This window comes from Panthera uncia, chromosome B4 (assembly GCF_023721935.1).
Source record: "Panthera uncia isolate 11264 chromosome B4, Puncia_PCG_1.0, whole genome shotgun sequence".
In the NCBI taxonomy this organism is placed as follows: Eukaryota; Metazoa; Chordata; class Mammalia; order Carnivora; family Felidae; genus Panthera; species Panthera uncia.
Genome location: NC_064809.1, coordinates 79,648,939 through 79,710,019, shown reverse-complemented (window position 1 = coordinate 79,710,019; position 61,081 = coordinate 79,648,939). Strand labels below are relative to the sequence as shown.

The 61,081-nt window shown below is 38.2% G+C and overlaps 3 protein-coding genes and 2 pseudogenes across 3 annotated transcripts; 1 reads left to right on the top strand and 4 right to left on the bottom strand.

Moving 5' to 3' along the window:
* Positions 1-3,009: 3,009 nt before the first annotated feature.
* On the top strand, positions 3,010-4,018 carry LOC125919186 (olfactory receptor 6C2-like). The gene has a single exon (XM_049625696.1). It carries the CDS (start codon positions 3,010-3,012, stop codon positions 3,946-3,948), a length of 939 nt encoding a protein of 312 aa, XP_049481653.1. The 3' UTR covers positions 3,949-4,018.
* A 10,442-nt stretch (positions 4,019-14,460) lies between these two features.
* On the bottom strand, positions 14,461-15,387 carry LOC125919192 (olfactory receptor 6C4). The gene has a single exon (XM_049625702.1). The coding sequence runs from the start codon at positions 15,385-15,387 to the stop codon at positions 14,461-14,463; it is 927 nt and encodes a 308-aa protein (XP_049481659.1).
* Positions 15,388-32,033: 16,646 nt separating this feature from the next.
* Positions 32,034-32,944, bottom strand: LOC125919194 (olfactory receptor 6C2-like; annotated as a pseudogene).
* Positions 32,945-44,895: 11,951 nt separating this feature from the next.
* Positions 44,896-45,867, bottom strand: LOC125920428 (olfactory receptor 6C2-like). Its single transcript, XM_049627623.1, has one exon. It carries the CDS (start codon positions 45,832-45,834, stop codon positions 44,896-44,898), a length of 939 nt encoding a protein of 312 aa, XP_049483580.1. The 5' UTR covers positions 45,835-45,867.
* Positions 45,868-56,581: 10,714 nt separating this feature from the next.
* On the bottom strand, positions 56,582-57,513 carry LOC125920427 (olfactory receptor 6C2-like; annotated as a pseudogene).
* Positions 57,514-61,081: the final 3,568 nt, after the last annotated feature.

Below are 61,081 nucleotides of genomic sequence, written 5' to 3'. Positions count from 1 at the left end.
TATATATATATATATATATATATATATATATATATATAATCAATTATATTGATAATATATATATTATCAATTATATTGATCGAATCTTCATTTTACTTACTCATTTCTTTGTTCTATTAATTACTGAGATACAGATATTAAAATCTTTTACTCTGTGTTGCATCTGGCTATTTCACCTTGTGGATATATGTGCCTTATAGATAGATATATAAGAAATATTTGGCCTTTGTCCCTCTTCCTGGCACAGAGCTCCTAAAACTCTTGGAATTTCCTGATTGATAGGGATGTCTTTTACTTTGAATTTATGCTAGTAAGGTGACTTAGGATGAGGACCCTAGTTAGCCTTAGAATGTGGCTGGTCATCAGAAAGACCACATGACTAGAGGACTGGAAACTTTAGCTCCATTTACTGTTCTTTGGGGAGGGCAGAGGGGGATGGAGATTAAGTACTATTAAAAAGTTGAACAAGGTTATTTGGGGAGGTTCTGTGTTGGTGAACACATTGAGGTGCCAGGAGGGTGGTGTATTAGGAGAGGGCATGGAAACTCTGTGCCTTCCTGATCCCCCACCCCCCATGAACCTCTTCCATTTGGCTGTTCCTGAGAGGTATCCTGTATAGGAAACTGGCAGTAGTACATACACCACTTGCATATTACTATGGGCAATATTTGGAAGGACGAACATTAGAATAGTAATGTTTCTTTCTGGATGTTGCAGTTTCTATGAATTTTTTCACTTTTCATATCTGTCTGAATTTTTCTGTAATATTTGTTATGTATGTAATTTAGACAAGAAGGCTTACTTCTTGTTCTTCTTACTCATTACATTTGTATGAATCATGTGTAAACAAATGACTAAGAACAGATAGCTTATTTGTCAGTGCAATCTTATTATTTTATGCTTGGACTGTGTTTATTGCTATTATTGCCTCTTTTTCTCTCTAAAGACATTATCCCCATTGTGCTTGGCTTAGGATTTTTTTTGTCAAAGTAAATTATACTTTAAATTCATTAGAGACTTTGAATCAGGGCCTCCAAGGACTTTTTAAAGTAGTTTTCAGCATGTGTGTTTGGATGGAGGAAATAAACAGGGCCATAAGTGTAAAAACATGTTTGTCCAGAGAAAATCAGAACACCTACTTTTGCAGAGCTAGAGAGGCTTCTGAACTCCTCCTTGCTCTTTAAAGTTTATTATTTTCCTTCCAGTTTCCTAGCATAGAAATGTTTCCCAATTTTAAATTAGAATAGTATTTTTTACAAATTCAGAAACCATGTGTATACATATATGGTTAATATAGGTTCTTGGGGGGCCAGGGATTAGGAATATACTTAGCTGATACTATTAGTATGTTTTTGCTCAACTCTGAGGCTCACTAAGGTCATTTGAGGTATAGCTTCCTGGTGATACAATGAGGAATGTCAAAGGTGAGTACTGGCACGTTTTCAAGCCAACTGTCACCAGATCAAAAATGTGGGAAGGATTCATCCAATTCATCTTTAAGTTGGTGAAATCCCATGTACAGTGATTTGACTGGCAGAAACAAGTTTATAATCACTCTCTCTACACCTCTCCATTTCTCTGTCTGTCTCTTCTCATCCATCTATCTGGTATCTATCTATATTTATATCCCATATGTCTCAATTACCACTGGTAAACATTCTATTTTTTTTATATCCACCATTTTTCAGTACTGGTATCACCTGTTTGCAAACCATTTGTCTCATAAACCCAGGGTAATGCCCCTTTTTCTATCATGATATCTGTAACCTGGCAAGGTAGTATAGTAATCTGTAGTTCATGGGAGTTGATTTTATGTATTTATGTATTTATTTATTATTTTTGGAGAGAGAGAGTGAGAGTGCATGAGTATGAGTGGCGGAGAGGGGTAGAGGGAGAGAGAGAATCCCAAGAAGACTCCGCACTCAGTGTGGAGCCTGATATTTGAAAGTGGAGCCTCATATATGGGCTCAATCCCATGACCATGAGATCACGACTTGAGCTGAAATCAAGAGTTGGTTGCTTAATGGACTGAACCAAAGAGGCACCCCTATATTACTTAATTAAAATTCATAGTAATCTTATGATGTAGTATTCCTGTTAACTCTACTTCATATTAGGAATTTGGAGAACAGAGAGATTAAATGACTTGCCTAAGGTCACTCAGCTAGTAGAAAACAGATATGATTTGATCCCAAACTGTTTCAAGGTCCATACACTTAATGCCTGTGCATTACTGAAACATGTATCACACTTCTGTTGGTTATGAAGGAGGGAAAGCAAAGTATGTTTTGATAAATCCTTCAGCTATTTGTAACTTTACCCATGGTTTTCAAATTATATTAAAATAATCATTCATTAAAGCCTTCTCTGCTGAGGACAGGGATGGAAAATAAAGGGATAACAGACAAACTTAGAAAGTCAGGAGAAAGGACTATTGAAGGACTGGTTTCTGGGAGAAATCTAGTTGACCTTTAAATAATGCCTAGTTCACTAGGAGAGGAATCTGGAGAATCTAAGTAGGGCATAACCAACATCCTCCATATATTTTGCATTTTATCAGGCACCAAAACATAAAGCAAAACAGTTTTAGGATTTAGCTTTTGAGTACAAAAGTCTTAGAATAAAGGGACTGTATGACCCATCAAAGTGTAGCTCAAAGCAGTCAACTCCTGATCTAATAGGGGAAATCTCAACCAAAGTATGAGCTTAAAAAATAAATTGGAAACAAGTGCTGTGAACTGGGAGACCTGGAATATTTGAAAACAATTTCAGTAGCAGCAATTTTCAAGAGAAACTTCCCATAGCTTAGCTTCCCAGTGGTATATTTCAGTGTAGCTGAGAGAATTACCTCATCAAAACCTGATTATCAAGTTACAGAAGGAAATGAATGTGACTTGGTTTGCTTGGTATTGGTAGTCACTGTCTGATCCTGTCATATTGTGACATTGCTCCTCAGATCCGATTTCTGTGACTTTTATGTGAAGATTGGGCAGTAGTATGAAGTCAATGATGAGAAACCATTCGGCAATAACAATGTTCATCATAATGGGTTTGACAAATGACCCACAACTAGAGATTCTGGTTTTTATCTTTCTGTTTATCACATATATGATAAGTGTAATTGGGAATCTGACCATAATTTCTCTCATCTTGGTGGATTCTCATTTAAAAACAGCTATGTATCTTTTTCTTCAAAATTTCTCCTTCTTAGAAATCTCATTCACAACTGCCTGTGTCCCCACATACCTGTACATGATATCAAGTGGGGACAAAACCATCACCATCAAGGCCTGCTTCAGCCAAATCTTTTTTATTGTTCTCTTTGGAGCTACAGAATTTTTTCTCTTGGCTGTGATGTCCTACGACCGCTATGTGGCCATCTGCAAACCCCTGCATTACGTGACCATCATGAACAACAGAGTCTGTTGGAATCTTATCCTGTCTTGTTGGGTGTCTGGCTTATTGATTATCTTTCCACCTCTTGGTTTGAGCCTCCATCTGGAATTCTGTGACTCTGATATTGACCATTTTGTCTGTGATGCTTCTCCGTTACTGAAAAATTCATGTTCAGATACGTGGTTCATAGAGCAGCTGGTCATAGTCTGTGCTGTGTTGACCTTCATAATGACCCTTGTGTGTATAGTTCTGTCCTACATATACATCATTAGGACAATTCTAAGATTACCTTCTGCCCAGCAAAAGAAAAAAGCCTTTTCCACCTGTTCTTCCCACATGATTGTGGTTTCTGTCACCTATGGCAGCTGCATTTTTATGTATATCAAACCTTCAGCTAAGGATGAAGTGGCCATTAATAAGGCAGTTTCTCTGCTCACTACATCTGTGGCCCCTTTGTTGAACCCCTTCATTTATACTCTGAGAAATACACAAGTAAGGCGGTCTTTCCATGACATCCTTAAAAGACTTGCATTTCTTTCAAAGAAATATTAGATTCACATATTGGTAATTTAAATTGAAACAAAAACAATTTATCATATACTGACATATCATATATTACAAACAATCTATTGATTTAGTATATAGATGGTTATTAAGTTATGGGAGTTGTGCAATTCTCATAATATTGAGGAACAATAAAGAAAATTGGGAAGATAATCTAAGGAAAAATTGTGATAGGTGCAGCATTATGTAGATGGATATTTTTCTTCTTTTCTGAAATGTGTATGTCTTCCTAATTTACATTTCAATCAACTCTTTTTAAATGTTATTTATTTATTTATTTATTTATTTATTTATTTATAAATAAAGCATGAGCAGAGAGAGAGGGAGGGAAAATCCCAAGCAGGTTGGAGCAATCGGTGCAGAGCCCAATGTGGGGCTTGATTCCGTGAACCATGAGATCATGACCTGAGCTGAAATCAAGAGTTGGATGCTGGGGCACCTGGGTGGCTCAGTCAGTTAAGCATCCGACTTCAGCTCAGGTCATGATCTCACAGTTCGTGAGTTTGAGCCCTGCATTGGGCTCTGTGCTGACAGCTGAGAGCCTGGAGTCTGCCTCAGATTTTATGTCTCCCTCTCTCTCTGTCCCTCCCCCACTCACACTCTGTCTCTGTCTCTCTGTCTCAAAAATAAATAAACATAAAAAAAAAAAGAGTCAGATGCTTAACCAACTGAGCCACCCAGGTGCCTCTTAACTCTTTTTAATCTTGTCATGTATACCTTACCATTACTCTTGTGTGTTGAATCTATTTCATTCTTGTCACTGCTTTCCCTTCCTTGCAACACTGCCTCTTTCAAAATATTTTCTTTTCAAGAGCATAAGAACATTGATTTTTAGGAAACACAAGTTCCCTTCACATTCAACTCCACTTTGTTAATGCTGCCTCACAATAAACATGTGGATTTGAACAAAATTGTAATCCTTGTTCAATTGTAATCCTTGTCTCTTGTAATCTGAAGTTATTAAAACATGTGCAAAAATCATTAACATAAAAATGTAACCAAATAGTCTTTTATGATAATTGATAGGCTTTGTCTTCTGAGTAATTGTTCCAAAAGCAATTACTGAAGGCAGGTAAAACACATGAATCCTTGACTTGAGGGCATCAGATTGTGGCTGAAACAATGAGGACCAGAGGGGCTGAGATTATGAAAAGGGTAGAATGGTGGAAGGATGAACAAATTGTAAATAGCTGCTTTGGCTCTTGAGGGCATTTTTAGATTCATGACTCTGGTGGATTAAAGATACTTGCAAGTTCTTCGTTACTTTCCAGATCAGAAGTTGTAGTTTCTTTCCTCTCCCCTTTCATCTTGACTATCTTTATGACTTGATTTTGACCATGAAAATGTAGTAGAAATGAAGGTGTAGTACTTCAGAAATTAGGTCTTTGGAGATCTGTAGCTCTCATCTTTTTTGGAACAAACGCTTTGGGGAAATCTGTTGTTATGTGAGGAGTTTGAATACCCTGAGATTGTCATGCAGTGAGGAGCGAAATACTTGCAGAGAGGCTACGTGGAGAGAAATACCTGATAAGGTCCCATCTCTTTCAGCCATTGTAGCTTTGGTGACATCTGATGAAGAACCCACCTTGGACGTCAGCTCTGATGAGTCTTCACATGATTCCAAATCAATTCACCAACGATTACGGCTAAATGAAAGACCCATGTGAGAACCACCCAGCTGTTTCTGTCCACTTCTAGAACTGCAAGTGATAAAAAAAAAATGTTTTATCCACTAAAACTTAGAGTGATATGTTACACAGCAATAGATTGGAAGAGTAAATATTGTTAAAATGTCAGTACCCAAAGCAATCTGCATATTCAATGTAATCCCTATCAAAATAACATCCGCATTCTTCACAGAGTTAGAACAAACAATTCCAAAATTTGTATGGAACTAGAAAGACCCGAATAGCCAAAGTAATGTTGAAAATAAAAATCAAAGCTGGAGACATCACAATTCCTGACTTCAAGCTATATTACAAAGCTGTAATCATCAAGACAGTATGGTATTGGTACAAAAAGAGACACATAGATCAATGCAACAGAATAGAGAATGCAGACATGGACTTACAAATGCTTGTTCAACTAACCTTTGACAAATCAGGAAAGAATATCCAATAAAAGAAAAGACAGTCTCTTCAGCAAATGGTGTTGGGAAAACTGGACAGTGATATGCAAAAGAATGAACATGGACCACTTTCTTACCCCATACACCACTTTCTTACACCATACACAAAAATAAAATTAAAATGGATGAAAAACCTAAAGGTAAGTCAGGAAGCATCAAAACTTTAGAGGAGAAAACAGGCAACAACCTCTATGACCTCAGCCTCAGCAACTTCTTACTAGACATATATCTGGAGGCAAAGAAAACAAAAGCCAAAATGAACTACTGGGACCTCATCAAGATAAAAAGCTTCTGCACAGTGAAGGAAACAATCAGCAAAACTAAAAGGTAACTGGTGGAATGGGAGAAAATATTTGCAAGTGACATATTCTATAAAGGGTTAGTATCCAAAATGTATAAAGAGCTTATCAAACTCACCATCCAAAAAAGAAATAATCCAGTGACGAAATAAGCAAAAGACACGAAGAGACACTTTCCCAAAGAAGACATCCAGATGGCTAACAGACACATGAAAAGATGCTCATGGTCACTCATCATCAGGGAAATACAAGTCAAAACCACAATGAGATACCACCTCACACCTGTCAGAATGGCTAAAATGAGCACCTCAGATGTTGGTGAGGATGTGGAGAAAGGGGAACCATTTTGCTCTGCTGGTAGAAATGCAAACTGGTACAGCCACTCTGGAAGACAGTATGGCGTTTTCTCAAAAAGTTAAAAATAGAACTGCCCTACAATCTAACAATTGCAATACTAGATATTTATCCAGAGGATACAGGTGTGCTATTTTGAAGGGACCCAGGCACCCCAATGTTTATAGGAGTGCTATCGAGAACAGCTAAAGTATGGCAAGAGGCCAAATGTCCATTGAGTGATGAATGGATAAAGAAGATGTGATATATATATATATATATATATATATATATATATATATATAATACACAATAGAATATTATTTGGCATTCAAAAAAGTATGAAGTCTTGCCATTTGCAACAACGTGGATGGAACTAGAGTGTATTTTGCTAAGTGAAATAAGTCAGTCAGAGAGAGATAAATATATGATTTCACTCATATATGGAATTTAAGAAACAAAACATGAACATAGGGGAAGTGAAGCAAAAATAATATAAAAACAGAGAGGGAGACAAACCAAAGGGACTTTTATTTATTATTTTATTTATTTATTTATTTATTTATTTAGAATAAAATGTAGGTGGTTCTTTATTCAAACTAATATTCCTAGTATTAATACTTCAATTTCCCCATATCACCAGTTGTTGATTCTGAATTTTAACAATATTATTGACTTTTGTATTTAATTTGTTAATGTTTATTTATTCTTGAGAGGGGGAGAGATAGGGGGAGAGAGAGAGGGAGAAAGCATGGGCAGGACAGGGCAGGGGCAGAGCAAGAGAGGGACACAGAATCCAAAACAGGCTCTAGGCTCTGAGTTGTCAGCACAGAGCCCAATGCGGGGCTTGAACCCACGAACCGTGAGACCGTGACCTGAGCCAAAGTTGGACGCTTAACCAACTGAGCCACCCAGGTGCCCCTATTGACTTTTTATTTTTATTTATTTATTTTTTAATATATGAAATTTATTGTCAAATTGGTTTCCATACAACACCCAGTGCTCATCCGAAAAGGTGCCCTCCTCAATACCCATCACCCACCCTCCCCTCCCTCCCAACCCCCATCAACCCTCAGTTTGTTCTCAGTTTTTAACAGTCTCTTATGCTTTGGCTCTCTCCCACTCTAACCTCTTTTTTTTTTTTTCTTCCCCTCCCCCATGGGTTTCTGTTAAGTTTCTCAGGATCCACCTAAGAGTGAAACCATATGGTATCTGTCTTTCTCTGTATGGCTTATTTCACTTAGCATCACACTCTCCAGTTCCATCCACGTTGCTACAAAAGGCCATATTTCATTCTTTCTCATTGCCACGTAGTACTCCATTGTGTACATAAACCACAATTTCTTTATCCATTCATCAGTTGATGGACATTTAGGCTCTTTCCATAATTTGGCTATTGTTGAGAGTGCTGCTATAAACATTGGGGTACAAGTGCCCCTATGCATCAGTACTCCTGTATCCCTTAGGTAAATTCCTAGCAGTGCTATTGCTGGGTCATAGGGTAGGTCTGTTTTTAATTTTCTGAGGAACCTCCACACTGCTTTCCAGAGTGGCTGCACCAATTTGCATTCCCACCAACAGTGCAAGAGGGTTCCTGTTTCTCCACATCCTCGCCAGCATCTATAGTCTCCTGATTTGTTCATTTTGGCCACTCTGACTGGCGTGAGGTGATATCTGAGTGTGGTTTTGATTTGTATTTCCCTGATAAGGAGCGACGTTGAACATCTTTTCATGTGCCTGTTGGCCATCCGGATGTCTTCTTTAGAGAAGTGTCTATTCATGTTTTCTGCCCATTTCTTCACTGGGTTATTTGTTTTTCGGGTGTGGAGTTTGGTGAGTTCTTTATAGATTTTGGATACTAGCCCTTTGTCCGATATGTCATTGGCAAATATCTTTTCCCATTCCGTTGGTTGCCTTTTAGTTTTGTTGGTTGTTTCCTTTGCTGTGCAGAAGCTTTTTATCTTCATAAGGTCCCAGTAATTCACTTTTGCTTTTAATTCCCTTGCCTTTGGGGATGTGTCGAGTAAGAGATTGCTACGGCTGAGGTCAGAGAGGTCTTTTCCTGCTTTCTCCTCTAAGGTTTTGATGGTTTCCTGTCTCACATTCAGGTCCAAAGGGACTTTTAAATACAGAGAACAAACAGACGGTTGCTGGAGGGGTGTTGGTAGTATTTGGGTTGAATGGGTGATGGACATTAAGGATAGCATTTGTGATGAGCACTGGGTGTTATATGTAAGTGAAAAATCACTAAATTCTACTCCTGAAACCAACACTACACTATATGTTAATCTTGATTTTAAGTTAAAAAAAAAGAAATAAAAATGCCTGGTTTATTTTATTTATTTTTTTATTAAAATTATTTTTATTTGTTATTTTATTTATTTTAGCTACCAGTATTCTCAGGATAACATTAGAGCAGAGTTAGAGCAAGGAAATAATAGAAACACATGAGAGCTGACCCACCACACTTCAGCATTGGTTCCTCTATCCTCTATTCCTTCATCCCCAGCGATTATGGACTACAGATACAAATCTAAATACGTAGTATTCTCCCAATGCTTCCCCTTGCAAACAGTTAAAATAAAATTCAAAAGAAAAAAAAAGAGTATTTTTTAAGATGGCAAGTTAGGTAAGAACACTTCTATAATACTTGGGCCATCTGGCCTAAGGATCTTCTTTGTCATTTCTCTAAATTTATCCAGAAGGTCACAAATCAGGGTCTAAACTTCTATTCCTATACATCACTAGATAGTAGAGCTAAAGCCTATACATATGTAATGAGTTCAGAAGCCAAAATCTCTGAGCTGTCAGCACAGAGCCCGATGTGGGGCTGGAACTCACAAACCATGAGATAGTGACCTGAGCCAGAGTTGGATGCTTAACCAACTGAGCCACCCAAGTAGCCCTATTTAATTTAATTTAGTTTTAATTTTATTTATTTTTTTGAGAGAGAGAGATAGCGAGCAAGTGGGGGAGGGGCAGAGAGAGAGGGAGACAGAAACCCAAGCAGGCTCCATGCTGTCAGCACAGAGCCTTGTGCAGGGCTTGAACCCATGAGCTGTGAGATCATGACCTGAGCTGAAGAGTCTGACGCTCAGGTGAATGAGCCACCCAGGTGCCCCCCAAAAGTCTGGTTTCTTAAGGTGTATATTTTCCTTATAGATCCCATTTCAGCATACTTAGAAATATCCAGCCTTCTCTATTATAGGAAATGTATTATTATTTCCTATTATTCCACCCCCTTCTCTACCTGTAACTCTTATTATATAGGTTTATTTTGGCATCTGCACTTATCTTTTGTTGTCTAATTACCTAACTACCTGTTTTTCTATCTAATATAGTAACTTTATTGTTTTCAGTTATCTATCTAGTCTCTTTATCTTTTTTTTTTTTTTTTTTTTTTTTTGCTTTATGGGAGAACACATCAGATCTGATTTAGCTCACTATTTTTGTTTTTGTTTTATCTCTCCAGGTATTTATCCTCATTGTTTTATTATTTATTTCACTCATTATGTTTTTCAACAGTCTTTTCACCCAGTTTTTAAAATAATGCTTTGTCCTTGATTTTGACAGTATCATTCATATCTTTTTGATAAATGATACTTACTTTAAATTATTAATGTTTCTGTTCCAGTAATTCTTTGCATCATATGTTGTGTGGTGTGTAATTTTGCACCTCGCTGCCAGTGGATATATTCCTAACATGGGTGGTGATTTTGGCTTCTGAACTCATTACATATGTATAGGCTTTAGCTCTACTATCTAGTGATGTATAGGAATAGAAGTTTAGACCCTGATTTGTGACCTTCTGGATAAATTTAGAGAAATGACAAAGAAGATCCTTAGGCCAGATGGCCCAAGTATTATAGAAGTGTTCTTACCTAACTTGCCATCTTAAAAAATACTCTTTTTTTTTCTTTTGAATTTTATTTTAACTGTTTGCAAGGGGAAGCATTGGGAGAATACTACGTATTTAGATTTGTATCTGTAGTCCATAATCGCTGGGGATGAAGGAATAGAGGATAGAGGAACCAATGCTGAAGTGTGGTGGGTCAGCTCTCATGTGTTTCTATTATTTCCTTGCTCTAACTCTGCTCTAATGTTATCCTGAGAATACTGGTAGCTAAAACTGTTTCTTTTGATTCTTGTGTCCAGTGGTGACAGGAGGGATAATGCCCACTAACTTATACATTTAGAAAGTGAACATTCCAAAGTTTTAGCTGCAGAATCGATAAACGCATTCCTCTGTTTATCTATAACTTGGATTACATTCCAAGTATGTGCTAGCATAAAGCCAGCTTAATGAACAGTTTCAGAAGTTGTCTTTTTTTTTTGACAAGCTCATTTAGAAGGTAATATGTTTCTTTCCAAATTAATTTCTAAATGCTGATATTATGAAGGCTGGGTGAAGTCCTTTTTAAAAAATTTTTTTTAAATCTTTATTGTTTATTTTTGAGAGAGAGAGAGAGAGAGAGAGAGAGAGAGAGAGAATGAGCAGGAGAGGGGGCAGAGAGAGAGGGAGGCACAGAATCCGAAGCAGGCTCCAGGCTCTGAGCTGGTAGCACAGAGCCCGATGTGGGGCTCGAACCCACAAACTGTGAGATCATGATCTGAGCTGAAGTCAGATACTTAACCGACTGAGCCACCCAGGCGTCCCTGGGTGAAGTCCTTAAAGTGTTCTTCAACTTTGACTCACACCAAGTATCCTCCTTCCTTATCTTGTGTGCTTCTAGGGCACATGGAGTTGAGGTAGCTAGGTCCTAATAATCTGTTGCCAAATGTTCTGATTGGCTTTATCTGAAGTGTGGATAAGACCCTCATTGATCTGGCTATCCTAGGATGCAACTGGACATAAGGGAAATGTAAGCAAGCTGACCTTGGTGCAGAGGGATTACACCTAGAATGGCCAACGTTTATATAGTCCCAGTCATATTAAACCAATCAATTTAGCATCTCTTTTACTAATTAAGCCCCACTTTCTTGAGAAGGTATTGTTCACCATTATCATACTGTTAAAATGGGTATCACTTATTAAACATTTAAGTATTAGCTTTTAAAATGTTTTATGCCTATTATATCATTTAATGTTCAAAACTATCATATACAATAGACATAACTATTTATCCACATTTTAGAATTTGAGAAAAGTAAGCCTTAGAGAGGTCATAAACCATCCCAAGGCAATTTGTGTTGTAAAACACAAATCTGGGATTCAAACTAAAGCATATATTTTTGACCACTATATGGCATTATCTTCCACTTCACCATAGATTTGGGTAAAAGTGTGGATCTGTGGGAACATAATGATTGAAAGGTGGCTATTTGATAACATTTCTATATCATTTGATAATAGCTCAGTAAATTTGTGTTGGTTCATAACACTTTTGGGAGCTTCTTGGGTGAAATCTGAAGCTGGCCTCTGTACTCAGAAGGCAGGGAGAGTGTGGGGGGCCAGGCCCTGGTGCCAGGCTGAGACCAGGTGGAGCAATGTTCCCCGTTGACTCAAGCCAACCCGGTGGTTCCCCCTCCCATTCATGTGGGAGGCCGGGCCTGCGCCAGGCTGAGACCTGGTCGAGCAACGTTCCCTGTTGACTCAAGCCAACCCGGTGGTTCCCCCTCCCATTCCCCCACTTTCAAGGGCATACGAAAGCCTTGTCAAGGCTGAGAAAGTTAATTCCTGAAGCCTGTGGTCTGCAGGTGTTGGCAATAATGCTACCTCCCTTTTTCTACCCCGAGTCAGATAGAAACAAACATGGGAATTGTGTTTTGCTAGCAATCTTATCAACAAGGTCTTGTTGTGACCCGTCTAGAAAATTCACAAGAAACACAGAACTAAATGTTTTGGTTGGCAGCGATTATGTGAAACCTGATTATTCTTAGAATGACCTGATCCATAAGAGTCTTATATTATAAAAGATTGTGTACAGCAACAATAAAGCCGTCACTTGGGCCATCAGCCCAGGGGACCCTCCTGTTCCCAAACTTTCTCTTCTCTCTTTTTTCTTGCATTCCCCTACCCTCAGGACCCTGACCTCGGTGTTTGTCGCGCCGGTTGCGACAGGAGAGACTGAAGAAAGAAGCAGGCCATTCCAGGTTGGTAGGTGGCAGTTTTAATGAGCAAAGGGAATTTACGTATGAGGCTTGCCTTGGGTGGCAGCAAGGCAGTTGGATCCTCACAGCTGCCCACTGCTTCTTAAAAGTTTATAAATAGGCTTTAACTGGGTTCAGTCACTTATAACGTGCAGGTGTTCTCCACACCATGTTAACTATCTCAAGGTTGTGTTCTTGGAGCAGCCTCTGGGAGTGGGAAAGGCAAGTGGAGCCCACATTCCAAGGATAGGGGAGGGAGGGAGGAGCCTCCAAGTATGGGTCCAGCTCGCGGGTCAATCTGTGGTCATGTCTTTTTGATGATGTTCCCCAACAATTTGTAATAAATTAAAAGGCATCACCAATCTCTATCTTAGTCACCAAAGAAATCCAGATATTCAAAATAGCAATGGCTTTACATAAAAGATGCTTTATTCAAAATATGATGCGCTCTTCAATATTTTTATGGTTCTGGAAATTTTCTCTCATAATAAGTCCAATGCAGCTTGTTTCTTAAATTCCCAAGAAGCATCATTCCACCAAATAATATTACCACATATAAAGCATGTGAACACATCAGATGATGTTTCACTGGTGCTTCAAACAGTAACCAGCATTCTACAATGCATTAGGATATTACTAAAATATTTACAAGTACTCAGATTTCCAAAAATGTTCTTAGTTCCTTTGAAGTTTAGGCCCATCACCAATTGATATTCAAGTTGTTGTCACCTTAAATCCATGTATAGAGTCCTTGGTAGGGTAGTCTCTATTCCCATTTGGTTGCTAACACTCATAATTTGGAACATTCTAGATATAAAACCATACTAATACTTTATATTCATTTGCAGTTTATGAAAAAGGCATCCCTGGATTATGTTATAAACAAAAGCAAAAACTTGGGGGAAAGTTAAAAGAATGGAGTCATATCACAGAAGGTGTCCTTTCTGATATCTAATAAAAGTAAACAAAATGTGAAAATATAATAGCAAAAAAAAAAAAAATCACCAAAACTACCAAAGAGAGAGAATGGGAAATCTCAGTCATTAACTTAAAAAGATGTCAGTGAAGAAAAGCAATAGATCCTGTGTAGAAGTGGAAGACTTTTAACCTTGGCTCTAGAATACTCTTGGAACCATAACTTCTAGAAAATGGATGGGTAAGTTGATAAAAATCTTGAGGGTTTTCACTTCATTTGGAGAAAAGTGGACCAAATGTATATCCTTTTTGTTTTCCTTTATGGAAGGATAAAAGTTGTAATGGCTACAGCGAAAGGTGAATGAAAAGGGGAGGAGAATAAAAATTATTGACACTTTGATGGAAGCATAGTTTCTAGGGCCTCATGATGAAGAAAAATGGCAATCCTAGATTTTGGCCTCTCTTCCTCTAAATTCTTATTTTTCCACTCTTCTAAATAAGCAATATGTTTTGCCTCTTGAATTTCAAGTGATTTCTGGAAAATAGTTAATTCTCTCTAACTGTTCTTTTTGTGGATTCTCATTTATCTTTCTCTAATAGCCCTTACCACGTAATTTTATTTTATTTTTTGTAAGCTTATTATGTAAGTATACAGTTTATATACCTTTCTATCATACTAGGCTGCAGATACCTTGAAATTAGGATATATGCCTTTGATTGAAATGTATTCTGTTTTTAAAGCTTCACAATCTTTTTGACGGTGTCCTTGAATGCTTGCTTCACTTGCTGATTTCTTAGAGTGTAAATGAAGGGGTTTAATAAGGGAGTAATTGAGGTAATGAGCACAGCTATTCCTTTGTTGAAAGCGCCTTCTTCTTTTGCTGATGGATTAATGTACATAAACATGCAGCTGCCATAAGAGAGGGAGATGACAATCATGTGGGAAGAACAAGTGGAAAAAGCCTTTGTCCTCTGCTGGGCAGAAGGGATCCTCAAAATGGTCCTGATAATGTATGTATAAGAACATGTCACCAGCACCAGAGTAACCACCAGAGTCACAACTGCCAAGAAGATGACCATCAATTCTAGGAGGCTTGTGTCTGAGCAGGCAAGCTCCAGAAGGGGCCCATAGTCACAGTAATAGTGATTCAGAACATTGGAGGCACAGAAATCCACCTGGCTCATCAAGGTGATTGGGGGTAAGATAGCTAGCAATCCCCCCAGCCAGGAGCAGAACACAAGTTGTATGCAGACTCTGTTGCTCATGATGGTCAGGTAATGCAGGGGTTTGCAGATGGCAACATAGCGATCGTAGGACATAGAAGCCAAGAGGTAAAACTCTGTTGCCCCAAGGAATATAGCAAAAAAATATTGAATCAAGCATCCAGCAAAACTGATGACTTTATTTCCTGTTGTCACGCTGGTCAGAAATCTGGGAATAAAAATGGATGTGAAGGAAATTTCTAAGAAGGAGAAATTCCGGAGGAAGAAATACATGGGGGTCTGGAGGTGAGGGTGTACCCGAGTGAGAATGATGATAGTCAGATTTCCTAGGACACTTAACATGTAGGTGAGGAGAAGAAAGATGAATATCACAATTTGGACCTCAGGTTGATTTGTGAAGCCCAACAGAATGAACTCAGTAAACGTCCTATTTTTCATTGTTGACCCTTTGGAGATCTGAAGGAAAAAGGTGACTGATGAAAAATGAGCTTTCTCAGGGTAGGAGAGACAAAGCTGATAGTAATGAATCATGTCATATATTACTCTCTATTCAGTTGTCCCAAACCAGTATCACATTGCAGTGGCCTTGGCTCCATGGAAGCCCAATATCTTCTATGTGAATGACCTTAATCCTAAAGTCTTTTTAATTCCCCAGTTGATATGTTTTTGGACACTTAACAGAATCTGTTACAGAATAATTACTCATTTTTCCCCCAGGAGAATATATTTTGAACCTATCCTTTAATCCCCAAGTGTTTACAAAATCTCCATATTTAAGTCACTTTCCTCTGACTCCATTAGTTTTTCATACTTCTGTACTCTTGGTGGAAGTTTTTCTATCAGATTCTGTTTTTTTGTGATTCCTTTTCTCCTCCTTGTGCTCTTTCCCCTTCTCTGTACCGTTTGACACTTCTCTGGCTATCTTCCATAGATCCTCATCTCCATAATTGTCCAAATCTCTGACTTCCTTGATTCAGCAACCAATAGGAAATTCCCCACATGGATATGGTTGAAGGTTTTGATGTATAAGTGATTTATTCTGCACCCCTATTTCTTTTGAAGCATAAATTTGTAATAGACCTTTAAGACTTATGATCTTTGGTTCAGTATATCTCATATTGTGAGCATATTTTGGTACATGAACAAGGCTATGGTGTCAATAAATCATATTTATTAGCATTTCTTATATGTTTCTCTGCCATGTATATTTGGAATATATCTCTGAGAATAGAGATCTTGAGATACCCACAGGAAGCATCTCAGTGTGGATTTTGCTCAAAGTCTTAAAGATTTCTTAGTGGCAAACTAAGGATGACAGTTTCTCTCTTCTTGGTATAGAGACAAGGAAGAGGGACATTTTTGTTTCTGACAATGAGTCCTTTGTAGATAAATTGGTAACCCCCAAGGAAGGAAACTTTGGCAGTGGTATCCTGCATACATTTTTAGATTTTTCTGAGTCAGAAGCAAAGACAATGTAAAAGGCCCTTCTAATTCACATGCATATGGGTAAGAAAAAAATCATATCCTCACGATCATTCTTATCAATCTCCCCATACTTCCTTATGCTGTTGGAGGCACTAGGCACTATTAAACATTGACCTGGATTCCCCTACAGCCCTCCCTTCCCTGTTTGTACTAACCTCTGGTCTGTGGCAAGTACTGCATTTTCATCCAGATTTTCGTGACTGATTGACCTCATGATCCACATTTATAGAATAATAACATCAGTGACTTTAAAAACATACAGTGCTCATACCCTTGACAATCTGAATGACTGTAGTGGGACGTTTATTTTGTTGATCCTAAGAGGTAAGTCAAGGGTGAAATGTGCCCTGTGAGTCTTGAGTAGTATAAATTTTGACATGCTGTCTATTGGCTTCCTGTCAACATTCTCCCCTTCACTCTCTCTTTTTGTTGCAGGAGTCACTGGCCATAGGTGGCTATTTCTTTATTTTAAGAAATTGAATAATAATTGACCTACAATATTCATTATTTTCAGGTGTGCAACATAGTGATTTGATAATTTTTTAATGTATTATGAAATGATCACCAAAATAGCCTAGTTACTGTCTGCCACCATGAAAGTTCTTAAAAACATTATTATCATCTATGCTGTACATTACATCCCTGTGATTTATTATTGGAAGTTAGTCCCACTTAATACCCTTTACCTTTGTTACCTTCCTCCCCCTATTCTCTCCCCACTCTGGTAATCTACAGTTTCTTTTGTAGATTATAAGTCTGTTTCTGTTTGTTGTTGTTGTTGGTTTTGTTTCTTAGATTCCACATGTAAGCATTCCACTTTTCTCTTAATGAAAGTACCCAAGTCTTTGGGGCTTAACTTAGGAAGCATATTACCTTCCATTCTATTAATGCAAACCAGAATCAAATGATACTTCCTGAGAAATACAGTCCTTCACATGTATAATAAAAGAAAAACAAATAAATGAATAACCCCCTACTACAGCAATGATAGAATTAGAAAAGTGGACTTTGATAGATGGAAAATTCCTTAATATTTCTTTTCTAAGAGAGATGATTTTGAAGTTCTTAGAAGGCAGGATATGGGCTTCTTTGCAGTTTCTGTGTTAGGCAGAATGCTGCAGGTTTTATCTGCTCTTTTCAGAACAGGCACATGGGGATCAATTCCCTGAAGAAGTTAAACATGCCCTATGGACTTCAGTTCAAAAGCTGCAAATGAACCGCAATTGTTGACAGTTTTAAGAACAAGTTGTAAACATATGGCTGAGGAGAGAAGGTCCAGAGAGACCACGATAAAGGTTCCATGAGAGAATCTGCCACAGACATGAGGTTTGTGAAGCTGAGAGCCATGGAGTGAGACCCCTGAGGATTGGTGTGCCTGGCCTACTCATCACTTCTATTATTTCTCCCTTTAATAACCCAATTTGGCCAGTGGTCAAATGTGATATAAATGAATTCACTTCGCAGTGAATTACCATAACCTTAATGCCATCATAGTTTTCATTAAGATCTGCATTACTAATTTTACTAAAATTAATAGGAATCAGCAACTGGAAAATATTTTGTTGTTATAGATTTGGCTCATATGTTGTATTCTATGAATAGCTCTTTACTTTTAAAGGAATGATACATTTTCACTCACCTCCCCATGAGACATTTGCCAATGTTCATTCCTTTACACATCTTAACTACGTCCAACTTATTCCAAGAACACAGGTATGGTGTTAGGTTGATAACATAATGTCTTTCTGCAAGGAAATTCAAGCTCCAGTCAGGGTTGGGCCATTGCATCCTATAAAATTCAAGTCCTGCTTACTTAAGTAAAATTTCTGGACATTACTTGTCAGCTCAGGGATGATCCATACCTGATGCAGTAAGGAACCGACTTCTCACTGACATCGGCACTTACTACTTTAAGGTAGACTCAACAGGGGTGCCTGGGTGGCTCAGTCTGTTAAGCGGCCGACTTCGGCTCAGGTCATGATCTCGTGGTCCGTGAGTTCCAGCCCCGCGTCGGGCTCTGTGCTGACCGCTCAGAGCCTGGAGCCTGTTTCAGATTCTGTGTCTCCCTCTCACTGACCCTCCCCTGTTCATGCTCTGTCTCTCTCTGTCTCAAAAATAAATAAAACGTTAAAAAAAATAAAAAAAAAAATAAAGTAGACTCAACATTTACTGTGTTTATTTGGGTTTCAGAAACAACATCTTTTACATTTACATTTTTTATTTAGATTCATTATACTGTTACTCACAAATTGGCTTACTTTGTTTTTTTGAAAAAAATATTTTTTTAATTTATTTATTTTTGAGAGAGAGACAGAGTGCAAGTGTGTGTGTGTGGGGGGGGGGCAGAGAAGCGGGGGGGGACACAGAATTTGAAACAGGCTTCAGGCTCCAAGCTGTCAGCACAGAGCCTGGCGTGAGGCTTGAACTCATGAACTGTATGACCATGACCTGAGCTGAAGTTGGCCACTTAACCAACTGAGCCATCCAGATGCCTCTAAATTGGCTTACTTTGAATGGGCTATCCAATGACAAAAGGCTCTAGAATCTGTCTAAATTGCAATAAATCAGGGGCATCTGGGTGGTTCAGTCGGTTAAGTGTCTGTCTTCAGCTCAGATCATGATCTCATGGTTCATGGGTTCGAGCCCCACATCAGGCTCTATGGTAACAGCTCAGTGCCTGGAGCCTGCTTCAGATTCTGTGTCTCCCTCTCTCTCTGTCCCTCTCCTGCTTGTGCTCTATCTCAAAAATCAATAAACATTAAAAAAATTAAATTGCAATACATTAGGCACTCTCATTTGTGTCCCCCGCAAAAGCTCCTTCATTGTAGAGGCTTCAACAACCTCCTCACATTCCTTCTGGGGTTTTTGGATCAGCTATGGTGGTCATAAGTTGTTCATGGACTTTTGGCAAGAGACTATTTTCCTTGGCCGAATCCTACACACCATTGGGATGGCAACTGTTGGCTGCATTGTGTGCTCTTCTTGAGATAAATGCTTTCACATGTCCTGAGCTTGTGACTCTCTGGACCCAGTTGCCCATTGTGCCTGTGGTCATTGAGTCAGCACTCCACAAACTTGGCATAGATGCTTCATTATTAAAAGGAAAATGCTACTTATGGAGCCAACTTGGGCCCTCTGGCATATCCCACCTGTAAGAGGAAGTGGTTTCCACATTATCAGTCCTTTGCTAGATGCAACAGTGCCTAAAGAGGTCACCCTTTTCTCCTATCCGTTGGCTACCTAACAACCCCATTGGGATTAATTTAGTGAGTAGGAAAGGGAGTTTGTATTCTTTATAGATGTTAGCACCACCATCATGCATGGTAGAACCTACTGAAGAGCTACTGCATTCCATTCCCTAACTGGGACATCCCTAATCAAGCAAGGATGGAACCTGTGGGTCAGCACAGTTATGTTAGCATTAGACAATGTTCTGGCCAACACTTGGCCCCTTCCTCACATTTTTATAGACTTTAGTGCCATTGCCAATGATATGGTCATCTGGTTTGACTAATGGCAGCAATAATAATTCCTTATCTGAGGTGTTCCCCCCCTATCTTTCAAGTAAAGAACTTTAGGGATTTTTTGCCTCATAGATCATCAAAATGCAAATCAAGGCCACACATATTCTCCACATACTAAAATTTAGTTTTCAGGGACTCATTATAATACACAGGTAGATAAATTGGTTTTGATTTCTGAGACACATATTGGCACAGCCTCAGATCTGATGCCACTAACTCTGGACTGGTAGGCTTATGAAATATCAGGCCATGGAGAAGCTAATGCCTTGAAGTCCTGAGAAGAATGAAAGGGACTTCCCCTCTCCTCTGCCATGGGTAACGTAGTGACTAATGTACCTTATATGGGAAAATGTGCCACTGTCTATATAATTGATGAGGCTTAATTCCCTGGGGACTATCCGTTAACCAATGGCAAATAGATTTTATGGGGTCGCTGACCCTCTGCAGAAGATACTTACTATTCTCTGACCGTGGTGGTACATTTATAAGGGAATATTACTCGTCTATCCTTATAGACATGTTACCATTGAAGCCACAACACAAGGTACCAACAAGACACTTCTTATTCTCTTCAGACTTCCAGGCATTATTGATAGTAACCAAGGCACACACTTCAGTTCTCAGAATTCACTGTGTTGGGCTCTTGAAAAAGCATTCAGTAAAACTACCCACCCCCTTCACTCTACCCCCGTGCCAGCCTCAGGCTAAAGGCTTTAAGTGCAAGGAAGCTTACTTAAAGAAACCTTGCTAAAATTACATGATTAATACATGGTTTTCCAAATGACTGTCACTGCCATCAGCAACTGTATTTATGCTCAACTTCTGGCAGTTAAGACCCCTTACTTTGTTCTGATCATTGGGCTTACTGGCACCTTATAAATAGAAACCTTCCTGTACAAGACGTTTCTGTCAAAATAGTCACTCCTGTTAGGTCTTTGGTTTCACTGTTATATACCCCAGTCATATCCCATTCTCAGGCCTTCCTCCTAACATCACCTGTATTCTGTGTACCTTTTATGCCAATGTTTTATTTTGGGCAACAGAACTTCCCTCAGTCTCAACACCAACATGCTCTTTTCCTGCTAATTGTGCTTACTTTGCTCACAATCCTGGGAGTCACAGGCATTGCCTTAGGCACACATAACACCACCACACAAACTTATGTTATTAATGCCCACCAGGAAGTATCAAAGATGCTTTATAAACACATGCAACAGCATTGTACCACATTGTATGAATTTATTGTAAAACTTATTTATCCATTTTTGGAGCACCTAGGTGACTCAGTCGGTTAAACATCTGACTCTTGATTTGGGCTCAGGTCATGATCTCACGTTTCATGAGATCAAGGCCTGCAGCAGGCTCTGTGCTGACAGCGCCAACCCTGCTTGGGTTTCTATCTCTGTTCCTCCCTCACTTGTGCTGTTCGTGTCTCAAAAATAAATGAATAAACATAAAAAAACCCACCTTATTTATCCATTTTACTGCTGATAGAAATTTAGGTTGTTTCTGTTTCAGGGAAATTTTGAACAAGTTGCAATGAGCATTTTTGTACATGCATGCTACAGCGTTTTTAGAGAGGTTTGTTCAGGAAACATATCCAGGTTATTTGGTAGTGCATTTAAAATATTCAAATGTATTACTAATTTCTGGTTATACTTTTGATATTGATTTCTGGCTTAATTACACTGTGGGCAGAGAACAAATCCATATTTCCAATCTTTTGAAATTTATTGAGATTTGTGTTTTGATCCTTTCATTATAAAAATGTACTGTTTGTTCTTTTGTTGTTGTTTGTTCTTGAAAAGAAAGTGGATTCTGGATTTGTTGGGTACAATATACTTTCCATATTTTTATTAAGTCAAGATTTTAATCTTGTGCCTTAAATCTGTATATTCTTTGTCATGTCCTACTATTGATTTTATGGCTTAAAAAATTCCCCCATAATTATAGATTTAACCATTTTTTCATTACATGTCTACCAATTTTTATTCTGTTAGTTTTGAGGGCTAGTTGTTAGGGGCACAAAAAATTATCAAAGTCTATAGTTAGTTATTATCTTTACCCTCCTCCCAGTCAGCAAAAGGAATGTAGGGCTTTATCTCCATTTCATATATCTTAATTAGTGTGACATTTTTGTTTTATATTTTTATGTTCTATATATTGTTAAAACCCCATAGTATATGACTGTTACTGATTTTGCAGATGTTCACTTAGATTTACCTATATATTTACCAGTTTAATTGTTATCCATTCTTTCTTTCATGTTATTTCTTCCATTTTCACCCTAATATAGAGAGATACCTCAGAGAAATCTGGTGTACCCTTTACTAGTTTCCCAAGATAGTAACATCTTGCAAAACTATAGTATAGACAGGATATTGCCATTATAATCCATTGAACTTTTATAATTTATTATAGTCTGGTTCTTCTCGTGGCTAATTTTTTAGTTTTTTACATGTGAAAATCTCTTTAATCTTTTGTTTTTAAAATAAATCTTCTTTTTAAATTTAGCATGCAGAAGAAAAGTACACAAAAAAGAAGTGCCACGATGGAGTAAATATCACATCTAAATAACTAGCACCCAGAAATTCAATTGTGATGTGTCTTGGTGTGCATTGCTTTAGCTTTCTTCTGTTTTAAATCTGCTTGACTACTTGAATCTGCAGGTTTATGTGTTTTTCCAAATTTGGGAAGTGTTCAATAATTATTTCTTAGAATCGTTTCTAAGCTCTCTTATTTCCTTCTGGGATTCCAATTTAGCAATGTTAGCTCTTTTCCAATTGTCCCATGGATGCCTGAAGCTTTTTTTATTTTTAAAAATTGTATTTACTCTCTGTTGTTCCAATTGGGTAAATGCTACTGATCTGTCTTCAAGTTCACTGATCTGTCTTCAGTCATCTATATTAATGAGGTCATCCAGTGAATGTTCAAAATTTGTTATTGTATTTCTAAGTTCTGTATTTCCATTTAGTTCATTTTATAACTTTAATTTCTTTGTGAGATATCTATGTTTTCATTTTTTAAAAGAGAATCCACAGCTGCATTGAAGCATTTTTATGATGGCTGCCTTAAAATTCATGTTAGATAATCCCCAAATTTGATTCATCCCAGTGTTGGCATCTGTTGATTATCTTTCTTCATTCAAGTTGTGGTATTTTTGGTTCTTTGTGTTATGAGCAATTTTGGATTGTACTTTTGATATTTTTGATACTTAATTACAATATTCAGAATCCTATGTAATATATATTTTTCAGCAGCCAGTCTCTGTTGAGGTGAAGCACAAGACCAGGTGAGTGTGTATGTTTGGTCTCTGGCTCAGCCCTGCCAACACCATCCTGAAAAAAGTGGAACTTTCTACCCATGTTGCCTCATGCAGATGGGTGGGGTGGAAGTTCAGCTTCCTTCTCAGCCTTGGTGACACCTTCACACTGAGAGTAGGGCATTGATTCATACTGTCTTTTTGTCAGTGGGAGTATACACTTAAACCAGGCCCTGCTACCATCAGGGAGAGGCAAGCACAGATCTGACTCACACTACTGTTGCTGCAGGGTCGGGCTTCCCAGTTTCATGCTCATCTTTGCTGGCCAGGGGAAGTCTGGCCAGAGGGGCCAACTAGTCCATCTCATACCACTTCATCCCACATCATTGATGGTAGGTAGAGGTGGAGGGTCAGCTCCCCACTGGGCCTTGCTCACACAGAGAAAGGGGCAGTGGAGTATCCTCTACCTCTACCTCACACAACATCATTCTGTCTTGTTAATGCCAGATGGGAGTGGAGGCTCAGCTCCACACTGGCCCCGCTTACACTGTAGGGGACAGGAGTGTTGAATAGACCAGGTTTGCACTGAGTCATTCGGTCTTATTGCCCTTAGGTGGGTGTGGAGTTTCAGTTCCCAATTAGACCTCAATGACTGCAAGGATGGAAGAAAGTAGAGTGTAGCCTCAAATAACACCACCTCCAGGTGGGAGTGGAGGCTGGCTCACCACCTACCTGATGATACTACTCTGCAGAAGGATTGGAAGCATTGCCTATTTCCATGGGATGAGAATGAAAGATTAGCTTCCCACTCAGCCCACTGACAGCATCCTGCCTGGGAAATCAGAGTGAGCTGCTTTCATTGTGTAGGGGATGGACCACCTGCTCCTCTCTTGGCTCTGATGACAGTAGGTGATGGAGGAATTAGAGAGCCACCTGCGACAGTCAGCTATCTTCTCAGGCCTGGCATCATTGCTAGGTAGAGGAAATCACTGCAATACCACTTATGCAGGGTGGGAACGTGGAGTTGAAGATCAGCTCCCTGTCTGGTTCCTCTGAAGCTGCAGAGGTTGAAGTGTGTTTTTGTTTGGCTGGAGTAGGGCAGCTATTCCCCAAGGGTTCTCCATTGTTAGGCCACCTTTTTCCTGGTCCTTTGGTTAGGAGAAACAGCCTTTTTGAGGAATTTTTATATTTTTATGCTTGTTGGTGGTTCTGGATTGAAAGCTTCTGAATTTCCCTGTGTGGGATATACAAGAGGTGATAGAATACCCAGAGGTCTCACTGTCGTGGTGTTTCTCAATTCTTGAGGTCCCTAGGTAGTCTTCCTTCTTCTTTCACGTTTCACAGTCTTCTTATGCTTGCTTGTTGTGTTCTCTGAAGGTTTTTTTAGTTGTAAGATCTGTGAAGAATGCTTCTACTCCATCTTTGCTGGAACTAGAAGTAATCTTTAGTTTTTTTCTTAATGTGTATTTATTTTTGAGAGAGAGAGAGAGAGCCAGCAGGGGAGGGGCAGAGAGAGAGGGAGACACCGAATCGAAGCAGGCTCCAAGCTCTGAGCTGTCAGCACAGAGCTCGATGCGGGGCTCAAACTCATGAGCAGAAAGATCATGACCTGAGCCAAAGTCAGTCATTTAACCAACTGAGCCACCCAGGCACCCCAATCTTTAGGTTTTAAGGATACTTCATGCACTATAGATTCTAAGGTGACAATTTATTTATTTCTTTATTTTTGTGTATGTATGTATGCATGTATGTATTTATTTATTTACCTATGTTGAGGTATAATTGACATACAAAAATGCTATATGTATGTAATCATCTTGATGAGTCTGAAGTATACACTCGTGAAAATGTCATGATAAACAATGCCATGAACTTTACTATCATCTCTAAAAGTACCCTTTTTCCCTGTTTTTTTTCCTTCCTGTGTGCTGAGAATATTTAACATAAGATCTACTGTCTTAACAAATTTTTCAGTATTATTAACTAGAGGTATTGTACTCTATAGTAGATCTCTAGGACTTATTTATCTTCCATACCTGAAACCATGTACCCTTTGATGAATACTCCCCCAATTCTCCCTCTCCTAGCCCCTGCCAACTAGCATTCTACTCTCTGTGTCTATGAATTCAGTGTCTTCAGATTCCACATAAAAGTGAGATCAAACAGTATTTGTCTTTCTCTGTGTGACTTATCATATATTTATATAAATACACTTATCAATACCAAAATCAATCATCATTTATTACAGCATTACTTCATTGTAACTGCATAAGCACATTATTTTCAGGAGGAATTAGCATTTTCCAGCTTAAAGAACTATTCTCTTTCATATCCAATTTAGAAAGGTAAATATTAACATCCACAAAAACTCTTGTTGGAAGCTTGTCAAGGCACAATGCTAGAAAATTCCTAAATTTTATAATCATACCAAACATATCTGTCCTAGAAAAATTTGCTGAACACATTTCTTGGCTCTACGGTGCATAAATATGGTCTCTGATACTCAGCTCAAGTTGAAGATCTTTCCATAAGTTGCTGTACCAAATGTTGAAGTGGTTTAATTTCCATCTGAACTTTTTTTTTCTGCCAGAAATACATCGTTTATTAATGCTTATAATCTGGGCCTTCAGGCTTTTTTCTTTCATTTTTATTCCTTGGCTTTTAAAATAAACTTTATCTGTCCAGTAAATTTAATTATGACATATAGAAGAAAAATGCTGAAAATGTAGTTAATTATTGCAAAGTGGACTTGTCTGTGTAATCACCACCTAGATAAAGAAACAGAACTTACTAACATCCTGAAAGTTTCCCCTTTACCTAAACAAAACACTCTCCCTCTTTTCCCCAAAGTTAACCCATATCCTGACTTCTAACACCATTGATTAATCTTGCCCGTTTTAAGCATTTTACAAATGGATATCTTATGATATGCATTCTTTCATGTTTGGTTTCTTTCACTCAGCATTGTATTTGTGAGATTTATACATGTTTTTGCATGTGGCAGTAAGGTGTTTATTTTCATTGCTATAGAGTACTCCATTGTATGGATATACTTCATCCATATGTGTATTAACCATTTGGATATCCTCTTTTGTGAAGAGCTGTTCAAATGTGTTGCCTGTTGTGTTAAAGTCATCTGTCTTCTTACTGATTTGTAAGCATTTAAAATATATTGTCTATGCGACCTTTGTAAGTTGTGTATTTTGCCTATATTTTCTCACTCTCTGCATTGCTTTTTTACTCTCTAGTGTTTCTTGACAAATGAACTTCATCAGGTTATAAACTGATGTAATGGTAAAGTAGTCCAACTTACTAGACTTTTCTTTTATAATTAGTGCTCTTTGTTTTCAACTTAAAAAATATTCTTTATCCCAAGATCATGGAGATATTCTTCTAGTTCTCACCTAGAAGCTTTCCTATTTTTTTTCACATTTTTTACATTCAAGGTTATTTATTAAGGAGACTGCATGGTAGAGTTGTAATTAGTTAATTACCATACTCTGTTTTCCAGAGATATAGTCATCCATATCAAAGCAGCAGGTGAGTATGTACTTGACAAGAAGCATATCTTAGAAGGAAATAAATCTGTGTATACAACTTCAGAAATTATTTCTTTTCTAAAAACAGCTTTATTGAAGTATAATTGGTATATAAATGCACATATTTAATGTATACAATTTGATGTGTTTGGACTTAGGCATATCCCTATGAAACTAATACCACAACCAAGGTAAAAAACATATACATCATTTCCAAAAGTTTCCTTACATCCCTTTGGTTTTTTGAAAAATGTGTTAAGTGCTCACTTAACAGGAGATCTACCCACTTAACAAATTTTTAAGTGCATAATACAGTATTGTTAAGTATAGGCATTACATTGTATAGTAGATCTCTAGAGCTTATTCATTTTCATAAATTAAAATTCATACCCATTGAAGAACAACTCCCATTTCTCCACCCCCTAAACTCTGATATGCACCTTCAGTTCTCTACTTCTATGAGTTTGATTATTTGAGATACCTCACATAAGTGAGATTACACAGTATTTGTCCTTCTGTGACTGGCTTATTTCACTTAGGTAATATCCTCCAAGTTCATCCACGTTGTTCCATTTGGCAGGATTTCCTTATTTTTAAAGGCTAACTAGTATATTATTGTATGTATATAACACATTTTCTTTAACCATTCATCATTAATGAACATTCAGGTTTTTTCGTATCTTGCCTATGGTGAATAAGGCTGTAATGAACATGGAAGTGCAGAGATCTTGTTTCTAATGCTTTGGATAAATAGCCAGAAGTGGGATTTCTAAGTTATATGGTAATTCTATTTTTAATGTTTTGAGGAACCTCAAAAAATACTATTCTTTATAGTGGCTGCACCAATTTACCTTCCCACCAACAGTGTACAGGAGTTCCAATTTCTCCACATTCTTACCAACACTTTTGTTCTTTTTCATAATAGTCATCCTACCAACTGTGAGCTGATATCTCATTGTGATTTTGATTTGCATTTCCTTGATTATTGGTGATGTTGTAATACCTTTTCTTGATTATTTCTGTTATTTTCCTTGATTATTGGCAATGTTGTAACACCTTATCTTATACCTGTTGGCTATTGGTATGTCTTCTTTGGAGGTATGTATGTTTAGTCCCTTTGCCCACTTTTGAAAAGATTTATTATTATTATTATTATTATTATTAATTAAACTCTATGTCCAGTATGGGGCTTGAACTCATGACCCTGAGATCAGGAGTCACACGTTCCATCTGTGAATGTGTTTTTTGGAAGAGATTAACAATTAAATTGGTAGACTTTGAGTAAAGCAAATTACCTTTCATAATGTGGGTGAATTTCATCCAGCCAGTTGAAGGCCTTCATAGAACAAAGACTGACCTCCCTGAGCAAGAAGGAATTCTACTAGCAGACTGCCTTTGGACTTGAATTGCAACTCTACCCTTAGTCTCTGGCTTGCTGGCCAACCTTCAGATTTTGGACTTACCATACCTCCACAATTGCATGAGCCAATTACTTAAAATAAATGTCTATTTATACACATCGTATTGTTTCTGTTTCTCTGGAGAACCTAATACACATGATATGGAAAACAGTCCCTGGTATGACATCCAATAATTTCCACCTCCTGGTGTCCATGCCTTTGTGTAATTCCCTCCCTTTGAGTACAGATAAAATCATTTACTTGATTCTAACCAATAGAATGTTAAAAATATAGTGGGACTGTAACTTCTTTGATTTGGTTGTGTTATATGACAATGGTAATGTGATGCCACTCCCATGATTATGTTACATCATATAAGACTCCATCTTAGCAGGCTGAAGCAAAATTCTTTTCCTGCTGGCCTTTAAGAAGCAAGTTGTTGTGACGTGAACTGCTTATGGAGTGGGTCACATGGCAGGGAACTGCAGGTAGTCTCCAGGGGCTGAGAGCCTCAGTCAGTAGCAGCAAGGAACTGAATTCTGCTGATAACCATAGGTACATGGAAGAGAACTGTAATCTCCAGGAAAGAGGGCAGCCTGGCTGATGCCTTGATTATAGCCTTATGAGACTTTGAACAGAAGACCTAGCTAAGCTGTGTTCAGACTTCTGACCCATAGAAACTGTGAGATAATAAATGTGTCCTGTTTTAGGTCACCTGGGTGGCTCAATCAGTTGAGCATCTGACTCTTGATTTTGGCTCAGGTCATGATTTCACCATTTCATGGGTTTGAGCTGTGCATTGGCCTCTGTGATGACAGCCTAGAGCCTGTTTGGGATTATTCCTCTCTCTCTACCCCTCTCCCACTCATGCTTGATCTCTCACTCTCAAAATGAATAAATAAGTAAACTTAAAAAAAGTGTGCTGTTTTAACTTATAAAAATTGTGGTAATTTGTTATGCAACAAGAGAAAAATTAATATGGATGGCTATTGCTAAGTGCTATTGGCATTTTAGAAGAAGATAATAAAAAGCTGAGCATGATTAATAAGTGTTCAAAAAGCCTGAAGGCCTGTCTGGTAGCTTGCATAGAGGCTCCCATCTCTTATAGTGAGAGTGCAAGGAATATTAAAGATCAAGCCTTCAGTAGCTGGAAAATATGCCATGTAGAGCATATGTTGGGTTCAGTGTGAGAATCATAACAAAGGTTTGTGGGGTTCTGAGAGACAAGGCTAAACCATCTTCACTGGAGAGTTACACATTTTTTGAAAAAAACTCCTGGTGTGCTAATTGACCTTTCTAGGTGCAGAGCATATGACCATGGGATAGCAAGTGGTCGTGCTTCTGGAATTACCAATCAAGAACTGAGTTTGGACAGACCAACCATGTTATAATATTGAGCAGGCCTGACAGCAGTACATCATAAGATGCAAGTGGTACATCTGGGATTGAGCAAAAGTTTCTTGTACACAAAGGGAGCAGGGAGGACTATGTGGTTCCCATGTGATACACTTAACTGTCATTAATCAGAAAAGGCCACATAATCATATGGCAGGAATATGGAAGGATTCCTCTCTTTCCTTTAACTTATTTCATTCCACATGTGTTTTCACCATTTGAAGTACCTAATAAGTGTTATGAACTTTAAATATATACTTTCTTACTTCCATAACAATCTTGAATTATGTGTTCTTTCCTCCACCTTACTACTGACATGGATAAGATCTAGTTTAATTATGTCTTAGAGAGAATCACTAATCACTAATACCACAGAGCTAAGACTTGTGTGTCTGTACTGGGTGGAGAAGAGTCTTGGATAGGATGTGGAAAGATGAATTGTGTGTGGCAAGATAACTTTTGAGATAATGAATTAAGGGTTTTATAACTTTTATTTCTGAAAGCCTGAACCTACTGAGAATATAGTACAAAGATTAAAAAAAGACTAAATAGATTTTGTGGGTACTCCACATAGAAGGCAGCCTATGCATTCCTCCCTGGCGGCTACAACTCAATGGGATTCACTACATGGTACTAGATCCTAGGCCTAAGATTCCTAGGCCCTTTCTTTCCCAAAGATTTCCAGTTACAAGCATGGCATGGAAACAGAAGAGCTAGTGAACATGAAAGGACATGCAGGTGGGGCCAGTGGATATTTTCTTGGTTATTGCCTAGAAGAGCTTCTCCATGGCCTTGGTAAGACCAAGGACCTTTGTATTACCTGGGTTGGGGTTAGGGGGACAATGGCTGAGGCTATCTTCAGCTCAATGGAAGAGGTGCATGGAGTAAAATTTAACTCCATTCAAAATACTGTTGGTAAGTAAAAGTAGACACAATCTTTGACTTTATGGAGTTTAGTGTTTAGTGAAAGAGAGGGCCTAGTGTCTAGAGCAGTAGAGATCAATTAATAAAATAATAACAACAAATATGTCATATGGTTAGGAGGTTATTCATTCTCAAAGTTTGGTGAAAAAGATAAGAAAAATCATTATCTTCAGCTATACCCTTTGTTTTTTATCTATCCTTAGCAAACTAAATATGTCCTTTAATTACTCTTTTAGCTTGCTAATCTCATTTAACAATCAAGCTTTGCTTAGCCCACTGCTCAGAATTCCCACAAGTCTTTCTTTCTCATTTTATTTTAAAAAGCATTTTCTGTATCCAGTGATTTCCAGTGGACAGAGTGTGAGTAGGATTGAGGGAATGAAGATTCATTTCCCCTCATGTAATTTTTAGTATAAGAAAAGACTCATTAATTCTTTACCTCTGGCATCAAGACTGCTGATCCATATACCAGTTCCTTAGTCTTCTAAATCAGCTTGGAACATCCCTCTACTCCTAAGTATCCCTGGAATTTCTTGCCTGTTTTCTAGCTACCTTACTCCCTACTTTGTCCCTTCCTGACATTGAAAGGGATGAGGAAAGTTAGAAGATGTGTCTGAATTGGTGGTAGTAAAAGCCTAGTTGCAACTTGGACTTTCTGATTCCTGGTACAGCGTATGTCTTCCTAGAGCATCAGATGAACAGTAGAAAATTATGATGAAAGAAAGGGGTAGTGGGGAAGAGGCACCAACTTGAAACGCCAAAACTGGGCACTTAAAAATTATTCTTTATTCATTGGTTAATTTTGTAAGCTTTTGTGTTTGAGATTGGATTGTTTTTGAATGTAAAAAAAAATCATTACAGTGAATAACTTGGATAACAGAATAGAATGCAAGTTTAAGCTGTCACTTACATTTTATCTGTCCCATTAATCTTTTTAAGCCTGTTAAGATGACATTCCAAAAAGGAAAACAAATGCACACAGACATACACAGAGACACACAGATGATAAGAATATGAAATTCTATTTTGAAAAAAGGCTGGGTTTTTATAAAAAGCTCTACAACTTTTAAGCAAATGGTTTTAGAGGAAAATTTTAGCCTACATTTATATCTCCCTGAAAAGTGAGAGAGACAGAGTAATGAGTATTATCCAATAGAGTGATAGCAGGGTCATTCCTTTAGACCTAGATTCTCATCACTGATGTTCCTAAGAAATTAGGCACTCAGATCAGGACATAGCAGTACAAGAGGGGTAGCTGAGCACTCATATGATAGTAATTGATGCTGTCAAATTTCTTAGTCCTATAAGTAAAAGCAGGTGTATTGTTATAAATATTTACTGCAGAATTATTCCCATGTGTTTCTCAGAATAGATTGAACTAAAAAATTAATGTGTGTATCAATAGTGGGCACTAGGTGTAGCAGAATGGGGCTGTATATATATAACTATGAACAATATACAATTAGGGAAAAATAAAACAGAGGTCAAGAATTCTTCTATAATTTGTCATTCTGTCCTCACTAGTCCTTTAGTTATTTGAGATAGATGTAACCTTTCAGATCATGTCTTTGAAAGCTTGTACTACTTGCTTGTTCCTCAGAGTAGAAATGAAGGGATTCATCACTGGGGCAATGGAGGTGGTAAGCACTGACACCACCTTATTAATAGCAACCCCTTCTTTTGCATGAGGTTTGATATAGATAAAGATGCATCTTCCATAAGTAATAGAAACCACAATTATATGGGGAGAACAAGTAGAAAAAGCCTTTTTCCTTTGCTGGGCAGAAGGGAATCTGAGAATGGTCCTGATGATGTATGTGTAGGACAGAATTACACACACCAAGGTGAAAATGAGTGTCAGCACAGCCAGGATCAAGACAAATTGCTCTATAAACTCTGTGTCTGAGCAGGTAATCTTCAGGATGGAAGTAGCATCACAGCCAAAGTGATATATGACATTGGAGTCACAAAACTTGAGCTCAAGCCCATGCCAAATGGTGGGATGACAATGATCAGAGCAATGATGCAGGTTCCAATCAGGAACTTGAGGCAGACCCTGTTATTCATGAAGGTTATGTAATGCAGGGGTTTGCAGATGGCAACATAGTGGTCATAGGACATGGTTGTCAGGAGAAAAAACTCAGTTACACCCAAGACAGTAACAAAAAATAATTGAGTGGCACATGCACTGTAGGTAACGTTATTGTCCCCAGATGCCATTGTGTAGAGGAATCTGGGAATGCAAACAGTTGTAAATGACACTTCCAAGATGGAGAAATTCCAGAGGAAAAAATACATGGGACTTTTAAGGTGGGAATCCACCAAGGTGAGAGTGATGATGGTCAGATTCCCTACAACACTTAACAAGTAAATTAGAAACAAAAAAATAAAAAGCAGAATCTGTAGATTTGGGTCATCTGTTAGTCCCACCAGGATGAATGTTGTTATTGCTGTATAATTTTTCATCACGGATTCCTGACTATGGCTTGGTCTGTATATGAAAATAAGAGAGAAATTAGATCAGAGAGAGAGACTGTCAGCACAAGTTAGCAGTGGGTTGAGTTGAAAATGTTAGCTGAGCCAGGATTTTATTTTATGTGCCACCTGTTAATGAAGATATGCTTGTCATCTTAGTTCCATGTGAGGCAAACAGGGTTGACTGGTTAAAGTTCTGAAGTTAAATCTTTCAGCCTCTGCTTTCTACTCACTGTAGTAATCCAAATTCTCATCTAAAGTATTTTATGCCTTTCTGCTCTCTTCTCTTTCTAAACTACACAAAAACACTCTTGCAAGTCCATTCTAGAGATAGAACCAGAATGATCTTTTAAAATAATACATGGGGCACCTGGGTGGCTCAGTCTGTTTAAGTGTCCAACTCTTGATTTTGGTTCAGGTCATGATCTCAAGGTTCGTGGGATTGAGTCCTGCTTTGGGCTCTGGGCTGACAGCCAGCATGGAGCCTACCTGGGATTCTCTCTTTCCTCCCTCCCCCAACCCCCTCTCAAAATAAGCAAGTAGACATTAAAGAATTAAAACAATACATGAGGTGTACTTGGCTGGCTCAACCAGTAGAGCATGTGACTCTTGATCTTGGAGTCATGAGTTCAAGCCCCACATTGGGCATAGAGCTTTCTTAAAGAAAAAATGCATGAGATCCCCTTCTGTGTTTAAAGCCACTCAATAGGGTTCTGTTTCCTGTGGGATAAAATTCAAACTCCTTACTTTGGTTTATATGGTCCTTCATGATCTCATGGCTGTGTAATTCTAATTCATCTCTTGCTTATCCAGCTGTACTAGTCTTCTTCAGTTTCCTGAAGATGTCAAGTTTTTCCCATCCCAGGGCTTTTGCAACGGTTTCTCTCTTCTTGAAATGCTCTGAATGCATTCTTGAATGGCTGGATTTTATTTTTCAGGTGCCAGCTTAAATATAACCCCTTCAAAGATGCCTTCCTAATGAAGCAACAGAAAGACAAATAAAGAAACTGATCCCATTCACAATTGCACCAAGAAGCATAAAATACCCAGGATTAAATCTAACCAAAGATGTAAAAGATCTGTATGCTGAAAACTATAGAAAGCTTATGAAGGTAATTGAAGAAGATATAAAGAAATGGAAAGACATTCCCTGCTCATGGATTGGAAGAATAAATATTGTCAAAATGTCAATACTACCCAAAGCTATCTACACATTCAATGCAATCCCAGTCAAAATTGCACCAACATTCTTCTCGAAACTAGAACAAGCAATCCTAAAATTCATATGGAACCACAAAAGGCCCCGAATAGCCAAACTAATTTTGAAGAAGAAGACCAAAGCAGGAGGCATCACAATCCCAGACTTTAGCCTCTATTACAAAGCTGTCATCATCAAGACAGCATGGTATTGGCACAAAAACAGACACATAGACCAATGGAATAGAATAGAAACCCCAGAACTAGACCCACAAACGTATGGCCAACTCATCTTTGACAAAGCAGGAAAGAACATCCAATGGAAAAAGACAGTCTCTAACAAATGGTGCTGGGAGAACTGGACAGCAACATGCAGAAGGTTGAAACTAGACCACTTTCTCACACCATTCACAAAAATAAACTCAAAATGGATAAAGGACCTGAATGTGAGACAGGAAACCATCAAAACCCTAGAGGAGAAAGCAGGAAAAGACCTCTCTGACCTCAGCCGTAGCAATCTCTTACTCAACACATCCCCAAAGACAAGGGAATTAAAAGCAAAAATGAATTACTGGGACCTTATGAAGATAAAAAGCTTCTGCACAGCAAAGGAAACAACCAACAAAACTAAAAGGCAACCAACGGAATGGGAAAAGATATTTGCAAATGACATATCAGACAAAGGGCTAGTATCCCTAGCCCTTTAAAATCTATAAAGAGCTCACCAAACTCCACACCCAAAAACAAATAACCCAGTGAAGAAATGGGCAGAAAATATGAATAGACACTTCTCTAAAGAAGACATCCAGATGGCCAACAGGCACATGAAAAGATGTTCAACGTCGCTCCTTATCAGGGAAATACAAATCAAAACCACAATCAGATATCACCTCACGCCAGTCAGAGTGGCCAAAATGAACAAATCAGGAGACTATAGATGCTGGCGAGGATGTGGAGAAACAGGAACCCTCTTGCACTGTTGGTGGGAATGCAAATTGGTGCAGCCGCTCTGGAAAGCAGTGTGGAGGTTCCTCAGAAAATTAAAAATAGACCTACCCTATGACCCAGCAATAGCACTGCTAGGAATTTACCCAAGGGATACAGGAGTACTGATGCATAGGGGCACTTGTACCCCAATGTTTATAGCAGCACTCTCAACAATAGCCAAATTATGGAAAGAGCCTAAATGTCCATCAACTGATGAATGGATAAAGAAATTGTGGTTTATATACACAATGGAGTACTACATGGCAATGAGAAAGAACGAAATATGGCCCTTTTGTAGCAACGTGGATGGAACTGGAGAGTGTGATGCTAAGTGAAATAAGCCATACAGAGAAAGACAGATACCATATGTTTTCACTCTTATGTGGATCCTGAGAAACTTAACAGAAGTCCATGGGGGAGGGGAAGGGAAAAAAAAAAAGAGTTTAGAGTGGAAGAGAGCCAAAGCGTAAGAGACTCTTAAAAACTGAGAACATACTGAGGATTGATGGGGGTTGGGAGGGAGGGGAGGGTGGGTGATGGGTATTGAGGAGGGCACCTTTTGGGATGAGCACTGGGTGTTGTATGGAAACCAATTTGACAATAAATTTCATATATTGAAAAAAAAAAGATGCCTTCCTGTGAAATTCTATTTATATTCTGTCCCCACTGCTAAAACAAAAGATATGTTTATTTAATTTAGAGTATAATTAAAGTATAATTGGTAATTTTAGATTCTTTTACTTTTTATCCCTATCCCCTAATTGACGGCAAGTTCCATGAGAACACAGACCATATCTATTTTGTAAACCACTGTAGATCCAGGACTAGAGCTTTGCCTGGAACATAGCAGATAATCAGCAAGTTTTTATTGGATGGATGAGACCAGGCATTTTGTCCTTGACATTGATTGATTAATTATGCTTAAAGTGTAATCTAAAGTTTACATCACCAATCTATTTACATTTTAGGATTTAAATATTCAATTAAGGACCTCAATGTATTGAGGCAATTTTAGGCATCAGGAAGATAAATGGTCACTTTTTTTCATAATCGCCCATAATTACACCAGGCTATTTCATCTGTACCTAAGAGTAAATAATTAATCTTTTTTTTTTTAAATGAAATTTATTGTCAAATTGGTTTCCATACAACACCCAGTGCTCGTCCAAACAGGTGCCCTCCTCAATACCCATCACCCACCCCCCCATCAACCTTCAGTTTGTTCTCAGGTTTTAAGAGTCTCTTATGGTATGGCTCCCTCCCTCTCTTAACTTTTTTTTTTCTTTCCCTTCCCCCATGGTCTTCTGTTAAGTTTCTCAGGATCCACATATGAGTGAAAACATATGGTATCTGTCTTTCTCTGTATGACTTATTTCACTTAACACTCTCCAGTTCCATCTGCATTGCTACAAAAGGCCATATTTCATTCCTTCTCATTGCCATGTAGTATTCCATTGTGTACATAAACATTGTGTACTTTGTGGTCCTTGCAACATTTCACTCACAGAATCCCCGTTAGGATCTCTTATAGGGCTGGTTTAGTGGTGATGAATTCCTTCAGTTTTTGTTTGTTTGGGAAGACCTTTGTCTCTCCTATTCTGAATGACAGACTTGCTGGATAAAGGATTCTCAGCTGCATAATTTTTCCGTTCATCACATTGAAGATTTCCTGCCATTCCTTTCTGGCCTGCCAACTTTCAGTAGATAGGTCTGTCACTAGTCTTATCGGTTTCCCTTTATATGTTACAGCATGTTTATCCCTAGCTGCTTTCAGAATTTTCTCTTTATCCTTGTATGTTGCCAGTTTCACTATGATATGTCGTGCAAAAGATCAATTCAAGTTACGTCTGAAGGAAGTTCTCTGTGCCTCTTGGATTTCAATGCATTTTTCCTTCCCCAGATCAGGGAAGTTCTCAGCTATGATTTCTTCAAGTACACCTTCATCCCCTTTCTCTCTCTCTTCCTCTTCTAGAATTCCTATTGTACGGATATTGTTCCTTTTGATTGCATCACTTAGTTCTCCAATGCTCCCCTCATACTCCTGGATTTTTTTTTATCTCTCTTTTTCTCAGCTTTCTCTTTTTCCATAATTTTATCTTCTAATTCACCTATTCTCTCCTCTGCCTCTTCAATCCGAACTGTGGTCAACTCCATTTTATTTTGCACCTCATTTATAGCATTTTTTAGCTCCTCATGGCTGTTTCTTAGTCCCTTGATCTCTGTAGCAATAGATACTCTGTTGTCCTCTATACTTTTTTCAAGCCTAGCGATTAATTTTGTGACTATTATTCTAAATTCTTCTTCTGTTATATTGCTTAAATCATTTTTGACCAATTCGTTAGCTGTCGCTAATTCCTGGAGTTTCTTTTGAGGAGAATTCTTCCATTTTGTCATTTTGGGTAGTCCCTGAGGTGGCTCCAATCTGCAGAACACTTCCCCTGTACTGCACAGTAACTTGCTTTGGTGGGCAGGCTGCAGTCAGACCTGATGTCTGTCCCCAGCCCACCGCTGGGGCCACAGTCAGACTGGTGTGTACCTTATCTTCCCCTCTCCCAGGGGCAGGACTCACTGTGGAGTGGTGTGGCCCCTGTCTGGGCTACTTCCACACTGCCAGGCTTGTGGTGCTGCTTTGATGGGATCTGGCATATTAGGCAGGGTGGATCCACAAAGTGCACAGAGGTGGGAGGGTCAGGCTTAGCTTGCTTTGCCATCAGTGGTCCCCTGTGGGAGGGGCCCTGCAGCACCGGAAGGGAGGCAGACCCATTGGAGGGATGGATCTACAGAAGCACAGCGTTGGGTGTTTGCGTGGTGTAAGCAAGTTCGTTCAGGGGAACTGGTTCCCTTTTGGATTTCGGCTGGGGAGTGGGAGAGGGAGATGGTGCTGGCCAGCGCCTTTTTTCCCCACCAAGCTGAGCTCTGTGTTCCTGGGCTCAGCAACTCTCCCTCCTGGTGTCCTCTCGCCCTCCCCACTCTCCGAGAGCAGAGCTGTTCACTTTTAACATTCTAGATGTTAAGTCCCCCTGGCTGTCAGAACTCACACAGTCCAGCCTCTCTGCTTTTGCAAGCCAGACTCGGGGATTCTGGCTTGCTGGGCGGGCTGCCCCTCCACTGCCTGGGCTCCCTCCTGCCGTGTAGCATGGCGTGTAGCACACACCGCCTCTCTGCCCTTCCTACCCTCTTCCGTGGGCCTCTCATCTACACTTGGCTCCAGAGAGTCCGTTCTGCTAGTCTTCTGGTGGTTTTCTGGGTTATTTAGGCAGATGTGAGTGGAATCTAAGCTATCAGCAGGAGGAGGTGAGCCCAGCGTCCTCCTATGCCGCCATCTTCCTGCTCTCAGTGCTTGTAATCTCCAGTCATCTAGATTTAAACTCTACAAGTGACTTAGACTTTTCTTTCCTCTCACTTCATATTAATCAATCAGTAAATATCATTAATTATTTCTAATTTTTATATCTGCCTTAACATTTTGCTTAGGGATTTTGCTGAGGTAGAAAGATTTACCCAAATGTTTTGAAACATATTCTCATTAATTTGTTTAATACAGGTTTTGTTGTTGTTGTTGATGATGATGTAAGAAATGCTCTATGCTTAATTTTTTGCCTTTTTAGTTCTTTTTCTGGGTGTAAAGAGAGTTCTGTCTCTTCACAGGGCCTGCCAGAATGGATAACAGTATTGTGTTCTGGTCATTTATGGACTCTGGATCCAGATTACCTAGGTTCAGAGCTCAGCCTTTTTTTTTTATTGTTTTTTAAAAAAAATGTTTATTTTTGAGAGAGAGAGGGCATGAGTGGAGGAGGAGCAGAGAAAGAGGGGGACAGAGGATCCAAAGTGGGCTCTGTGCTGACAGCAGAGAGCCTAATGTGGGCTTAAACTCACAAACTGTTAGATCATGACCTGAGTTGAAGCTACCTAGGTGCCCCCAGATCTCAGCTTTTCTATCTATTAGTTGTGTGTTTTAGGGTCTGTTTCTGAGTTCCCTTATTTGCATTACAAGAATGATAATGGTGGTTTGTAATAATAATAATAATAATAATACTATATTGATGATAATAAGATATAGTATATGAGTTTTAATAGATTCTGTTATTACTGTACATATTTCTTAGAATTATGCCTGACACATAGTAAATAGCAGAAATGCAATAACAATTTCACTTGACTACAGGGAGCTCCCTTCTGTATTCAAAGTACACATGATCTGTGTACTTCAATATATGTTGGCTTGTGCAGTTTCTTGTATTGTTAAGTTTTCACATCTGTATATTTTATATATTGTTTTGTTGTCCTGGGGTAGACTTACTTTGTTTATTTTGTATATTGCATAGCAAAATGTTGGACATACATATACTCAAATATTTACTAAATTGTATACAAAACATGTGTTGGAGGCCAGAGAATTTCTAGAGCTTTTTCTCTTAGGAGAAATGACTTGAGCAAGAGACATTAGCTTTCTGGGGAGGTTTTTTTTTTTTTTTTTGAGGTTTTTTTAACATTCAAAGTAACAAACATTTTTCTCTCTTCAGAGCAGCCACTTGAGATCAATTGTGCTGACAAACAATACATTCCCTGGGGGTCCTGGTTCTGAGAGACTAATAAAGATCCTTTTTTGCTATCTTCAAGAACAAAAGTTTAATAGCTGTTTAAGAGAAGTCATCCCAGAAATATTGGTGAGGATGGTGAAGAAATTGCAACAGGAGATTGAACACAGGTCATCAGCAAGCTAAAGAAAAGAATGAGAGAAATGGAACAATGGTGTAGAATGGCATCCTGTGTTGAATAGCCTGTAAAAGAGATGTTTAAATTTTCTTTCAATTCATCATTTAAGTAGCTGTGCATTTTTCCAGCATGGAGAAAATAGTTGTCATTTAAAAAAATATTTTAATTATTTATTTATTTTTTAATTTACATCCAAGTTAGTTAGCATATAACGCAAAAATGATTTCAGGAGTAGATTCCTTAATGCCCCTTACCCATTTAGCCCATACCCCCTCCCACAATCCCTCCAGGAACCCTCTATTTGTTCTCCATATTTATGAGTCTCTTATGTTTTGTCCCCCTCCCTGTTTTTATATTATTTTTGCTTCCCTTCCCTTATGTTCATCTGTTTTGTATCCTAAAGTCTTCATATGAGTGAAGTCATATGATATTTGTCTTTCTCTGACTAATTTCGCTTAGCATAATACCCTCTAGTTCCAGCCATGTAGTTGCAAATGGCAAGATTTCATTCTTTTTGATTGCCGAGTAATACTCCATGGTATACCACATCTTCTTTATCCATTCATCAATTGATGTTTATAGCAGCATTATCGACAATAGCCAAAGTATGGAAAATAGTTGTAATTTAACTTATGGATTATATTTATTTTTTAATAGACCTTATTTTTTTAGAACAGTTTTAGGTTTACAGAAAAATTGAGTAGGTAGTATAGCTGGTTCCCATATATCATATGTCCAGTTTCCCCTATTATTAATATCTTATATAAATATTATACACAAACATAAATATGATGCATTTGTTACAATTAATGAACCAATATTGATATATTATTATTAAATAAAATCCATATTTTATTCATATTTTCTGAGTTTTCACCTTTCAATATCTTTTTTCGATTCCAGGATCCCATTTAGGATACCACATTCCATTTAGTTGTCATGTTATCTTTAGGGTCCTCTTGACTGTGACAGTTTCTCAGATTTTCCTTATATTTGAAGACCTTGACAGTTGTAAGGATTGTTGGTCAGATATTTTATAGGATTCCCCACCATAGGAATTTGTCTGATGCTATTGGGAAGAAGACCACAGAGGTAAAGTGGCATTTTTATCACATCATGTCAAGTAGACATACTGTCAACATGACATGATGGTTGCTATTGATCTAGATTGCCTAAGAGATTGTCAGTTTTTCCACTGTTAAGTTATGGAGTATCTACATAAATTATTTGGAGTACTTCTGCACAGAAGATTTATCTCTTCTCCCTTATTTATTAATCAGTCATTTATTTATATCAGTATGAATTCTTGGATATTTATTTTATACTTTGGGTTATTATCTAATTTTTATTTATTTTGTTAACTAAATTGTTCCAATTTTGGCCATTGGAAGCTCTTTCAGTTGTGTTCTCTGTTCCTTTGACATATGTCATCAATGTGATTATTTTTATTTTCAGGAAGTCCATACTTAAAGAAGGGTTCTAGAGACTAAGGGAAAGAGTGAATTTGGGAGGTCCTATTTACATATAAGCATCATCTTTTTACTTTTTGAGGGTGGAATACAACTTCCATGAGGTCAGAAATTTTGTCCTATCTGTTCATAAAGAGTACCTGGCACATAGTAGTTACTCAGTAATTGTTGAATGAATAAATGAAAGAATGATGACAGGTCTTGGATGGAAGCAGAAGAAATAGTATGGGTAATTATAGTGTGAGGTTTAAGTGATATTAAGTGATACCAAATTAATTTGTATCTAATCAGGAAGGGAGAATGTGGTTTCATTAGAATTGTTGGAGCAAAGTTAAGTCAAACTCTGAGGAAATAATGTATAAATATTAAAAACATCTACTATCATGTATTATTGAACTATATGAGACCTCTTATAAAAAGAGTTCAGATTAGGCAGTCAGATCTGTACAATTGACACCTAGTATAGAAGTGATAAACTGGCATTTATTATTAAGAAAATTTTAAAATACTTCCTTTGTTAAAGGTATTTGCTCTTGGAGAATTATAGAGACAAGATTAAATGTATAGAACATAAACAATGCAAACCAGTTGGGGAATAATGACAAAATATGTGGAATTAACAAGAATGGGCTGTATGCAAATAGGAAATCATTTGAGGAAGAAAGGATGAGAGGAGGGAAATAGAAGATGGATTTGAGCTGGGCTCTGAAAAATTACTTATGTTTGAATGGGGTATAAATAGATTTGAATAGGGGAAATTTAAGGGTATTTCATGTAGGTGACTATCATGTGAAAAGCTTAGATTTTGGATTAGGGTTAATGTTGAGGAATTGCAGCAAATGTTTAGTGCGGTTGAACATAGATTTTGGCAATTCCTGACTGCTAAGAGAATGAGTTTCAAAACTAAGATCTAGAAGGTTCTAGAAGATTTAAAGCAAGAAGTAAACGAATTAAAATAGTGTTTTAGGATACTATGTATTGTAATATTGCTTAGGATGACTAATACAGATATCATTGGGCAGTTGTCAAGATAATTCTGGTTGAGAGATAAAATTTTAGATTAGAAACATGATGGGAATATGAGATGTGAACAAGAAACTTTTTTCTGAGATGTAAACAAGGATTTTTCATGGAAGAAACTGATAATACTGAGTGACTGAAATGGGTATCTAGAAGGAAGAGCTGAGGGAGAGCAGTCTGGCTCTAAAATGTGCCCCTTCCATGTGAAGGGAACTTACACATAAAATTAAGTTCAAGAAAGTTCTGAATATTTTCATTATTCAAACTGGGCAAAGTGAAAAGTCATGATCAATTTCGGTAATATTTGAGTTATGTTTAGGAACTAGAGTTGGGTCTAAGCATGACCTCATTTGTTTGATGTACTTACTACCCTCAGCTCCAAAGACCTGATATAATGCAACCCTTTTTCATTTTCTCTTAGTGAGTAAGTGAACAAGAGGGGAGTATCTGTTTCATGAACCTACTGAATTTCCAATATTGAACCTATCCAGATGCACTTGGTTCTTTTTTTTTTTTAATTTTTAATGTTTATTTATTAAAAATTTTTTTTTAATGTTTATTGATTTTTAACAGAGAAAGACAGCATGAGTGGGGGAGGGGCAGAGAGAGGGAGACACAGAATCTGAAACAGGCTCCAGGCTCTGAGCTGTCAGCACAGAGCCTGACGCGGGGCTCGAACTCAGGAATTGTGAGATCATGACCACCTGAATTGAAGTCAGACGCTCATCTGAATGAGCCACCCAGGAGCCCTGCACTTGGTTCTTAAATGGCAAGTTAGGCAGTTAGGTATGGTATTTTTTTCAATCTACAATATTCTTCCCCTTCCCCTTCCCTTTCCCCTTCCTCTTCCCCTCCTCCTCCTCCTCCTCCTCCTCCTTCTCCTTCTCCTCCTCCTCCTCCTCCTTCTCCTCCTCCTCCTTCTCCTTCATGTTAATTTATTTTTGAGTGGGGTGGGGGGAAGGGAGGATGGAGAGAGGGAGACACAGAATCTGAAGCAGGCTCCAGGCTTTGAGCTGTCAACACAGAGTCTGACCTGGGGTTTGAACTCATGAACTGTGAGATCATGACCACAACAGAAGTCGGATGCTTAACTTACTGAACCACCCAGGTGCCCCAAATCTACAATATTCTTAACTTTTTTCATTATCATTCAAAGCAAACAATGAAATTCATAAACAAACTTTGCCTGCTAAAGATTCACAAATCAGGGGCGCCTGGGTGGCTTGGTCGGTTAAGTGTCCGACTTTGGCTCAGATCATGATCTCAGGGTCGGTGAGTTCGAGCCCCACGTCGGGCTCTGTGCTGACAGCTCAGAGCCTGCAGCCTGTTTCAGATTCTGTGTCTCCCTCTCTCTCTGTCCCTCCCCTGTTCATGCTCTGTCTCTCTCTGTCTCAAAAATAAATAAACGTTAAAAAAAATTAAAAAAAAAAGATTCACAAATCAGGTGAAGTGATCAACCCAACCATTAAGTAAATACATACATCATATAGATTCAGGCTTAAATTAATTATCAGAAGGGAAGCTAGGCAACATTTAGTGGGATTTTGTTGTTTTTTTAGAAATTTTAAATGAAAAAAGAAGAAAGGCCTTGGAGAATGGAGTTCCATTTTCCCTGAATATTTTTGAAATGTAAAAGAAACTTATATGATAGCCATTACCTTGTATGAACAATTGAAAATAAAGGGTACACAATAAAAAATACATTTGTGCAACTGGATGATATCTAATAAACATAGATAATGGTTGTATATGTACTATGAGAGCATACAACTTTACTGTCACAATTACTGTTTTTTACCCTTTAAGAGAAAGAATTCCAACTATTTGGTCCAAGGTCCCTAAATAACTGTTACTCGCCCCTCCCCCATGTCTCCTCCTTTTTCTATTATTTTTTTTTGTGATACCTGGATTTTATCTTCAGTAGTCAGTTTATGCTAAGCAACCAAATGCCCCTTCTCAAATTAGTAACATTTTTTATTTTTGATCAGGCCTCCTAATCTGTAACATTTATCTTTTTTAAAAACTGAGGTAAAGTTGATATGTAACATTATATAAGTTTCAGGTCTATATCATTATAATTGACATCTGTATACATTTTGAAGGGATCACCACCACAAGTCTAGTTACTACCCACCACCATACACTTGACCCCCTTCACCCATTTCGCCCACCTCTCACTAACATTCTTCTTAAATCAAGGGTTAATGTAAGTCTGGATATTGAAGAAGTTATCTGACCAGGACTTAGTTGTTGTATCCCTAAATCCAGTCTTGTTCTCCTTGAGTTTATGTTTAAACACCATCAACGATAATGTCAGTAGAACACATTCAGTACTTGGAAGTCTTGTTCTTTTTCTTCTGTAGTCATATCATGTTTCAGGATATGGTACACTCAAAAAATTTCCAGAATGGGCAGAAGATTTTTGAGGATAAATTGGCTTAAAGGAAAGAATCTAGTTAACTTAAACCATTTATTTGGCAAATTTATGAATGTTGCTCATGGGTTATTTGGATTCAAACTTAATTCAATGTAGCCTCAAAGAACAATAGTCTCTTACTTCTTGGTGAGAAATACAATCCGTTTTACTGTGTCTTTGAAGGCATCTTTCACTTGTTTGTTTCGAAGTGTATAAATGAATGGATTAAGCAAAGGGGCAACTGAAGTAGTGAGCACAGACACTACTTTATTAGTAGCTACCCCTTCCTTTGCTGAAGGTTTGATGTAGATGAAGATACAGCTGCCATAAGTGATGGAAACCACAATCATATGGGAAGAGCAGGTGGAAAAGGCCTTTTTCCTTTGTTGGGCAGAAGGGAATTGTAGAATGGTCTTAATGATGTATGTGTAGGAGAGGACTACACACACTAAAGTAATAATGAGTGTCAGCACAGCAAAACTCAAAACAATTCTCTCTATTAACACTGTGTCTGAGCAGGTTATCTGCAAAATAGGAGATGCATCACAGCCAAAATGATCAATCACATTTGAGTCACAGAATTCCAGCTGGAGGCCCATGCCAAGAGGTGGGAGGATGATTAACAGTCCAGCGAACCAACAACAGAGAATGAGGGTAGTACAGACTCTGTTGTTCATGATGGTTGTGTAGTGCAGGGGCTTACAAATGGCCACATAGCGGTCATACGACATGGCAGCAAGGAGAAAAAATTCTGTGGCTCCAAAGAGGACAACAAAAAATAATTGGGTGGCACAAGCATTGTAGGTAACAGTATTGTCTCCAGTTGTCATCATATACAGGAATCTGGGAATACAGACAGTGGTGAATGAGACTTCTAAGAAAGAGAAATTCCGGAGGAAAAGATACATAGGAGTTTTAAGATGGGAATCCAAAAGTGTGAGGGTGATAATGATGAGGTTTCCAGCCACACTCAACATGTAGGTGAGAAAAAAAAATACAAAAAGCAGAACTTGTATTTTGGGGTCATCTGTTAATCCCAGAAGGATGAATGTTGTTACTGCTGTGCAATTTCTCATCACTGCCTTGCACCAAATCAAGAGGGATTCCACCTGGAGAGAGAAGTATCATAAGAAGCTAGTATTGGAGCCTGAAGGAAAACATCCTGGCAAGCCTACTCACATGCACTTTCTTCTTTTACTTAATAATCAATTTGTTAACAGAGAGAACATTTATAGGAAATATCCAATATAGATCTTGTGCTTATAACTCTCTAATTAGAAAGCATATTTACAAAAATGTCAAATAAAAACAAAATGAAACATAAATCATGTCTGATATGCAGTTTCTCAACAATATTGCCATGTTGTACAGATTTTATTTGTCTTTATACTGGAGGCAATTATGTTAGTTTTGAGCCCCCACCCCATCCTTATCTTCCTTTGTTTTTCCACACCATGTTGAAATGCTCCGTTTTCAAGAAGGATCTGTTACTTAGTATTTTTTTGTGTGTTTTAAAATTAAAACTTATTTTTTTAGAGTAATCTTAGGATCACAAGAAAATTGAGGGGAAGATACAGAGATTTCCCACACACCTCCTGCCTTCACAAATGCATAACCTCCTGCATTATCAGCATCCGCATCAGAGTGGTACCTTTGTCATGATTGGTGAAACTACATTGAGACATCAGAGTCCATAATTTACATTATGGTTCACCCTTGGTGTTGTACATTTTATAGGTTTAGACAATTGTTTAACTAGTATTTTATGTTGATCATCTTCTGTTATGCTGAATTTTAACAATAGCACATTCATTGAAAAGCATTAGTTCTGCTCTTTGCACTTTGAATTTTTTCTGAATAGGGAGATAAAAAGTTTAAAATACAAAGATGTAGTTTTGTTTTTCACCCTGTGTCTAGGCAATGAAAGTATTTTAAAGCCAGGTTGGGACTGCTTAGGCAGAGGTTTCCTGAGGTAGTATAAAGAAACTTTTTCTGGAACTTGAATATAAATCCAAATTTACATATACTTTATGTATAAGTCCAGTTGTGGTGCTTTGGGTCATGGATAGAGCTCAGAGGGAATGATCTGTGGTATTTGTTTCTTTGCCAGCCTGCTCAGCCTGAGCAGCCCTGTGCACTCAGCCTTCAGAATCTGCATTAGGGTTTATCTTAGTGATCTCTTCTTTGAGCAATTTCTGCTGCTCCCAGCTTCAAATCAACTTTCCTTGCTAATTTACCAACCAGCTCTCTAACCCTACTGCTTCTGTTCTGAGTGTTGATATTTGTGACTTGCCCAAGCAACATCCAGAAACAAATAGACACATAATGAACCAATCTTCGTAAACAAGTTATAAAGTACCCTACCTTTCTCAATGACACTTGTCACTGTCCATTTCTGCACCTCCCAGGAGTGTTAAGCCTCCCTGTACTCCAACTTACATTTTTTTATCCAGAAATCCCATTAGAGAGGTGCTCAGGAAATTCCCCCTCCTTCATGTCAAAACTTAGTCTCATTGAGATTCATATTTCTCTCTCAGCTGCTCTCAGGTATCTGTTCTGTAAAGGAAGATCCAGTAAATGCATTCTCATTGAGGATATCAGTAGTTAATAATAACTTGATATATGGGCCTATAATATGTCTTTGTGTTTTAATAGGGGGAATTGATTGTTAAATGAGCAAATTTGGGCATAATTTAAGTGTTTGTAGGGAAATCCTATACACTTTTACACGAGAGCAAAAACGAATTTCTCATGTTTTAAACAATTGTCCCAGTTATACCCAGTGTATGTTTTCTGAACAGAGAATCAAAATTGCATTAGGTTACTCCTACATTGCTCAAATAAATCATCTACATTTATTTATCCAAATAAATATCTAATGAGCCTCTGCTATTTATTTATTTATTTAATACAATTTATTGTCAAGTTGGCTAACATACAGTGTATACAGTGTGCTCTTGGTTTCGGAGGTAGATTCCCATGATGTATCACTTACATACAACACCCAGTGCTCATCCCAACAAGTGCCCTCCTCAATGTCCATCACCCATTTTACCCTTTCCCCCTCACCCCCTCCCCCATTCACTCTCAATTTTTTCTCTGTATTTAAGAGTCCCTTATGGTTTACCTCCCCTCCTCTTTGTCTGTAACTATTTTTTTTCCCTTCCTGAGCCTCTGTTATTTAAAGAACATCATAACCGAGACTGGAGTTCCAGTCATTAATAAGTTGCTTCCCCAAGGAGATTTCAGGCTACCAGTAGGAGACAATATTTCGTTTTGGTGCATACTCAGTGACATCGTAACACAAGATAACAGTGAAAATGCAGCTTTGGATTTGGGATGATAACTACTCCATGCTTGTTCCTTGGCAATCACTCTTAGTTATATTGGTAGCTACTTATATTTTCCTATATTCACTCAGTTTTTCTAGTTTTTTTTTTCTTTTTATGAAGTTGGCTGTGACATCTGTCATCATAAACTGAGTTAGCAAGGCGTATTGCTCAGGATTCACAGGATTTTGGAACAGAGACAACCTCTTCCCCCCTTACCTCATAGGAGAAATGACTTACTGGAGGGATGGTATCTTGCCATGTACTTGCCAGGAGAAGACTCTGATAGGTCAAACAGAATGATGGGTCAGGTTCATTTCTCCATTCCTAATTTTTCTCCCTCCCTCCCTTCCACTGTAGAAGAGTTTAAATCTTTATACTGGCTATTGACATTGTAATTCCATTTCTCTTTCTCTTAGGAAGTTCTTAGGATCTAAAATTATTCCTCTATTATCAAAATGTTAATTCTTCTACATTGATAAGAAAGACTGACGAACTCAGTCATATTAGCATTTGACTGATCATGAATTTAATGTTTAAAATGCCTAATATGATATGTGTTAACCTTCAACGACACAGTTTTAAGTCATGAAGCTTGTTGTGACTTTTAATAATGCAGTTAAGTCTGTGGGAGCAGATCCTTTGGATCTAAGACTGCTACATTTTGTTTTTTCCCAGAAATCAATCATACCAACGCTCTCTGTTATATTGGGAAAATTTCTCTGGGAGACTAAAAGTTATTTATTTAGTTTGAATTCAGATCAATTAACATTTGAAATAGTTTCATTAAACAAAAAATACAGTTTATCACCCTCTTCCCATAAGTAGTGTTTAATTAATGTTCTCAGTTAGGCCTTGAGGACTTACCTATGCAAAACTACCTACTCTCAGTCACTTTGGAAGTTGGATGAGTGACTGAGAGTCAGTTTATTCCTTCATTGACTGCCTATTACAGGTGACTATATTTGAGAGACTTTGATGCTCCTTATGTTTGGAACAAACCTCACTGAGTCTTCCTTTGGGACGGAGGCTGCCCATGTACTAGAGAGTAGAGATTCAAGAAGAGTAAAAAAAGAGAAAAGTGGCAAAAAGGACCCAAATAACAGATAGAGAATAAGGGGAGGTTCCCTGTAAGTTAATTTATAATACTGCCATTATTTTATCTCTATGACATTAGGGTATTATTGGGTGGCAGTGTCTTTTCCGTTGCCTTTTATTTTTCTCTTTATTAAGAGCTTCCTCAACTCATAGTTATAAATTAACCATGGGAAGAAAATCCTAACTTCATGTTCCTTCAAAATAACAGCATATCAGAAATGATTGTTGACTACTTTTCTGCACTATCAATTATGATGAACTGAATTCCAGATTTTAAAACTGTGTTCACCCTCTGCTCATGTTTGGAGAATTTGGAAAAATGTGGCATGACAATTACGCACTTACTTTTCCAATAGTTCTTTATCTGAGACCCTTGAGGGAACCACAGTTTGAGTAGCATTCAGTTGGTGAAGGGTTCTGTGTGTACTTCTGTTCCCACTCTCATATTCCACCTGTCACAACCCCCAGCCTCACCTTCCACACAAGTGTGTGTGCACACATGCACTCTTTCACAGACAAGCCTGACAATTGACTGACCTCTCCTAGACTACCATGGCTTCTGATATTAGGAGCCCAGTTTCAGCCTCCTCTTCTCTCAGCAAGTCTAAAATGGCACCAGATACCAGATTTCCCAGTCATTCTGTTAGTTTAAAGGACGAAAAGATGCAGAGGTAAAGGAAGTTTCTCTCTAGTTTTGTCAGAGGGGCACATTTGATCTTCCTGGGCAGGGAGGCAGGCTTCCCTGCAAATTCTATAGTAGCATCATTTCTTTTATATGTTAGTATGTTACCAGTGCAGAGGGAACATCTGAGTGAACAAGATAGTCCTTGGTGACCCAGTTTTAAAAATTACTAATGAATTGGTGGCAGTATAATCAACAATGTAAAAACACATGCAGCAATGGGAACAATGTCCTCAGAGACCTTGAGGATGGTCTGATGTCATCTGAATTCCATTTTGATTTCTTTGTTGAATCTTTATATTTCTCCTAGAACTAGACACTCTGGCACTTTATATATATATTATGTATTATTTTTGATATAAATCTTAAAGTAAAAAGAAGCTATCCTCATTTTACAGAAGTAACTGAAGAGCAGACAAATGATTGGTCAGGAGTGCCTAGGTGGCTCAGTCGGTTGAGCATCTGACTCATGATTTCAACTCAGGTCATGATCCTAGGGTGGTGGGATTGAGCCCTGCGTTGAGCTTGCATCGGGCTCCATCTGCTTAAGATTCTCTCTCCCTCTCTCTACCCTGCTTTCTCTCTCTCTCTCTCAAAGACAAACAAACAAAATTAAAAAAACAAAACCAACCAAACAAAAAATGACTGGTCAGAATGTCCCACAGTGGTGGTGCAGGTTTTGGATAAAAGTTTATCTGAATACAAATATCCTTCTTTCCTCATGCTACTCTAACTACTTGTCCTAATATTTAAGAGACTTACCCATATTTAAATGTCAAACTTGATGTTCTCTTAGTGCTACCTGGCCTTTCTTTTCATCGTTCCTCCTTCTACGTAAGACTTTTCAGGTAGCCAATGAAACTACTCTTGGAGGTTGAAGCACTGGAGTTTTGCATCCCAAATACTGGATAAAAAAATTGCCTGGTTCCAGGATATGTTTTTGATTTTGCTATAGTTTATTACTGCCCAGCGAACTTGAATAGAGCTTTTTCTTTGACTCTCTTTGCTGTCACTTCTGTTGCTGTTCCTATTGATCCTGGTGTCACATGATGGAACAGAGGTGTGTTCTTCCTGTCCCCACAGAAGCAGGTGTCTTTGCTGTCCCTGTACTCGATCCACCCATTGCTCCTCTGCTGAGGTTTGTCACACTGACTAGCCACATCAGATCACACTTTTGTCATCCCATGGTTGGCAGAGAGCGATTCAAAATCTTCCCTGGCATGGGGGATAGGCTGGGGAGAAAGGAGATCTCTCTCTATATTTAGAGTTTTTGAAGAACATCCTGATGGGCTGTGGCAGAGACTGGAGATATCCGGTCTGGTATTTTTCTTCCCATATCCACAGCAACTGAACCTCAATTTTATACAGGGGGCAAAGTGCCTGGATGAAATTCTATACAGCTATGGCTAAGATTATGGCCAATGATACACACATGATACACATGATTTTAATCACTATTGTTGCTATATAGCCATTAATTTCCCTACAAATAGTGCTTTAGGTGCATCCCACAAATTTTGATATTCGTTTTCCAGTTAGGGGTGTTTCTCAGGAAAATTTGTTACTGATTTCTTATTTAATTCCATTTGGCCAGATAATATACTTTATATCATTTGAATCATTTAAAATTTAATGAGGCTTGTTTTAGAGCCCAAAATATTGTCTAACTTGATAAATATTACCTGGGAATTTTAAAACAGCTCTACTCTTTTTGTTCTTAGGGTGTTCTATAGATGACAGATCATGTTGATGGAGCTAAGACTTCTGTATACCTAATGAATTTCTGGGTTATGATTCAGCTAATTATTGAGACATGCGTGCTGACATTTATTACTATAATTCTGGTTTTTTCCTTCTTGCCTGGCAGTTTTTTTTTTCTTCATTGACATTGTCCTTTTTTTATTTCTTCAAATTATAATCCACTCTTATTAGAAACCCTAAACATACTAAGGAACCGAGTCTCCGTATTCTGAATATTTTTTTTAAAAAAAATAAAGCAATTGGGATTTTCATAACCTTAAGATAGCACAGATTTACAACTTTGACCAAATTAACCGTGACTTTACTGTTATTTCACCAAATAAATAAATTTCAACTGGAGAACTTGAGAATTTCCTCTTAATGGTTTTCTCACTGCAGACTAAATTCCCATACCTCCTCTTCTGATATTTAGTGACTGAAAATAATTTGCAGGGGGGCTTCCTGGAAGCATTCCAGTGCAAACAACCTAGAGAGTTATAGTTCTTCATTAAAAACAGGCTAATTTAAGCTTAATTGCCCTTTGGCTGATCTTTCTGGCTCTAAGCTCATTCATTCATAACCACAAATATAATACAACAAAATATAGCATTTTCTTCTTTATAAAGATTTTTTCCAAAACTATTTTTTCATTTAAAAGCATGATGGCACCACAATGTGGTAGATTGCATTGTTGTTCCCAATTTTTTCCCATCCTAACATCAACACTCTTCTCATGGCCTCATTGTAGGTGGAGTAAACTTTCTTGTCCCTTGACTTTGGGCTTAGCCATGCCACTTCCTTGGGTCAGTGGCCTGTGGCAAGAAATGATGAAACATCATTTCTGAACCTAGAATCTAAGAAGCTTCATGTTATTCCTTGTACCCTCTTGTAGCTCTTGCCTGGCAGTTTTATCAGCTTTTGTGTCATGTATTTTTGAAGCTCTTTATTTATTAAAAATGTTTTTCAATGTTTATTTATTTACTTATTTATTTTTTTTTTTGAGAGAGACAGAGCACGAGTGGGGAAGAGGCAGAGAGAGAGAGGGAGACAGAATCCGAAGCAGGCACCAGGCTCTGAGCTGTCAGCACAGAACCCCACTCAGGGCTTGAACTTGTGAACCATGAGATCATGACCTGAGCTGAAGTCGGAGGCTTAATCAACTGATGCACCCAGGCGACCTGAGGCTCTTCATTATATGCATAAGTTTTTAGGGTAGTTAAGGTTTCTTGAAGAATAAACCCCTTTGTCATTGAAAAAAAACTACTCTTTTATCCTAATTAATATTCTTTGCTTTAATCTACATTGATGTTCATATAGCCACTCCAACTTTTTTTGATTAGTGTTATCATTGTATATATTTTCCCATTTTTAACCCCCCCATTTCTGCCTTTATTTTAAAAGTTAGTTTTCTTTAGACAGCCAAGAGTTGCCTCGTTTTTTTCCTCCCAATGTGACAATTTCTTTCTTTCTTTCTTTTTTTAGTCAAGCATTTATTTGGATAAGAAAGGAGTCCCCAGCACTAGGGTCTGGGGGACTGGCCTGGGTTTCAGGCCTGGGACCCAGCAGCCTGAACAGGCTGGGAGAGGCACTTTTTCTTGCTGAGGTTGGTGAGGGTCTGGGCCTGGTTGGATCAGTAGAGAGCCATGAAGTTCTCTGGAGGAAGGATAGGACCTCTGTTCTCTTCCACCTGGCCCATTGTCAGAAAACTGGCTCCTTTCTTCATGCCGGGGGCACTGCTTGCAGGGCAGGCAAAACCTGAGGGGAGTGTCAGTGAGTGCCGAGGGCATCTTCAGGCCTCCAGTTTTGTCAGCACCAATGAGACTGACAGAGAAGTGAGGCCCTTCCCTGGGCGCCGAACCATGGACTGTGCTGTTGGCAGTCACCACCAGGTTGCTGGTTCAAAAGTTGCTCTGCAAGGTGCCTATCTATCGGCACTGCTTTGGGCAGGGGACACGGGGTGCATTGGGGCTCCCCTGGAGCTGCCTGGGTCTCAGATGAGGACTTTCAGTTTCTCCTCAGTGGGAGTCTTGGCTTGGGGTCAGAGTTGGGGAGTGGGGCATCCTCCCCCGGCCCCGGGCCTGCCCTTCTTTGGCAGCACAAAGAGGCAAGTGTCTTGTAAGAGATGGAGAAGCTGTTGGCCATGACATTGAGGTCAGAGATGAGCTGGAGAAGGAGCTTATTCCCTGTGGAGGAGATGGGACCTGAGGCTGTGTCACAGCAGAGATTTGCCTCTTGGCCTCATCGCTGGCTGCTCGTTGAACATGCTGACGGAGCTGTAGCAGAGTAGGTGTCAGACTCCAGAAGCCAGACTTCCCCGACGTCAGCGAGATCACCTCGTTTGCAGTGACTCATCACAGGTGTAATTTTACATTTTTGGTTTGAGTGCAAACAGTTCTGGGTCTGCTTTTGTTACCCACCAGAGCGAGCTCAGTGCCTGGGACATACCAATTGGTCAATAAATCTTTGCTGGCTGCATGCTGGAGGAGCCAAAGGCAGCCCGTTGCTGGGGGTCGGTATCTGGTTTGGAGGCATGATGATGTCCCATTGTGACAATTTCTGCCTTTGAAGTTTGATGTTGACAGAATTTACATATGATATGATTGTTGATATGCTTGGAATTAAATATAATTTACTATTTGTTTCTTATTGGTACTTTTTCTTTGTTTCTTTTTTCTAATTTTGTGCTTTCTTTGAGATTAATTCCCTTTGATTCCATTTGTCAACCTATTTGTTATTAACATGTGTTATGTTATTTTTGGATTTATTTTTTTTTAGTTATTTAAAAATGTTTTATTATTTTTGAGAGAGAGCATGAATGGGAATGGGGAAGGGGCAGAGAGAGAGGGGAACAGAAGATCCCAAGTGGGCTCTGTACTGACAGCAGCAAGCCCAGTCCAGGCTCGAACTCACAAACTGTGAGATCATGACCTGAGCCGAAGTCCTATGCTCAACCAGCTGAGCCCCAGGCATCCCTGGTTTCTTTATAGTATACATATTAAACCTATCACAATCTACCTTCATTTGAAGATATATCACTTCATATAATTATATACATACAATATATACACAAGTCATACAAGCGTGACTTCTATGTTTACTCTTCTGACTTTATGCTACTGCCCTCATACATTCACTTTTACATATGAACTCCACAAAATAGTGGAGAAATTGCAAGTCTTGTGACTTTTTGGTAGGAATGTAAAATGGTGCAACCATTGTGGAAAACATTATAGAGATGCTTCAAAAAATTAAACATGGAATTACCACATGATCCAACAATTCTACTTCTCAGTATATACCTAAAAAAATTGAAAGCAGCAGATTAAACCAATATTTGTACACCAATACTCATAACAGTGTTATTCACTATAATCAAAAGATAGAAGCACCAAAATGTCTACTGACAAATGAATGGATAAAGAAAATATAGTATATACATGCAAGGAAATGTTATTCAGCATTAAAAAGTAATATAATTCTGACACATGCTACAACATGGATGAAATTAGAGACATTATGCTAAGTGAAATAAGCTGGACACAAAGGTAAATTATTGTATAATTCCACTTAAATGAACTACCTAGTATAGTCAAATTGGTGGAGACAGAAAGTAGAACAGTGGTTGCCAGAGGCTGGATATAGGGGTGATGTGGTGTTATTGTTTAATGGGTGCAGAATAAAGTTTGGAAAGATGAAAAACTTCTGGAGAAAAATGTTGCTACCAATGATATTAGAGAAATCACTGTGTTCTTTTCTAGGATTTTTATGGTTTCAGTTCTCACACTTAGGTCTTTAATCCATTCTGAGTTTATATTTGTGTATGGTTTTAGAAAGTGGTCCAGTTTCATTCTTTTACAGGTAGCTGTTCAGTTTTCCCAGCACCATTTGTTGAAGAGACTGTCTTTTCTTTATTCTTATCTCTTTTGTTATAGATTAATTTACTTAAGGTGTGAGTTTATTTCTGGACTCTCTATTGTGTTCCGTTGATCTCTGTATGTTAACTAACTGGAATTTAATAAAAACTTAAAAAAAAATGAAAATGAGTAGCACTCTTTGTTACCTAATAGAATTTTATTATCATTTGGGGTGAATGTTGGTGGTAGGAATAGCAGGGAAGGTAGGAGATGAGATACCATACAAGATCTTGCCATCTAGCTTAGACATGAGTCAAGCACCCATTAAATGTTGATTTGTAGAAATATCCATAATACTTTACAGTCTTCCTATAAGTAGATGGGTTTTGTCACCCCTTGAATGTTGGCTGCCATTATGGCTTGCTTTTACCAAGTGGCTGCTATCATGGAATGTTTTAGTGGAAAATGAGGAATATAAGAACTGTAACTTTGGTTGTTTATTTTGAAGTATCTGGAGACCTTGCAGAAAGAAAAGTGATTATCTCAGGATTTTAAATTTCCATCTCAAGGTATGAAAAAGGAGTTAGGAAACTATGACTTCCCTAAAAAAAACCCCAAAAACCTGTATCTCCTGTAACTACAGGATTGAAACTTTTGGAAACCCAACCAAGTCTAATCTTGTGGATGAGTTAATTTTGATGCAAATTGAATTCACAATCTCCAGGGGTTACTAGAGGGCACAGGTTAGTAGATTTTACTGAAGCCCCAGAGAAGCAGACACTTATTATCCTGTTCAAGGGTTTGATCTCTTCTTGTCTGAAAAACATGTAATGACCTCTTTTGAGGTCATTTAAACTTGTTCAAGACTCACCCCACTTTATCTCCTTGCTTGGTGTCCAACAACAGACTCAAGTTCAAACAGACTCCAGGGTATTGTAAACACACTATGACCTAGAAAAAGGTAATATATACACCAAAAAAATTTGGAGACAGTAAATTTGTATCAACAAAAACCTGTGGAATATCTATGGGAATAGATCACAAATGTTTTGGAATCAGGATAAAGTGAGAAGTGACATTAGATATCTATTTTTTTAATTTAAAAAATCTTTTTAGTTTTCTAATCCTTTGAAAGAAATGCCATCTTTTTAATTGAGTATTTGAAGGCTTGTTTGACTTGCTTATTCCATAGTGTGTAAATGAAAGAGTTTATCAATGGGATAACTGAGGTTTTGAGCAATGACACCACCTTATTAATGGCAACTCCTTCCTTTGCTGGTCTGATATAGATGAAGATGCAGCTTCCATAGGAAGATGGAGACTACGATCATGTGGGAAGAACAAGTGAAGAAAGGCTTTTTTCTTTGCTGAGCTGAAGGGAGTCTTAAAATAGTCTTGATGATGTATGTGTAGGACATAATTACACAGAATAATGTGACTATGAGGGTCAGCACAGCCATGATTAAAATAAGTTGCTCTACAAATTGGTGTCTGAGCATACAATCTTCAGAAGAGGAGATGCATCACAGCCAAAATGGTCAATGAGATTAGAGTTACTGAAATCTAGCTGGACTCCCAGGCTAAGCGGTGGGAGTATGACAATTAACCCAATCAGCCAACAGCAAAGGACAACCATGGTGCATACTCTTTCACTCATGATGGTACTGTAGTGCAGGGGTTTGCAGATGGCCACATAGTGATCATAGCACATGCAGTTAGAAGAAAAAATTCTTTTGCTCCGATGAGGATGACAAAAAAGAATTGGATGGCACAAGCATTATAGGTAACATTTTTGTCCCCAGTTGTCAGGCTGTACAGGAATCGAGAAACACAGACAGTTGCAAATATTATTTCTAAGATGGAAAAATTCCACAGGAAAAAGTACATGGGTGTTTTGAGGTGAGAGTCAACCGGAGTGAGGAGAATAATGATTAGATTTCCAGCAACAGTGAAAATGTAGGTGAAAAACAGAAATACTGAAAGAAAAACCTGTAGTAGTGGGCTACCTGTCAATCCTAGTAGAATGAATGTTATTGCAGAATGATTTTTCATCACTGTCTTCAGATATATAAGGAGTCTGTATTAATAAATCACAAACCTTGAATCTGAGGAATAGAACATAAAAATAATATTTCAATACCTATATAGTGAAAAGTAGCCCAGCAGGCCAGTAGAAGCACATTTTGACACTTTTATTTGTCAGTAATCTGATGTTAGAAGTGATTGCATTGTGCTTCATTTCCCTGGACTCTGCTTTACCTTGGGCTTCAGAATGTGGTTTATAGAATAGATCCCTCTGGAGTTTCATTTCCACTCCAGTTACAGGAGTGGAAAGTTTTTTTTTTTTTTTAATGTTTATTTTTGAGAGAGAGAGAGACAGAGCGCGAGTGAGGGAGGGGCAGAGAGAAAGGGAGACACAGAATCCAAAGCAGGCTCCAGGCTCTGAGCTGTCAGCACAGAACCCAATGTAAGGCTTGAACTCATGAACGTGAGATCATGACCTGAGCTGAAGTTGAAAGCTTAACAGACTGAGCCACCCAGGTGCCCCCAGGACCAATTTTAAAGTAGATAGAAAATACCACAAGGATTTCACAGTTCTCTGGGATTAGGGCAGCCTCAGGGATTAAGGCAGTATCCCCAATCCTCAGTGTAGAGCAGGAGATCCATGAATGTTAATAAATAGAAAAAATATGTATAAAATTTTTATTTCACCATTTGTCAGGACAGCATATCAGCAAATCATTTTCATATCCTATCATAATATAATACTATCAGTGGCTTGGTTATATTATTTTCCATGCTTTGCAACACTTGTTCCCTTCAAGTAATTCCTTAATCTCCCCAGCATCCTGGAAAAGCCTTTACTGTGTGGGTGAACTGGGAGAATTACATGAAATTTCTTGAGTCCCACACTGCTACAGTATTTCTTCTTTGCTTTCCTTTTATAATAGGCTGAAATATTTGAGTTTTTGGCTCTCCAATATATCAGTTTTATTGGCCTCTGTTTTGTTTCCTTTTCTGAATTCCCATTTAAACATCCATCTGTTGTCTAGAATCCCACCCTTCCCAAGCCCTCCTAGAACACTGACAAGTAGGATGTTCTGATATCCTTCCTAGAAAACAGAATTCTGTCCTTAGGTTTCCATGATCCGTATTGGAGTTCTGTAGTTTAACGCAAAGATATTTCAGTTTCCAAACGCCTTCTAAGGCTACTTGCCATCTCTATTAATAACGTAACATCTAGATCATCCTAGGTGGGCAGACATAGGGGAATACCACTTGGGTAAGGAGTTGCCTTCTTTGCCGTGCTTCCATTCTCTGAAGACTCACTTTGCCTTTGGTAATGTCACTAATCTTGCTGCCCTTATCAATGCTCCTCAGCACTCTGGCCCAAAGATAGGCTCAGCCTGTGCTTATTTCCCCAAAGAACAGTTATTATCAGGCGTTAATACTTAACACAAATTAAATATGACATGGAGAATACATGAATCTGGTTATTAGGTATGGATATTCTTAAAAGCTGAAAAATCACAATCCATTCTTATGAGTTTCCCTACAAGACTATCTCCCTGTGTTGCTTCTTTTGAGGGTCCTGTCAAAGAAACCATTGTCACCATCCTCCATGAAGCTGTTGAGTACTTTTTCATTTCTCACATTTCCTACCTATTCATGTACCCTTCCCAGCAATTGTGGCAATACTGTTCTTCTAAGAAGTACCAGAGCTGGAATTTGAACCAGAAACTGGATTAAAGTTTAAGTGTTTCAGGAAATCTGTAATTTTAGGATTTGGGGCAATTGCTTATCCTTACTCAATTCTAATAATCACAAATTCATTAAAATGTTAGCTTTTCAAATGTTTCCTAACCACAAACAGTATTCTGGAGCATCTGTATTTCTTCAGTGAATGACTAGAATGAGGGGCACCTAGGTGGCTCAGTTAGTTAAGTGGCCAACTTCAGCTCATGGTTCCTGAGTTCAAGCCCCGCATCAGGCTCTCTGCTGTCAGCAGGGAGCCTGCTTCAGAACTTCTGTCCCCTTCTCTCTCTGCCTCTCCCTTGCTCATGCTCTCTCTCTCTCAAAAATAAATCAACATTAAAAAATAAATGACTAGAATGAAATCTGTTCATGAGGCAGCAATTATTTTGTAATACGAATATTTTTTAATATTGCTTTAAGATATTCCCTATAAAGTACTTTAAGTGTTTTTTCCCTTCCATGCATAGGGAAGTCATCATTTCTTTTCTATTGACGAGAGTTGCTGCAGTGTGATAGGGGTTACAGATGCCATCATAGGAAAAGGCTGATGACCTAGGCTTATGGGATAAAGGGTTTGCCTGAGTGTCAGCAGATGAATCTCATGCAGAGATTGCTTTCCTAAACCAAGACATGAAGGTTTCTTAAGAGCTACATATTTTCACTTAGTGCCACTAATGTTCTTCTCTTCATTTTCTTCTACCTGCATGCATCACCCAGTGCATTTGTGTTGGCCAATACACTGACCCCAGTTAATATCACTAGATTATACACTATTATATATCATAAAATGTGTCATCAATTCGGTGGAAATGGCTGAAATGAGATTTGTAAATAACTTCACATCATTGGATGATTACTTTAAGAGGAAAAGATCAGGATGAAGAAATTAAATACTGAAGTTTTAAACCATGATTGTTTCATTTCCTGACATCAGGGATAATTTTAAATTATGGAGATTGTTGTTATTTTTCTCTTTAAAGATAATGTTACTTGTTTGAATCCTCCATAATAAAATGAGTAGATATTCATTTACTATATTCATCTACAACCAATAAAAAAGTGTAATAAAGAAAGGAAAATCTCCTATAATGACAACACCCACAGTCCATCATTATTATCTTGTATTTATCTACAACCTGTTTGTACATATAATTGTGTTTTGCATTTACTTATATTTTATAAAAATAATATTATATTGAAATTAACATTTCATTCTTTCCTCTCTCAACCTCACATTATCCATTCAGTTATTTTCAAAGCACTTATGATGTATTTTCCTCATGTGATTAAATATTCTTCAAATACAATTTTACTTGCTTGTCCTGTCCCATCGTATAAGGAAGTAAATCATAAAATTAGTAGTTCTAATATTGAACATTAAGATTGCTTCCATCTGTTGTCTAATGTTTTAGTGGACATTCTGTATATAAATCTTTTTATCCTCATCAGGTTAATTTCACATTTAAGAACTGGTGGATACAGAGGAAGATGGCAGTGTAGGTGGACACTGGGCTCACTGCGTCCTGCTGACCACTTAGATTCCACCCATATCTGCCTAAATAACCCAGAAAACTGCCAGAAGACTAGCAGAGCAGACTCTCCAGAACCAAGCATAGATGACAGGCCCAGGGAAGAGGGTAGCAAGGGCAGAGAGGCGGTGCACACTACTCGGACTGGTGGGAGGGAGCCCGGGAGGTGGAGGGACAGCCCTCCTGGCAAGGCGGAATCCCTGAGTCTGTCTTGCAAAAGCGGAGGGGCCGTACTGCATGAGTTCTGACAGCCAGTGGGACTTAACATCTGGAATGTTATAAGTCAACAGCTCTGCTCGGAGAGCGGGAGGGTGAGAGGACACTGGGAGGGACAG

Bases quoted from the DNA above. Each gene is read 5' to 3' on its own strand.
- LOC125920428 (XM_049627623.1), bottom strand. From the start codon at position 45,834: ATGAGAAATTGCACAGCAGTAACAACATTCATCCTTCTGGGATTAACA.
- LOC125919186 (XM_049625696.1), top strand. From the start codon at position 3,010: ATGAGAAACCATTCGGCAATAACAATGTTCATCATAATGGGTTTGACA.
- LOC125919192 (XM_049625702.1), bottom strand. From the start codon at position 15,387: ATGAAAAATAGGACGTTTACTGAGTTCATTCTGTTGGGCTTCACAAAT.